This window comes from Lathyrus oleraceus, chromosome 5 (genome assembly GCF_024323335.1).
Source record: "Lathyrus oleraceus cultivar Zhongwan6 chromosome 5, CAAS_Psat_ZW6_1.0, whole genome shotgun sequence".
Taxonomy (NCBI): Eukaryota; Viridiplantae; Streptophyta; class Magnoliopsida; order Fabales; family Fabaceae; genus Lathyrus; species Lathyrus oleraceus.
The window spans coordinates 4488215-4560303 of record NC_066583.1 but is presented as its reverse complement, the minus strand read 5'-3'; the positions used below and the strand labels follow the sequence as shown (position 1 = coordinate 4560303).

The 72089-nt window shown below is 37.5% G+C and overlaps 1 protein-coding gene and 2 non-coding genes across 3 annotated transcripts; 1 reads left to right on the top strand and 2 right to left on the bottom strand.

The window, feature by feature from the left end:
- The first annotated feature begins 29747 nt into the window (after positions 1-29747).
- Positions 29748-32444, top strand: LOC127087985 (uncharacterized). The gene is made up of 4 exons (XM_051028899.1): positions 29748-30196; positions 30244-30334; positions 31418-31555; positions 32361-32444. The coding sequence occupies exons 1-4, from the start codon at positions 29748-29750 to the stop codon at positions 32442-32444; spliced, it is 762 nt and encodes a 253-aa protein (XP_050884856.1).
- A 6609-nt stretch (positions 32445-39053) lies between these two features.
- TRNAS-UGA (transfer RNA serine (anticodon UGA)) lies at positions 39054-39135 on the bottom strand. Its single transcript has one exon. It is a non-coding gene; the product is annotated as a tRNA-Ser (tRNA).
- A 10089-nt stretch (positions 39136-49224) lies between these two features.
- LOC127088560 (small nucleolar RNA R71) lies at positions 49225-49331 on the bottom strand. The gene has a single exon (XR_007790391.1). It is a non-coding gene; the product is annotated as a small nucleolar RNA R71 (small nucleolar RNA).
- Between the last annotated feature and the right edge of the window lie 22758 nt (positions 49332-72089).

The following is a 72089-nucleotide window of genomic DNA, read 5'->3' as shown; positions in this document are numbered from 1 at the left end:
AATGAGTTTTTGTCCAACATAACATTTGTTCCTCATACAAAAACCTTTCCAACCATTACCCATATGCCTATGCTTGGATTTTCTAAATGGTACTTTCAAAGAGATGTTTGTTTAGGTACAAATGAGGAATTCAATTGAAATCTTGATGCATAAGCTATTGCCTTGCAAGTTCACACGTCCAAATCCATTTGGCTGATGCTCAAAATTCATTTGGCATTGTTTTTGGGCCTTGTGCATGATCATGCAAACCCATGCAATGAAGCTTCACATGCCATGCACACGGATCATTTCACACTCTCCTTGCCACTTCCTCTATAAATAAAGACTCCATTCCATTCATTACAGACGCCTAATTCAACCTGAAATGCTGCAGAATTCTTTCCATAGCCATCACTAAAGAAGCAAGCTCATTTTTCTCAATTTTTTCAGATCTGAAATTCAACTTCATCTGGTTGAATTCTCAGATCTAGTGCTTCTAAACCTTCATCATTTACCTCATTGAACTTCTGTTTTAGCAAAGCAAGCAAGGCATTGTGCTCAAATTACCAGAACTCAAGCTTACATTCCAACTGGTATTTTCTTCGATTCTTCTAATCCATTGACCTTTTGGCTTAGATTTTGTGTTGGCTGAAGTCCTCTCAATAGAGGCATCATGTTTATGCATTCAATTTTTGAAATCCATTAAGTTCATGATGAACACCAGATTTTTCCTTCTCTGATTTCTCACACTATGGAGATCTAGAGGGGAAATGGATTGTACAAGGATGATGTACATCATCCCAGCTTTCTAAAGATGTATAAATCGTGCTTTTTCATTAAGGTTTGAATTTCTGCAATTCGGCCGGAAAATCCAAGCTCACCGGAGAAGACGGTGACTCCGGTGGCTTCATCATTTCCAGTTTGAATCCTGGCCACACGATCTTGTTTCCAGATCTAATCTGGACCGTTCCATGTTATGACTTTTATTTTTCTTCCATGTGCTTGCATTGACCAGAGACCACAATGGGCGCGCATCTTAGGAGCGTGTGATCTGCCAGCTCAATTAATGAGCTCAGATCTAACGCTCCATGTTTTTTTGCATTTTTTAATTTCTGTTTTTAATTTCTTTAATTCCATTTTATTTCAAAAATCAATATCTCTTTCATTTTTTATCCAAAAATTATGGGACCAATTGCATTACTTCCCAAATAAATTCTAGTTTCTATTTCTGATTTTTAATATTTTTTATTTTGTCATTTGATATTTTTTGTGAATTTTCTCTTTTCTGGTTATTTTTAATTCATTTTAAATAGTTTTTGATATTCAAAAAATACAAAAATATTTTCCTAACCTATTTGAATGATGATGGATCTATGAAAAATATTCTCATCAATTTTTGAATTTATTTGAGATTTATTTGAGATTTTAGTTCAATTAGGTTATTTTTATTCATTTTTAATTGATTAAAAATAGTTTCTGACTTTTAAAAAATGCTGAAATTTTTTGTCAAACTTTGTTTGACCTTGTTGAACTTAGGATAAATTACTTGGACCTTTCAAGGTTGATTTGAAGTAATTTTGAAGTTTGACCTTTTCTTTTATTTTAATTCAAGTTTATTTTAAATATTAAAAAAAATGCCAAAAATAGTTTATTCATTTCTTGACTCTCAATCTCCATCTCACTTCTGATTTTGATTGTTTGACCTTGACTTTCAATGTTATTGATCAACATATGAGGATTGGTACATTGTATTTCATTTAATGCACTTTAATTTTTGCCATTTTCATTTCTCTTATCCATCTTCTCTTTCTTCTTCTTCTATTTCTTTCCCTTTGATCAATGGGTTAAAGGTTGATAAGTTAGCATTGGTTAGGGAGATTTAATCTTCTTTGATTCAAATCTAATTCATCTTGATCAATTGATCAAGTGAATGGCTTTGCATTAAGGATATGTTGTCTTCTAAATCATGCAAAATGCTTAAACCAATACAAGATCATTTCTCTTCTTCTTTTTGGCATGGCAAGTTGTTGGGACTTGGTTCACTAATCAAGACTCCTAACTTGTGTTTGTTGCCTACATTATTATTGACCGGCCTCAGATAGTTGTGACTTCTACATAAGTCCAATTACGATTGCTTAACATAGCGTTAAATTTGCCTTATGGCACACTAACTACTAACACTAACCATTAACAATTAACATTTACTCTATGCAATTTACTTTTTATGCAATTTACTTTTCTTGCACATATTATCCATTTGCTTTTCTCTTTGCTCACTTGAGCACATGTTTATGTTAATGCCATTTGCCTTTTGCTCACTTGAGCACATAATTGTGTATATATTATTGGGCTTGTATTTTTGTTTTGATTGTTGTGGACCAAATGCAAAGAAATGGACTTAGTTTCTAGGACTTCCCCTATGCAAAGAAATGGAGAATTGGACTTAGATTCTAGGACCTTCCTTAGGCAAAATTGGAGTAAAAGGATCTTAATGATGAAGATGGATTAGAAGGGCCAAATCTCTAAACTCACTCTTGTCCATTCTTATTTTATTCCATGAAACTTTTGATGTGTGTGCTTTTGTGACTAGGGATTCTATGAGCTTAATTGGAGAACCATTGCCATGTTCATCCAAGTGGAAGATACAAGACACCTTGAGGATCTCTTATGAGACTTGTTTGATTGCTTATGCTTTGTGCTTGCTTATTCCAAAGGATGAGAGCTACTTGGATCATCAATATGATCTCAAGAGAGGGACTCCATTGTAGTTTTGATTCTTCATCCCTTCTCTTTTTGTTTTACTTAGGACTTAGCCCCTTCTTCTTCTTCTCTCCACTCTAACCCAAGCCAAAACCTTTTGTGCAAACATTTAACTGTTGTTTTCAAACATTAGAAACCTAAGCCTTATGTTTTTTATTTTCAAACTTTCTTTTCATAACACTTATTTTGAATTGAATCTTTAAGTCAACTTTGACCATTTTGTAAATACTTTTCATTGGTAAATACAACCCATTCAAATACCTTTTTTGTGGTTTCAATGGCCACTTTCTTAATCAAAACTTTTGCATAACCTTTAGCTATTAGGTTTGAGTTATCCTTGTGGTAGATGTAATACTCACCTATATCCTTAGTGATGGACAATGAGTCTTCCATGCTTATTATAGGGTTAACCCCTCACTAGCATGTTGAAGTTATCCTCACATGGTGGATTTGTGGTTTGGTTGAGTTTTCTCCCTTTGATAACAAAAGACGTTAAGGCTTTTGGACCAATCAATTCACCAACTTGTTTTGAGATTTTTACCCCGAACTACGAGGTTTTGATCCTAATCCTTTTATAAGATGGTACGTAGGCAATGGGTTTATCCATTCAAACACAAATGTAAATAACTTGTACATTCTCTTCTCATCTCTTCAATCATGTTTGCACAAATAAACTTTCACAAAATACCAACCTTACAACAAATATGAAAAGGGCTCCCTAAGAGTACCTAGGATGTTTTGGGTGCCTAACACCTTCCCATTGCATAACCAACCCCCTTACCCAGATCTCTGTTTCTTTTACTAGTTTTTGTTAAAACTATTAGGTTTTTGTTCGCTTTCTAACCATTCCCTTGGATAAATAGAAGTGCGGTGGCGACTCGACTTGTATGATTTACCTTGGATTTAGTCAATATCTCTAATGGTAACGAATACCCCGCTACAGAAAAGTGGCGACTCTGCTGGGGAAGAATCATCCTAGTGGGTTTTGCCAACTTTTCATGCTTGTTGTATTGTTTTGTTTTGTGACATGTTTTTGTGCAATTTGGGATTACTGTATTGTGTGTAATAATTGATTTGCTTGATATTAATTCCTTGTATGCTTGGTGATCTTTGTGAGATGAGTTCTATACCCGGACTCGAGTGCACTTAGGATAGGAGAATGGCGTAGTCTTGTTGACTTGTGTGGAGTTATTCGTTAGCAATTTGACTTGCAAGTCCATTCACTTGGTGGAGGTCATGTTGGGATCAATAATGTCACACAAGTAAGTTGTGGTTAGACATTACTCTTTCCAATATAGACCTTAGAAGCCAAGGACCTTAGTTTACCAAGCCCATCTTGGCCTATTCTTAGGATGTAGTGCGAAAGTCGTTCAAGTGTAAGATTTGATACGATTGTTACGCGATACTACACTCATAAGAGTTTCTCTTGAGAATATTTTTGGAATACGAGTAGTCGTTTCTCCGATAATATCCGAAAGATGGGATGATGACTATGGAAACCTCTTGTAGGACATGTTTGGCAGGTTTAAACCCTAGTACACTCCCTTTGGGTGGTTCTTAACCAAGACCCCATGCTCGTGACTTGCAACAAACCCTTGATTCATGGTTGATCCGTTCATGAATCCTTAATATCAATGGAACTTGGGTGTTGATAAGGTGTAAACCATAATCCACCAAAATGGATGATTGATATTAAGGATAACATGATCCATCCCATGACCTTTGTTTGGTGTGCTTTGCTTGATCCTTGAGTGTGATTGTTGCATTCATGCATTCATGCACTCATTTGCATCCATATCATCAATAATGAAGAAAATTTTCAAGGAACTTAAGGGGTTTATTTGCACATTTTCAGACATGGAAAGACAAAGAAGGAATACAAAGAAGTACAGCTTCAGACAACCAGATTTGAAAGAGTTAAGGAATCTGACATCCTATGTACTAGATCCCTTGGGTTTCAAAGCTCGCTTTGGGAAGCTTCTTCCTCTTCTGACTACTCAGGTGGATGAAGGGTTAATGAGTGTATTGGTGCAGTTTTATGATCCCTTGTATCGTTGCTTCACGTTTTCGGATTTCCAGCTTTTGCCTACCCTTGAGGAGTATGCCTACCTTGTGGGTATACCTATTCTGGATCAGTTACCGTTCAGTGGGTTGGAGGGTATTCCTACTTCTCAAGAGATAGCAGACATGTTGCATATAGATGAATCTCTGGTTGGTGCTCATATGACTACCAAAGGTGGAATTCAAGGTCTCCCTTCTGAGTTCCTCATTGCTCAAGCTACTATCTATGAGAAGGCCATGAGTGAGGATGCCTTTGAAGCCATATTTGTACTTCTCATCTATGGATTGGTATTGTTCCCCAACATCAACAAGTTTGTGGATGTGAATGCTATTAGGATCTTTTCTACTCTTAATCCTGTTCCGACTCTATTGGGTGATACCTATTTCTCTTTGCATACGAGGAATGCAAAGGGTGGTGGTGCCATTGTATGCTGTTTGTCTCTGTTGTATAAGTGGTTTATTTTTCACTTACCGCAGACGGTCGCCTTCAAGGAGAACAAGGGATGTCTACAGTGGTCCACGAGACTTATGTCTCTCACTAATGATGATATCTCTTGGTATAACCGTGCGTATGATGGTGTGCAGATTATCGACTCTTGTGGTGAATTCTCCAATGTACCTCTTCTTGGTACATGTGGTGGGATTAACTACAACCCTGTTTTGGCGCGTCGTCGGCTTGGGTTCCCCCTAAAGGATAAACCTAATAACATTCTGTTAGAGGGTGTGTTTTTTCAGGAGGGTAAAGATCCCCAAGGCTTGAAAGCTAGGATGGTCCGCGCTTGGCGCAAGATTCATAGGAAAGGAAGGAAAGAGTTGGGTCCTAAGAATTGTGTTGCTATGGAGCCTTACACTGCTTGGGTTAGGAAGAGAGCGTCTGAGTATCTCATGCCTTACGAGTATCCGAGACCTACACCTTTGGTTATGGCTGGGCCTTCAACCCTCCCTAACTAAGGAGTATAGGAGTTGAGAGACGAAGACCTATCACGTGCTTGGATCCGTGAAAGGGAAGAGTTGCTTCAGCAGATTAAGGAGAAGGATGCTTTGATAGAGTTCCTCGAGCATCAAGTTATTGATGATCCTAATGATGCATGGACTTCTCTACTTCCTCAGTCTTCCAAGTTTTGGAAGAGGAAGTATGATCGACTCGCCAAGAAGAAAGCAGATATGGAGGCAGCCTACGAGAGGGAGGTGAAGAGGCTTCGCGCATCCTATCTTCCTGTGTCCCGAGCTTTAGATGATTGTTTCTAGGGATCCATAGGATGATTATTTTCCTTTTCTCTTGTATATGATTGACAATGCTGTACTTCTTTTCCCTGATATTATTTGATGAGATATTTCCATATGTGATAAATGTTTAAGTATTCCAAAAATTTGCAAATAAAACCCTAAAAGTTCCTTTGAAATAAAAACAAATCATATGCACAAGCATTGCATGCATCATGTGCATAAGCAGGTTTTATTTCCGGTCTCTTGTCCTGTGGGCTAACTTTGTGTTCTTCATTTTTTTTGAAGACAAGCTGACTCACCGGTACTACACTAGAGCCAACATTTCAAGATTGATGGATCACCTAGAGCAAGAGAACCGTGAGCTGAAAGAGGAAGTGGCCAGATTAAGCGCTTTGATGGAATCATTCTTGGCTGCCCAGAGCCAGTCTTCTCCGACGCCTTCAACTCTTCCCCAGAGGACAGTCATCTCTGAGATTGTTTCCTCAACCGTGCCTGCAGCCAGTGCACATTTTTCTCCAGCAGCCATGCCAGCCAGATTCCCGTGGGGGATGCCTCCCAATTTTATGCCCGAGGGTCCTGCTCCTACCTTTGCTTCTATGCCGGCATCTAGCCCGGTCCTTGCTGTTCCTCCTCCTGTCGTGCATACCATGCCCAGGATAGACGACACCATCTATCATTCTGAGCCGTCTGAAGGCCCGGATGTCTATGAGAAGATGGACGCTATGAACGACCAATTTCTTGAGCTTCGCAAGGAATTGAAAACTCTTCGAGGAAAGGATCTTTTCGGCAAGTCTGCTGTCGAACTGTGCTTGGTTCCCAATGTGAAGATCCCTGTGAAATTCAAGGTCCCCGACTTTGAAAAATACAAGAGAAATACCTGCCCTCTCAGCCACCTGGTAATGTATGCCAGGAAAATGTCAACTCAGACCGACAACGATCAGTTACTCATCCACTACTTTCAGGACAGCTTGTCCGGTGCCGCTCTACGGTGGTACATGGGTCTTGACAGTGTGAACATCCGATCCTTCAACGACCTTGGCGAGGCCTTCGTCAAGCAATACAAGTATAATGTGGATATGGCTTCCGATAGGGATCAATTGAGGGCCATGTCCCAGAAGGATAAGGAAACATTTAAAGAATATGCCCAGAGGTGGCGAGAGTTGGCAGCGCAGATCGTACCTCCGCTAGAAGAGAAGGAAATGACCAAGATCTTTCTGAAGACCTTGAGTTCATTATATTATGAGCGGATGGTTGCTAGTGCTCCTTCTGACTTCACCGAGATGGTGAATATGGGGATGCGTCTAGAAGAAGGGGTTAGAGAAGGACGTCTAACCAAAGAAGAAGGCTCTTCTGCCAAACGTTATGGGACGTTTGCAAAGAAGAAAGATGGAGAGGCACATGCTGTGACCTCCCATATGAAACCTAGAAGACCCTTTGTGAGGAGGAAGACCGTGCATCCCGTCGGTAACCAGCATCAGGTGGCTCATATAGCACCTGTTTTCAGAGATAATCAACAGTATCAGCAACATAGCAACAATCAGCAACCACATCCGCAATATCAACAACAACAGCACCGTCCGCAACAGCAGGCCTACCAGCCTCAAAACAGTAATCAAACCAGCACGAGTTACGAGAGGAAAAAGGTCACTTTTGACCCTATTCCAATGACGTACGCAGAGTTATATCCCTATTTGATAGAGAGGAAGTTGATTACTCCGAGAGACCCATCGGCTATACTTGCTAACCCTCAGTGGTGGTATAAGCTCGAATTGCATTGTGTTTATCATTCTGGTGCTCCCGGCCACGACGTGGAGAATTGTTACCCTTTGAAGACCAAGGTTCAAGACCTTATGAAGTGTGGCATTATGTGTTTTGAGGACGTAGGTCCTAACGTAAAGAAGAACCCATTGCCCGAGCATGGGAAATCTGTCAACATGGTCCAGGGCTTCCCTGGCAAGTACAAAGTCAAGTATGTCAGCCATATTCGACAGTCTCTTGTTGAGATGCATCGGTTGCTATGTGAGTACAGTCATTATGAGCACGACCATGATAGATGCCGAATATGCCCTGTTAACCGATTGGGTTATCGCCAGGTACGCAAGGATATTCAGGAAATGCTGGATGAAGGAGTCATTGAGATTCTTCAGAATAGGAATGTTGACGAAGATGAGCCTGAGGTCAACGTAATTTCCCCAGTGTTCCGGATGCCCGAGCCTGTTATCATCAAGTATGATGGTAGCAAGCAAAAGGCCTCTCCTGTTCTTATCATTAAGCCTGCCGGTCCAAAACCGTATTCTTCTGAAAAAGCAATCCCTTTTCGTTACAATGTTGTTGCTGTAGAAGATGGGAAGGAAGTGTCCTTACCATCCTCCTTTGTTGTTAACATTGCGGATGTAAGTGGTTTGACCCGCAGCGGTCGTGTGTTTTCAGCACCTCCCAAACCCCAGGCTAATGCAGATTTTGTTGAACGCCCGATTGGGAATGCTGTGAGGACTCCGAATCAGGCACCTGTTGCTAAGTCCTCATCTACATTGATAACTCATACTTCTGTTGGCCCGAGTGGCAACGTGAAAGAAGACTGCGATGAGATGTTGAGGCTCATCAAGAGAAATGAGTACAATGTTGTAGACCAGCTTCTACAAACGCCATCCAAAATATCAGTGTTATCATTACTTTTGAATTCAGAACCACATAGAGAAGCACTGCAGAAGGTTTTGGATGTGGCATATGTAGATCATGATGTCACAATAGAACAGTTCGATAGCATTGTTGCAAACATTACTGCTTGTAACAATTTGAGTTTCTGTGACTCTGATCTCCCTGAGGAGGGAAGAGACCACAACTTGGCTTTACACATATCTATGAATTGCAGAGACGACGCCATGTCCAATGTGCTGGTGGACACTGGGTCATCATTGAATGTATTTCCAAAAACCACTCTCTCAAAACTGTCTTATCAAGGGCCTCCCATGAGGCAGAGCGGAATCGTTGTGAAAGCTTTCGATGGGTCGCGTAAAACTGTGATTGGGGAAGTTGATCTCCCAGTCAAAATTGGACCGAGTGATTTCCAGATTACCTTCCAGGTTATGGATATCCACCCATCGTATAGCTGTCTCTTAGGCAGACCATGGATTCACGAGGCAGGCGCCGTGACATCCACCCTACACCAGAAACTGAAATTTATGAAAAATAAGAAGCTGGTGGTGGTAGGGGGAGAAAAGGCTCTCCTGGTTAGCCACTTGTCTTCCTTCTCATATATAGATGTTGAGGATGAAGTTGGAACTCCTTTCCAAGCTTTATCTATTGCTGAGCCTATTAAGAAGAGAGCTCCTTCATTTGCTTCCTATAGAGATGCAAAGTTGGCCATTGAGTGTGGTGCAATTGCTGGCCTAGGAAAAATGATTGAGCTAGAAAACAACAAGTCTCGGGCTGGCATAGGCTTTTCTTCTGGGGTATTCAACGAGAAAGGGTTGTTCAAGAGTGGAGGTTTCATCCACACTGGTCAAGATGAAGAAGCTGTTGCTGTCTTGGAAGAAGATACAGAGGATTCTGGCAATTTCATTATCCCTGGAGGGGTCTGCAACAATTGGGTCGCTGTGGATGTTCCTACAGTTATCCACAAGTCAGCGTAATGATCACTTTGTTTAAAAACCCTTCTCCCATGCCAAAAGGAGGAGTGATGACATTGTTGGCACATAAATACAATGATATTTTCATTCAATAAATTCATGTTAAATGCTTGTTTTTCCAATTATTTTCCCTTTTCGCTTTTTGCATGAAATTGGTGATCACATGAAACCCTAAAAAATAGAATAAAATCAATCTTTTCATCTGCATAATGATTGCCTTGTTTGAATTCTAAAGCTTTTCATATCCAAAATCATTATGCAGGTTGATCAAATCCATTGAACATAATGATCCAACACCATCTCCCAATTTTGAGTTCCTTGTATTTGAAGCGAAAAAAGATGATGTTGAAGAGATTCCTGACGAGATTACCCGTCTACTTGAGCATGAAGAGAAGATCATTCAGCCGCATCTCGAGAATCTGGAAACAGTCAACTTGGGGTCTGAGGATTGTGTTCGTGAAGTGAAGATTGGGGCACTCCTTGAAGAATCTGTTAAGAAAGGGTTGATTGAATTGCTACGAGAATATGTTGACGTCTTCGCTTGGTCGTATGAAGACATGCCAGGTCTAGATACTGATATTGTGCAACATTTCCTACCTTTGATACCTGAGTGCGTGCTTGTGAAGCAGAAGCTCAGAAGAACTCATCCTGATATGGCAGTGAAAATCAAAGAGGAAGTTCAGAAGCAAATTGATGTGGGGTTTCTGGTGACTTCTACATATCCTCAATGGGTGGCCAATATTGTGCCCGTGCCAAAGAAAGATGGAAAAGTCCGGATGTGTGTGGACTACAGAGACTTGAATAAAGCTAGTCCGAAAGATGATTTCCCTCTACCACATATTGATATGTTGGTAGACAATACAGCTAAATTCAATGTCTTATCATTTATGGATGGATTTTCCGGATATAACCAGATCAAGATGGCACCCGAGGATATGGAGAAGACAACATTCATCACACCTTGGGGAACATTCTGTTATCGAGTGATGCCCTTCGGTTTGAAGAACGTCGGAGCCACGTATCAACGAGCTATGACCACCTTGTTTCATGATATGATGCACAAGGAGATTGAGGTATATGTTGATGATATGATTGCTAAGTCGAGAACGGAAGTTGAACATATAGAGCACTTGTTGAAACTTTTTCAGCGTTTGAGAAAGTACAAGCTTCGTCTGAACCCCAACAAGTGTACATTTGGAGTTCGTTCTGGCAAGTTATTGGGCTTTATTGTCAGTGAAAGAGGTATTGAGGTTGATCCTGCAAAGGTCAAAGCAATACAAGAGATGCCTACGCCCAAAACTGAGAAGCAAGTCCGAGGTTTTCTTGGCCACTTGAATTACATTTCTAGATTCATATCCCACATGACTGCCACATGTGCACCGATATTCAAGCTCCTCCGGAAAGATCAGTTACACGATTGGACCGAGGATTGCCAGAAAGCTTTTGATAGCATTAAAGAGTATCTGTCTGAGCCTCCAATCCTGTCTCCGCCTGTGGAAGGAAGACCTTTGATCATGTATCTGACTGTTCTTGAAGACTCAATGGGTTGTGTCCTCGGTCAGCAAGACGAATCAGGGAAGAAGGAGTATGCTATTTACTACCTGAGTAAGAAGTTCACTGATTGTGAGTCTCGATACTCAATGCTTGAGAAGACATGTTGTGCTTTGGCTTGGGCTGCTAAGCGCCTACGCTAGTATATGATAAATCATACGACTTGGTTGATATTCAGAATGGATCCAATCAAGTACATCTTCGAGAAGCCTGCTTTAACAGGAAGAATTGCCCGTTGGCAGATGTTGTTATCTGAGTATGATATTGAGTATCGAGCTCAGAAGGCTATTAAAGGTAGTATCTTGGCTGACCATTTGGCACATCAGCCTATTGAAGATTATCAGTCAGTTCAGTATGACTTCCCGGATGAGGAAATTCTGTATTTGAAAGTGAAAGTTTGCGAGGAGCCTACACTCGATGAAGGGCCAGAACCTGGTTCCAGATGGAGTATGGTGTTTGATGGCGTTGTAAATCAGTATGGAAATGGTATTGGGGCAGTGATTATTACTTCTCAGGGCACACATATTCCTTTTACAGCAAGGCTAACTTTTAAATGCACGAATAATATGGCTGAGTATGAGGCCTGCATTATGGGATTGGAAGAATGTATTGATCTAAGAATCAAGCATCTTGACGTATATGGTGATTCGGCCCTCGTTGTTAATCAGATTAAGGGTGAATGGGAAACGAATCAACCTGGTCTCATTCCATATAGAGACTATGCGAGGAGGATTTCAACGTTCTTTACTGAGGTTGACTTTCACCATATTCCTCGAGATGAGAATCGGATGGCAGATGCTCTTGCCACGCTAGCTTCGATGATTATGGTTAAATTTTGGAATGAAGTCCCCAATATCACTGTGATGCACTTGGACAGACCAACTCATGTATTTGCAGTAGAAGAAGCGAAAGATGATAAGCCATGGTATTATGACATCAAGTGTTTTCTTCAGAACCAGGTTTACCCTCCTGGGGCATCTGTGAAAGATAGGAAGACTTTGAGGAGATTGTCAGGCAGTTTCTACCTCAACTGCAACGTACTTTATAAGAGAAATTTTGACATGGTTCTGCTCAGATGCGTGGATAGACACGAAGCAGACCTGTTGATGACTGAAGTCCATGAGGGTTCATTTGGTACTCATTCCAATGGACATGCCATGGCTAGAAAGATGTTGAGAGCAGGCTACTATTGGCTGACAATGGAGTCTGACTGCTGCAAATACGTGAAGAAATGCCATAAGTGTCAGATTTATGCGAATAAGATTCATATTCCTCCGACACTTCTGAATGTGATTTCATCACCATGGCCTTTCTCCATGTGGGGAATTGACATGATTGGCATGATAGATCCCAAAGCGTCAAACGGACACAGATTCATTCTCGTAGCAATTGATTACTTCACCAAATGGGTTGAAGCGGCATCATATGCAAATGTGACCATGCAGGTGGTCGTGAAGTTTATCAAGAATCAACTCATATGCCGCTATGGTGTGCCAGATAAGATCATTACCGATAATGGATCTAACTTGAACAACAAAATGATGAAAGAGCTGTGCAGTGAGTTTAAGATTGCACACCATAATTCTTCGTCTTATAGACCCAAGATGAATGGGGTTGTTGAAGCTGCTAATAAGAGTATCAAGAAGATTATCCAGAAAATGGTGGTCACGTATAAGGATTGGCATGAGATGTTGCCATTCGCTTTACATGGATATCGCACGTCTGTCCGCACTTCAACAGGGGCAACCCCTTTCTCTCTTGTTTATGGCATGGAGGCTGTACTCCCAGTAGAGGTGGGATCCCATCAATGAGAGTCTTGATGAAGGCCAAGTTGACTGATGTTGAATGGGTTCAGAGTCGTTATGATCAGCTGAGTTTGATAGAAGAGAAGAGATTGACTGCCATGTGCCATGGTCAGTTGTATCAGCAAAGAATGAAGAAAGCTTTTGATAAGAAGGTCAAGCCTCATGTGTTCCGAGAAGGTGACCTTGTGCTCAAGAAAGTCTTGTCCTTCGCGCCCGATTCTAGGGGCAAGTGGACTCCAAACTATGAAGGTCCATATGTTGTTAAGAGAGCCTTTTCAGGCGGTGCTTTGATACTTACAACTATGGATGGGGAGGATTCCACTCGTCCTGTGAATTCAGATGCAGTCAAGAAATACTTCGCCTAAAAAAATAATAATAAACAGAATAGCTCGCTAAGTTGAAAACCCGAAAGGGCGACTTAGGCAAAAATGAGCGTCTCGGTGGATTGAAAACCCGAAAGGGCGATCCAGGAAAAAGTTAGAGACATGCAAAAGAAAATGAATATATGCATCCCGCTAGATTTGAGTACCCCATCCTGGGGCAATCTAGGCAAAAATTAGGGATTTAGCAAGTAACTGCATCCTGACAAGACTTTGTTCTACATCTGTCATCCGTCAGAGATTCTTGCTCATTCGTCATCAACCAAAGCTTCGAATACATCGAATTCAGAATTGATGGAGAAATGGTCATTATGTTCAATGTAGCCCTTTTCCAACATATATCACCAATTTCAAACTTGTAAAGATCTATGGAGTCTTGCCATTTACAGACTACCATTCCATCAAATAAATTTGAGCCTTTTATCCAATTATTTGCACTCTTATTTGTTTCTATTCAACAAACGTTTTGCATGCCTTTAATTGAGAAAATATCATTGTTTTGAAAAAATGAATTTTTCATAACTTGTTTTTTAACAAGGTGAACATTCACAATGATGAAAAGGATACTTAGGAGATCCTCAATGCTCTCCCAAGGATGGTATGATCTCCAACAGGGTAAGACATTTGTTCATATTCCTGACATGACTGTATTTTCTTTCTCCGGAACCCGAGCAGTATGCTTGTTGAGATATTTACCACTCTCCCCTTCAGCAGAGTAGCGATCTTTCCTCCTCAGCAGATATGACCCCCTTGGTGGGTACGGTAGTTGGTGGTTGATCCCCAGAGTCCCTTTATCCCTCGGATTGATTCCCTAGCAGAGTTGCTTATGTGGCAGATTCTACTTGTGCAATAAACTCTTTTCTCCAGCTGTGACTGATGATTCATCCCCTGCAGAGGTATTGTTGTTTCCTGGCATCTATGATCCCCGGAAGATTGGATACTCTCCGGTGATTTTGGCTTTCTCTCTTGAGATGTAGTACCGGATGTTTGTACTCCTTGGAGTTGTTTGTGTTAGAAATGTCTGTCTGTCAACATTCATCAAACATAAACCACGCATGTGTGCATATATATTTTTCAAACATTTGGATATTCATATTGCATTTTTTTCCATATATCTTTGTTTGTTATTCCTCTGCTTGTTGGTAATACATTTCCCAAGCAAGATGTCGGTGTCTGATCCCTCAATATAGAGAGTCAGCCCCTTAAGCAGAAAGTGTTTATCTTTCCTTCTGCATTCCCCACTGAGTTATATCCTCGTGGACGACGGTTGTTTTCGCTTCCTCCCAACACATATATTGGGATGGGCTTCCCTATTGAGTTATATCCTCATTAGGACGAGTTTTGGATTCAGTTTTCCTCTTTGGTTTGATCCTAAATTGGCCTCTTGTGACTGTCTCCTGTGTTTCCCTGTGGCATAAATGAATAATTGCTCAGTAATTGGTAATCATTCATTTTATCCCCGGTGGAGCCTGTGGTTTACTACCATTATACCGGTAGTTGTAAACCCTATTTTCTCCCCTTTGCAGAGTTAACTTTTTCGTTCATCCTAAGTGGATGACGGGTACTTTTTCGTGGTTTCCTACCCAGTATCCGGTAGGTGTAATCCCCTCCTTGGTGGTTATCTTCATTCGATATTCGGTGTTGATATTCCCTCTTTTGCCTGGATAATTGCCCTGATTATGCAATTTATCCCCAACAAGTCATCTCGTTTACCTTGTTGTTGGTAATGATTGTTTCTCTCCTGAATGGGTCATCATTATATACCTAGTTTTGGTATCCCGATGCCTTTTGTTTTCGGTGGATTTATCCTTTATTAACCCAGTAACCGGTTGTGGATAATCTTCCATGCGAGTGTATTATCTACGTTCTGACGGTAATAGATAATATATCTCATGCGCTCTGTGGTCGAAGCCTTTTGTTCTTCCCCTGGTGAGTAAGATTCGTATCCCTGTTTTGGAATCGAATGTCCATCCCTTAATCGAGTTTGCTTTTTGCCCTCTTTTGGATGATGAGTGTTTTGGGGAATATTCCCCAATTCACGCTTTGGTCGGTCACCTATTATATGCCCTGTAACCGGTATCCCTTGTGTTCTTTCCTTCTGCTCCCTATTATGACTTTTTGTCCCCCGTGGAGTCAGATTTTCCTGAGTCGAAATATACCTTTTTAGGTCTTCCTCAGATGATTTGGTTGATTGATATCTCTCACCTTTATACCGGTCTTAGATATTCATTCTTCCCGAGCATGTTGTTCTCTCACCCTTATACCGGTGTTCAGATCACACGTCTCTTTGAGCTTATTACCCAGTAACCGGTAATACCTCATCCCGTTGTTTCCCCAGGAGATTCCTTTTTGGATATCCCCAGTGAGGTCCCTTAGTGGATTATCCTCACCTGAGTCCGGATTTTTATCTGATGTATCCATTGTGGATAATGTTGCTGTGTTGGCATATTCCCTAACACATGCACCTTCGAGTCAACTCGATGTCTTTCCATTGGATTTACACCCTTTGGAATTCTGTCCCCCAAGCTTTGAGTCGTACCCTGCTCACACATTCCATTCTTATCCCCATGAGAGTCCCCGGAGTTTCTGTCCCGTTGGGCGTACTAATCAGATGGATTGTCAAATCCTCCTGATCTTTTCCTTTGTGGATACATATCTCCACAGAGTATTACCTTTTTGCACACATACATTTGCATCATGAGGTCTCTTAGGGACCAAAATTCGTCTCTTTGTTATTATTTAAGCCCATTCTACCTCGTCGAAACGAAGATTTTAACCTTCACTTCTAGGGCTAGAATGACCTTAAATAGGGGCATCTGTAAGACCCCAATTTTGGCCCTAAGATCCCTCATGGCATCATAACATTGCATTTGCATAGCCTCAAGGATCTTCAGCATCTTGGTTCCCTTTGCCTTTGGGTGGGATCTCTTATGAGTGGTTTGAGGTCACCAAGCATGCTTGAATTGTGTATCATTGCTTTTCTCATTTTGTTTACTAACCAAAAGCACAAAAATATGTCACTAACATCTTTTGTTTGTAGCTTGAGCAATCACAAAGTCAAAAGCTTCAAGGAGGTCATTGGTACAAAGACATGGTCAAGAGGAGATGAAAGCAAGTATGGTAATGGTTCCCAAAGCTCTCATCCATCAAATGTGCCCCCCTAGTATCTCAATTCATCATTTTGATCAAAGCAAGTCAAAGGGTTTGAGGTTTTGTTCTTCAAGGAAACCCTAATTCATCTGTGCATCACAATGCCTTGCTCATGAAGCAACCTCAGCCCATGCTCAAATACAATCAAGGGAAGTTCTTTAATTCATCATTTCATGCATATTTGAACTTATTTGAGTGCCCTCAATCATCAATTCATCAAGATATGAGGCATGGACTTGAGAAGTTGATCAGTCAATTCATCTGACTATTTTGAAATGCACTGAGACCTAATGTTTTATGTTTTGGTCAAATGGAGATGGTTCCAAAAGCAAAAATGTTCTTAAGGACAATATGAACAACTTTCAAGTTCATCAAAAATTGATTTGAAGCTTGGAAGGCCATCTGCCATTCCAATACATTATAGGTCATTTTGACTGAAACCCTAATTGTGGGTCAACTTCCCAAGGACATAACTCATTAATTTTTTATGATTTTGAGGTGGGATCAAATGCATTGGAAATATTTAGATGTCTACTTCAAATTTTATGTTTAAAAAAATTTCAAAATCTCAAAGGAAATACATGTGATAATGCAAGACATTATAGGTCCTTTTTGACCAAATGCATTAAAAGTCAAAAAAGTCCAACTTCAAGTGCCCATAACTCTTTCATCAAAAATCCAAATGATGCAAAATTTGAGTCCATTTTGATTGTCTTGAAAAGATCTATAACTTCGATGTTGGAGGTTTTTCCATTTGAGGCTTGCATCATCAAAACAGAAGGGCTTGAAAGTTGGCCAATTTTAGAAACCTTGCCTTGCCATGTCATGCACCTTACACTTTAAGCTCAAAATTCATAAATTTCCACACCCCAAATGAGTTTTTGTCCAACATAACATTTGTTCCTCATACAAAAACCTTTCCAACCATTACCCATATGCCTATGCTTGGATTTTCTAAATGGTACTTTCGAAGAGATGTTTGTTTAGGTACAAATGAGGAATTCAATTGAAATCTTGATGCATAAGCTATTGCCTTGCAAGTTCACACGTCCAAATCCATTTGGCTGATGCTCAAAATTCATTTGGCATTGTTTTTGGGCCTTGTGCATGATCATGCAAGCCCATGCAATGAAGCTTCACATGCCATGCACACGGATCATTTCACACTCTCCTTGCCACTTCCTCTATAAATAAAGACTCCATTCCATTCATTTCAGACGCCTAATTCAACCTGAAATGCTGCAGAATTCTTTCCATAGCCATCACTAAAGAAGCAAGCTCATTTTTCTCAATTTTTTCAGATCTGAAATTCAACTTCATCTGGTTGAATTCTCAGATCTAGTGCTTCTAAACCTTCATCATTTACCTCATTGAACTTCTGTTTTAGCAAAGCAAGCAAGGCATTGTGCTCAAATTACCAGAACTCAAGCTTACATTCCAACTGGTATTTTCTTCGATTCTCTTAATCCATTGACCTTTTGGCTTAGATTTTTTATTGGCTGAAGTCCTCTCAATAGAGGCATCATATTTATGCATTCAATTTTTGAAATCCATTAAGTTCATGATGAACACCAGATTTTTCCATCTCTGATTTCTCACACTATGGAGATCTAGAGGGGAAATGGATGGTACAAGGATGATGTACATCATCTCAGCTTTCTAAAGATGTATAGATCGTGCTTTTTCATTAAGGTTTGAATTTCTGCAATTCGGCCGGAAAATCCAAGCTCACCGGAGAAGACGGTGGCTCCGGTGGCTTCATCATTTCCAGTTTGAATCCTGGTCACACGATCTTGTTTCCAGATCTAATCTGGACCGTTCCATGTTATGACTTTTATTTTTCTTCCATGTGCTTGCATTGACCAGAGACCACAATGGGCGCGCATCTTAGGAGCGTGTGATCTGCCAGCTCAATTAATGAGCTCAGATCTAACGCTCCATGTTTTTTTTTGCATTTTTAATTTCTGTTTTTAATTTCTTTAATTCCATTTTATTTCAAAAATCAATATCTCTTTCATTTTTTATCCAAAAATTATGGGACCAATTGCATTATTTCCCAAATAAATTCTAGTTTCTATTTCTGATTTTTAATATTTTTTATTTTGTCATTTGATATTTTTTGTGAATTTTCTCTTTTCTGGTTATTTTTAATTCATTTTAAATAGTTTTTGATATTCAAAAAATACAAAAATATTTTCCTAACCTATTTGAACGATGATGGATCTATGAAAAATATTCTCATCAATTTTTGAATTTATTTGAGATTTATTTGAGATTTTAGTTCAATTAGGTTATTTTTATTCATTTTTAATTGATAAAAATAGTTTCTGACTTTTAAAAAATGCTGAAATTTTTTGTCAAACTTTGTTTGACCATGTTGAACTTAGGATAAATTACTTGAACCTTTCAAGGTTGATTTGAAGTAATTTTGAAGTTTGACCTTTTCTTTTATTTTAATTCAAGTTTATTTTAAATATTAAAAAAAATGCCAAAAATAGTTTATTCATTTCTTGACTCTCAATCTCCATCTCACTTCTGATTTTGATTGTTTGACCTTGACTTTCAATGTTATTGGTCAACATATGAGGATTGGTACATTGTATTTCATTTAATGCACTTCAATTTTTGCCATTTTCATTTCTCTTATCCATCTTCTCTTTCTTCTTCTTCTATTTCTTTCCCTTTGATAAATGAGTTAAAGGTTGATAAGTTAGCATTGGTTAGGGAGATTTAATCTTCTTTGATTCAAATCTAATTCATCTTGATCAATTGATCAAGTGAATGGCTTTGCATTCAGGATAGGTTGTCTTCTAAATCATGCAAAAGGCTTAAACCAATACAAGATCATTTCTCTTCTTCTTTTTGGCATGGCAAGTTGTTGGGACTTGGTTCACTAATCAAGACTCCTAACTTGTGTTTGTTGCCTACATTATTATTGACCGGCCTCAGATAGTTGTGACTTCTACATAAGTCCAATTACGATTGCTTAACATAGCGCTAAATTTGCCTTATGGCACACTAACTACTAACACTAACCATTAACAATTAACATTTACTCTATGCAATTTACTTTTTATGCAATTTACTTTTCTTGCACATATTATCCATTTGCTTTTCTCTTTGCTCACTTGAGCACATGTTTATGTTAATGCCATTTGCCTTTTGCTCACTTGAGCACATAATTGTGTATATATTATTGGGCTTGTATTTTTGTTTTGATTGTTGTGGACCAAATGCAAAGAAATGGACTTAGTTTCTAGGACTTCCCCTATGCAAAGAAATGGAGAATTGGACTTAGATTCTAGGACCTTCCTTAGGCAAAATTGGAGTAAAAGGATCTTAATGATGAAGATGGATTAGAATGACCAAATCTCTAAACTCACTCTTGTCCATTCTTATTTTATTCCATGAAACTTTTGATGTGTGTGCTTTTGTGGCTAGGGATTCTATGAGCTTAATTGGAGAACCATTGCCATGTTCATCCAAGTGGAAGATACAAGACACCTTGAGGATCTCTCATGAGACTTGTTTGATTGTTTATGCTTTGTGCTTGCTTATTCCAAAGGATGAGAGCTACTTGGATCATCAATATGATCTCAAGAGAGGGACTCCATTGTGGTTTTGATTCTTCATCCCTTCTCTTTTTGTTTTACTTAGGACTTAGCCCCTTCTTCTTCTTCTCTCCACTCTAACCTAAGCCAAAACCTTTTGTGCAAACATTTAACTATTGTTTTCAAACATTAGAAACCTAAGCCTTATGTTTTTTATTTTCAAACTTTCTTTTCATAACACTTATTTTGAATTGAATCTTTAAGTCAACTTTGACCATTTTGTAAATACTTTTCATTGGTAGATACAACCCATTCAAATACATTTTTTGTGGTTTCAATGGCCACTCTCTTAATCAAAACTTTTGCATAACCTTTAGCTATTAGGTTTGAGTTATCCTTGTGGTAGATGTAATACTCACCTATATCCTTAGTGATGGACAATGAGTCTTCCATGCTTATTATAGGGTTAACCCCTCACTAGCATGTTGAAGCTATCCTCACATGGTGGATTTGTGGTTTGGTTGAGTTTTCTCCCTTTGATAACAAAAGACCTTAAGGCTTTTGGACCAATCAATTCACCAACTTATTTTGAGATTTTTACCCCGAACTACGAGGTTTTGATCCTAATCCTTTTATAAGATGGTACGTAGGCAATGGGTTTATCCATTCAAACACAAATGTAAATAACTTGTACATTCTCTTCTCATCTCTTCAATCATGTTTGCACAAATAAACTTTCACAAAATACCAAACTTACAACAAATATGAAAAGGGCTCCCTAGGAATACCTAGGATGTTTTGGGTGCCTAACACCTTCCCATTGCATAACCAACCCCCTTACCCAGATCTCTGTTTCTTTTACTAGTTTTTGTTAAAACTATTAGGTTTTTGTTCACTTTCTAACCATTCCCTTGGATAAATAGAAGTGCGGTGGCGACTCGACTTGTATGATTTACCTTGGATTTAGTCAATATCTCTAATGGTAACGAATACCCCGCTACAATGGCCTAATACCAATCCTAGGTTAACTCACCAGATTCATTATGTAACTTTCACATTTAGCAAGGATTCAATACAAGCATAGCATCACAATTGATTAATGGTTGATGAAAAGCATTTAGAACATCAATGAAATGGGTTTTTGAAGTGTTTGGCATAAGTCAATCAATTGGTTGGGGAATCCCAGTCGATTGGTTCCCCTCACATTTCTGTTTTTCAAAGGTTACAAAGGATCAATCGATTGATCCTCAATGTCAATCGATTGACTCACGAAAATTTCCAATTTTTTCAAAACAGAAAGTTTATGCAATCGATTGTAATCCCCTGTTAATCGATTGGTCCTGCTAAAATTTCCTTTTCTGCAAAATAGAAAGTTTGGCCAATCGATTAGAGGAGTGTGTCAATCGATTGGTTCTCAACAAAGTTACACATTTTCCAGCTTTAAGTGCGTGATCAATCGATTGACTTGGAGAAAACACCCAGGACCAATCGATTGGTCCTTACCATTTTTATAGAAATACTTTCTGTATCACTTAGATTTCCCACCTGCATAACTTTGTTACTTTTCCAAAAGATTACACACTTCTTCTTCCCACAAAATCCATCATACAACATGCTCATATATACATATATATCATGGGTTTCAAGTTCATAACCACAACCACAACCAATCATGTAGTCACAACAATCATGAAGAACATATCAAAGCACTTGTTCATGGAAATCAACAAAATCAAGATAAAACATTCATCATATATCATGGATTCTTATGATTCATCTATGATTCTATAACTCTAATCTCTATAAATACTAGGGTTTCTAACTAGAACCCACCTCAAGAAATATAAGAGGAGAAGTTGTTGAAGATGAGATGATGATATGCAGATGGTGGTGATGATTCCAAGCCCTTGATTTTTCTAAGCTTCTCTTCTTCTTCTTCTTCTTCTTCACTAGCTTGTTTCCTCTTCTTTATCTTTCCCTTTTCTTCTGATAGCTTCTACTTATAGATATTTCACAAGGCAAGTGGTGTTATAACATGTGGTGGAGAGTGAACCAAGGGTTAGTAGCAAGTGGCCATGGATATTGTGTGGTTAGAAAGTAGGTAGAAGTGGTAGAAACAAATATCTTGAGTGGTACTAACCATAATATTTTGTTCTACTAGAACAATTGACCCATTATTAGTGTTACCAAAATGTCTCAATTAATAAAATGTCAGTTCCCATTAATATTAATTAAGTCAACATGAATTCACTATTTACTCTATTTATCCCAATTAATAACTTTTAGAGCACATAGGAACTCTATTGATCTCAATTAATAGGAATTTGGGTATTTAAGGAAACACGGGGTATTACAATTTTGGTTGAGTTGGTTGATATAACAAGTTGTAAAATTAACCTATATTATATAAATTTGATTCAATCGAAATTATAAAAGATGTATTGTATAATTATTCATGCGAACTCTTATGATCGACCAAAAAGAATACAAAGTTTGACCGAACAATTGCATACTTGTGATGATAAATATGTAGTAATGGTTAAGTTTATCTATGTGGGTAATGGTTGATGTCAAAGGTGTTCATTATTTAATTGGACTTATTACTAATGTTTGATTATTGCGTGAGAGTATCGTTTACCATTAATTTTTACAATCAAAGATTGAAAATTAATTAAGTGTTTGGTATCTTGTTTGAGTCTTTTAATTTATAAGTAAATATGCATGTCTAATATATATAACTTATTGACATATAAGTAATGATGTTTTATGAGTGTAAATCTTTCAAATGTTTATTTGATTGCTCTCACACATATAAGATAAACTTATATAAGATAAACATGTGACGATTGTAAGAATTTATTATTTATAAATATTAATTATTAGCATTTGATCTTTGAAAATAAATATTACTAGCAACGGATGTTCTTGTCTAAATACTTGATATCATTAGTGCATTCATTATTTTGGTAAGTAAATTTTGCTCATTTTATTATTGTCGTTTAAGCTAAATCTAACTTATGTATTAAATTTGATTATTATTTTTCTCTCTTAAAATTTATAACTTTTAGGATTAAAATGAGAATAGTAACATCTTCTCGGATTTACACCTTTAATAAGGATGATGAAACTCACATTTCAATATCTCAAAAGTCATATCAGATTATAGTAAGTGAGTACGTTACAATTTAAAAGGTCTTGTGATCATAAGACATTCCACATTTTTTTAAGGCATTATTTAATATGACTCAAATTTTATCAAATTTTCCTATTTTAATCTAAACGCCTTTGAAAGCAATAAAGAGACAAACAAACTCTCATTAGAGAACTCGGATCTCATTAAGATTAAATAAGCAAAGAAAATATCTTTAATATTTTTATAATTTTTTACTCTTACTAAATGGTTATAATTTTTTACTATTAGGTAATTTGTTCGAAAATTTAAGATTTATTATTCTCTTTGCATAATTAAGTTAAAGTCGAAATAATGATTTAATATGACTCTTTTATAAAGTGTACAATAAGGCCAAAGCACAAAAAGATAAAATAAAATTTTAGAAAATTAGAAGAAATTACGGAATTATTATATGAAGATATAAATTTTCAATGATGTTGAAATACACATTAATATATGGTGAATAAATTAAGTAAATATTAATACCTTTTAAGTATTTTGTAGTTTTTCGTCACTTGCTTATATTTTTTATTTGAAAGATAATTTGGTGAATCATTATTAGGATCAATTTTTTGTTTTTTGATTTATTTTTAAACAATACAATTTTTATTCTAGTTAGATTGCCACTGCTCTAACACTTTGTGGTGTTCTGAATAACAATTCACGTATCTACATTGCTGATACTTCATCCTCTAAGAATTATTCCCACACTGTAACAAAAATACAATTTGATAACTGATAAATTTATCAGTCTTATCTTGATTCATCGTCGCACACTCAAGCGCATACATTTGGTCTCTCACTTCCTCGGTATGACCCCAATACGACATCTCCTACCCGATGTCGAAAGATTCCACTTCCATATTCTATAAGTGATATTTCCCTTCATTCTTCACGGAAATCCCATCGAGATCGCCTACCTGATCTCGTACAATAACCCACTAAGAATACACATATCTCGTCATGGTTCACCAATCGAAGAATTAAGACAACCCACACTTAAATAGAATAATTCACCGCTTGAATGTAAGCTTCACAAGGTAAATCATACCCATATTATTAAGGTTTTAAACACCGGTCACATGTGGACATTACTCAGGGTTGGGGTACAGAGGCTAAGCGTAAACTCTATCTCTAGTACTTACGTAAAACACTCCCTACGACCCTAACGAACGGGGGAACTTTGCGATGGTATAACTCTTACATCACTTGTACGACAAGGACTACTTAAGCCATCCCATAAGCATAGTACTAGACCATGTTATATCCCACTACCATCTAGCAGGAGCCAAGCTAAGCATGATCCCCTACATCCGGACTGGGTCGGGAGGGGAATACTCCTATGTAACTCGCAGGTCATGGACTACACAAGTAGTCTTCAACTGTTAAGTAGGGTATGCATATCATTGATCATCCTGCCTTATTGTATGAGAGTTTTGGTTAGTGCCTCGTGAGTATACAATCAGAGTTATACCCACCAACAACTAAGGCAAGGTCTTCCAGGTTTACTTACCTTCTTGCTTTTGGAAATGTATCCCTCAATGTAAGGTCTTATGGGTGTACCTATTTCCCTTCTCTCAGGGTCTCATTCTCCCACGTATCTAACTACACTCCCAACAAGACGTAGGAAATAAGCCCTTCATGTATTCACTGCCCACACATGTAGGGTTTATAAATGATCTACCCCCTCCATGTCAATTGTGGTGGTTTCCAAAATTATCCATCCCATTCTCTTATGATCATGTTAAATAAGGCGATATCTAGAATCATCCTACATATCTCTTATCGAGGCTTTCCTATTTAATCCTAGTCATTATACTTGCACCTAAAACTCCCTTATCTAGAATCATCACATCGTCCAACAACTAGTTGACTTCACATACTTTATCCTTACAATTATCTCCCTTGCTTATTTTACATGATTGTCAAGGTGGTATAATCCTGAGGCGAACTAACAAAAATGCTATACCCAATCCCTTGCGGTATAGCTCACTAAAAAATACTCGCATTTTTCTATCCCTAGTCCACCAACGTAAGCAAGATTAGGCAATGCAACCGAGCGTTAATTCCTAAGCTACTACTCGGGGTCTCCTATCCTTATTCAACCAGTGTAAGCACAACAATTTCCCTAGGTCTATCACATAGACTAATGGTCAGTATTCCCTATGTGCCCAAAACTAGATTAAACGAGTATCTCACATAAAAAGCATTAAGAACAAGGTGCAATTGAATAGAATTATAGATTAAATTACTCATGCAATATCAAATCAAACATATGTCCCAACAATATCAAAATAGGCTCATCACACACAACTTAACCTAGAGGGAATTATTTACTCATGATTCAAATTACAATACCAAAATAAGGATGAAAGGTTTGTATAAGAATTACCTTCAATGGCTTCAAATGCTCTCCAAAAATGCCTTATAGTGTTGCAAATCGTCACTCTTGGTGTAGAAATTTGTAACCCTTTAAAAAGTACCAAAATTTCTCTTAAAAAGCCCTCATAATGGATCAGAACGCATCAAAAAATCCCATAAAAATGGGTGATCAAGCGCGTGATGTAGCTCTTACTTCCCTATCATGCACATGATGATGCCCATAATTATTCCAATAGCTGCACGCTTTTGCTCCCTTTTCACCTGATTTACACTAAGTCCCTATTTTCCACACTTAGCTATTTTTACCTCTTTCTTTGGTATTTATTCTTCATTTTTGCTCATCTTTAACTTGTTTTGATCCAATTGTTCGACCGAAATTATGCAATGATAGAGTGTCATCACAACCCTAAACTTGAATTGTTGGTTGTCCTCAAGTAACTTGCATGGACTACCAATTCCAAACAGAAAACAAGTTGCACAATAACAGTTGAACATCACCATATAATTTGTTTTCTTTACCTAACCATTATTCTAGCTTCCAACTTCCATCCGGAAAATTCAGAAAACTTCCTCAAACTTTGACAAATACTCAACATGTCTCTCATCTCACCTTGATTCACTCACTTGACATGGTAGTCTCTTAATAAACATGCAAAATAGTGTATACTGAGTTTGATCGGGTTATAATATAATTCGTCAAAGAAATCAAAGCACACACATTTGAGGTCTTTTTCGGTTGTATCTTGGCATATGTTTGGGTAGGATATTTTGGAGAAAGTAAGTTTAAACCTTTGGAGTGAGGTACCTAGTTCTCCTTCTATTATTATAACCCTTTGTTACTTCTTTATGGTACTAGAGATATTTCAATTATGGTCCTTAATATGCATTTTTCATTATTTTAATCAATTTTTTTTGAAGAAGTTTCTTTTTTCCACTTCTTATTTTCTCAAAATTTTGTTTTTTTACCATTTCTCTCTAGTACCCCAATCCCAGACTTAAAACTTTTCTCATTTCCAAGAGCAATCTCAAACTTAATCTTTTTCATACCACTTAAGAACTACAACTCTACATAACTCTAAAGAGAGGATGGAAAGATAAGATCTTTCAAGTCATACGAAGCTCAAAGTGGTTAGCAACGGATGTACTATTACTACAGGGTGGTTTGAAAAGGCTCAAAGTTAAAGCAAACAACTGCCTCAATGTGTGTCAATAAAATCAGACAAATTTAATCAGAAATAGTTCAAACCTGATAAAACAATAATGCATGGATACACTTAATAAAAAGGAATAGTAAACAATGGAATTTATTTGGCTCAAACCTTACTAGGTGAGGTATCTGAAGGTTGAGTACAAGTATCTTGATTCATTTTTCATCCTTTTCCTTCAAGTTGTAAGTTTCTTTCCTGATGATCAAGTTTTCTCTTGGTTCATTTGTTCACTTCTAAAGTTTCAAAGTTGTAAATATGAAAGAAATAATAAATATAAACTATTCATTAACGACAACATAGATTTTAATGGAAAGGCATGCTAAAATGGCTAATTCTCTTTTTGAATTCCATGAATAACATAATGTAAATTCTGCAAAAACAAACACTGGTTATAACTTATGGGTTGCCTTCCATCCAACGCTTATTTTTTGTAATTAGCTTAACTCCCATGCCTAAGGCATGCCATACGTAAGGGATACCCTCACGCCGGTCAATTAACTTTCTTTCTTACCTTTGTCATCTTTGTTGCCTTTTTTTCCAGTTGGTAGCATGTCTCTAGATCATCTACATATGATGTCCATTCATACACCTTAAACACCACTCTTTCCTTGTTGAACTTCAGGACAAGTTCACCGGTTTCCACATCTATCAAAGCCTTCCAGGTTTCCAAGAATGGGCATCCAAGAATAACTGATCCTCTTGAATCTCCTTTCATATTAATCACCACAAAATTTGCAAGAAAAACTAAACCATCAACATGTACTAACATATCTTGTACGATACCAAGCGGATGAGTAACAGATGAATCAACTAAAGTGGGAATCATATTACTCGATATGATCTCTCCCAGTTTCAATTCTTTAAACTTATTCAGTGGCATGGCATTGATACTAGACCCCAATCACATAAAATGTGTGGGATCTTTACTCCATTAATGGTACAGGTGATGGTGAACTTCCATGGATCCTTCATCTTTGGTGGCAATGCTTGAGGCACTGACGTCTTATTTTTCTCTGTCATGTTCATCTAATCTTTGACCAACTTCTGCTTTGTACCCTTTAGCAATGCCTGCATAAATTTAGCAAACTTGGGAATTAGTTCTAAAATTTCGCGAAACGAGATACTTACCTGAAGTATAATCAACATTTCTTTAAACTTTGCGAACAATCCTGCCTCATTTTCCTGTAATGGTTTCTTCTTAATTATAAGATAAGGCGTTTTGATATAATCAGGTAGTTATGGATTGGGATCATTAAGAATCTGCTTCTTAGTCCTTCTCCAAAGGGAGTTTTTATCTATTAATTATTCAATAGTGACTCCTTTCACCTCTTGGTCACCCTGATTTTTACTCTCCTCTCCTTCATCCCTCACTTCTTCCTTTTCTATAAAATCTTCTCCCACTATTTCATCTTCACTCCTGTTGGTGATCACCTTAAAACTTGTTTCTACAACCTTGCATTACTCATTTTTAGGATTATCTACCGTATTACCGGTAAACCCTCCACTCGAGCCATGTAAGGTAACTATTTTTCTAGATAGCTGATCAATTTGCACCTCCAAATTCTTTATGGGTGCATCATGGTTCTTGCTCATTGTTTCATTTTGCTTGTTTACCGGAGCAAAGTTACTCTGAGTTGCTTTGATGAAGTTTTGTAGGGTCTCTTCCAGTAGAGACGGTTTCCTTTGGATATGAGCTTATTGACTTTGTCGAATCCCTTAATTTGCAACTGAATTCTGGTTATTGCTCCATCTGAAATTTGGATGATCTTTCCATCCGGGATTGTAGGTGTTGGAATAAGGGTTATTTCTCGGAAAATTAGCAAATTGAGCCTCTTCACTTGATCCTTCCAAAGAGCATCTTCCATTTTCATGTCCCTCGCCACAAAAATCACACCTAAGCGCTTGCACCTAACTCACGTTAGCCTTACCCAAGCTGCTTTCAACTAGCTTTTTGTTAATAATTTAAATTGGACTAAAGTGTCATATGAGTATCAACAGCTAACATACCTTTGGGCATGCCTACAGTTTCAGTGTTTACTGACATGTCGCTCTGTGAATGATACTCATTCAAACACATCTTTTCAATCAAATCTTTAACTTGTGATTCAGTCATTGATCTGATCGTGCCTCCCGCGGAAACAGATTTGGTGATTGGCAAGAGCAACAATATACTCGGGCCTCTGAAAATGGCGGCCTCAAACTTTTGTTTACTAATCCAAATAACAATTGAGAAAAAAAATTACGGCATACTTCTACTTACTTATATCACATGGACCTCATTTATATGCCCATTATTACTTTATATATATATATATATATATATATATATATATATATATATATATATATATATATATATATATATATATATATATATATATATATATATATATATATATATATATATATATATATATATATATATATATATATATATATATATATATATATATATATATATATATATACACACGCGCGAGGGATAATACTAGGATTAACTATTACATATTATATATTATAATACTACTATCAGGCCATCTATCTATATGTTATCTTCCACTATTAGTAATTCTCAAATCAAATTTTCAAAGGTACAATTTAGCTCATGACTTATATAAATTATAATCAACAAATATATATAAAGTTTTGTATATATTTTTTTCTTCTTTTTCTCTGACATATACATTTTACAGATATATTTTGTAATCGTTATTTTTTTTATTGTTATTTATTTATTTGTTAATTTATATTTTTATTTGCAAATAACTAATTATCATTTCATTTTATATTCTGATTCAACTTCAAGATTGTGTATCTAGTTCAAATTCAACCTTGCAGATTTAATCAAGAATAGTGAGAAATTTTAGGTTCTATTTTTTTCATTATTTTATTATGTCTCCTAAATTACCTTTTAAGTTTGATTCGGGATATGAGAAACTTAAGAAAAAGAAAAAACTTAATGAACTAAATCAATCTCAAGCAAGAGCTCTCGATAAATTTCTTACAAAAGAACCACAAGTTGTTGTTGAAAATTCAAATGTTGATAATGTTAATTTAAGAAATTTTGAAGAATTAGTTAGCTCCAAAACTATGGAGGATAATATTGATTTTGATGCTACTAAAACTAATCATTTAGAATATGAAAATGTTGATAATGTTAATGACAAATATGAAGATATATTTGATCCAAGAATTTGGGATTCTCTTGAGTCTAAAAGAGATTTATCTATAGTGAAGGGTCCTAAAGATAAATTATCTAGGCGTTTTACGGCTAATTTGTATACACGAGTTTTATCAAATGCAGAGAAGTGTGATAGAGATTCACTTGTTTATTCAAAAGAGTTTGATATAATATTTTGTTTTTGTTGTAAAAAAATTTAAAAAATAGGATTTGTATAGGTCAATTAACAAATGAGGGGTTGGTGATTGGACATATGTTGGTGAAAGGCTTAGAGAGCACGAGACAGACATGGAACATGGTAAGAATATGACTACTTGGTATGAGTTGCGTCAAAGATTGCAAAATTTTCAAACAATTGATAAAATATCTCAAAGATTAATTAACAAAGAAAATGATCATTGGAAAATTGTTTTAAAAAGAATTATTTCAATAGTGAAATTTCTTACTAACCATAATTTGGCCTTTCGTGGTTCTAATGAGAGATTGTATCAAAATAGCAATGGAAATTTTTTGGGTTTAATTAAAATGTTGGATGAATTTGATCCAATTGTCCAAGAGCATGTTAGACGTATTACAAATGATAATGTTCATGTTCACTTTCTTCAATATAACATTTAAAACAAAATAATATTTTTGCTTGCTTATGCAATTAAAAATGAAATCATTAGAAAAACCAAACCGACAAAGTATTTCTCAGTGATACTTGATTGTACTCCGGATGTTAGTCACCAAAAACAAATGTCTTTGATAATACGATATGTGGATGTTTCTTCAAATTTTGTTAGCATTGAGGAATCCTTTTTAGGATTTTTGAACGTGAATTATACATCTGGACAAGGACTTTTTGATGTTTTGCAAAATGAAATAAAAAATCTTGATCTTAATATATTTGATGTGCAAGGACTAGGTTATGACAATGAATCAAATATGAAAGAAAAACATCAAGGTGTACAGAAGAAATTTTTAGACATGAATCTGAGATCCTTTTATACTCTTTGTGGTTGTCATAGTCTTAATTTGAAATTGTGTGATATGGCTAACTCATGTACTAAAGCTAACTCCTTGTGGATTTTTATACTAATTTTGCAAATTCTACTAAGAGATGACAAATTTTGAAAAATAATGTAAATGGGCTGATTCCAAATCATTATCATCCACTAGTTGGGAGAGTCATATAAATAGTGTCATAGCTATAAGAGCTCAAATGTTAGATTTTAGAGAAGCCTTCCTTGAAGTGTCGAAAAAGAAATTTGATTCTAAAATAAGAAGTGAAGTTAAATCCTTAGCAACAAACGAGCTTGGTAACTTTGAATTTTTAATGGCTACAATTATTTGGTTTAAATTTTTATCTACAATTAACTTTGTTAACAAGCTTTTACAGTCAAAGGATATGATTATGGATGTTGCAATAGAAAAAATAAAAGGGTTAATTTCATTTTTTGAGAGATATAGAGAAACTGGTTTTAATAAGGCCTTGAAGTATGCTAAAGAAATTGTTATTAAATTGAATATTGACTCAGTATTTCCTTAAAGATATATAATTAGAAGGAAAATACAATTTGATGAGAATTCGAATACCCCGCCTGGTGAGCTATCTAAAGAGGAATCTTTTAGGGTTTGTTATTTTCTTTATCTTGTTGATTAAGCTATTGTATCTCTTAAGAAGAGATTTGAGCAATACCAACAATATGAAAATGTTTTTGACTTTTTGTTTACTTCTTACAAGTTATATTCATTGGAGAATGCAACTTTGGAGACTTGTTGTAATCATTTTGAAGAGACATTAAAACATAATGATCAATTTGATATTGATGGAAAAAACTATGTGTGGAGTTAAGGTTACTAAGAGATATATTGTCTGAAGAAAAGAAGCACTTATTGATATATTACAATTTTTGAAAGGCATGAATTGTTTCCCAATACAATTATTGCTTATAAAATTTTACTTACTATTCCTGTGACAGTTACTTATGTCGAAAGAAGTTTCTCAAAATTGAAGTTGTTGAAGTATGACTTGCGGTTTACCATGTTACAAGAAAGACTTAATGGCTTATCATTAATAGCAATTGAAAATGATTTGTTAGAGACAATTAAATATGAAGACTTGATGGATGAATTTACTTCAAAAAAGTGTTAGAAGTATGACTCTTTTTAAATAGGTAGAACTTTTATAATAATATTAACTTGGAGTTGTATTTTAATGTTATTGATTAAAGTATAGCTCTTTTTTATGTTACTTATAATCATGACTATTTTTGACATTATTGATTTTTCATTTAATATTTTAATAGATATAATTTTTTTAAAAATTGTATTTTTTTTAGGACACCACTTTTAATATTAGAACAGGGCCTCCAAATTATTTGAGACGACCCTGCGCGGAAGCATCTAGCAGCATTCGTGTTTGACTTTTGAGACCTTTGATAAAATTTTGCATTTGCTCCATGTTATTCATATTATGATTCGGGCACATGCGTAATAAAAGTTTAAACTTTTCCCACGAGTCATATAGCAATTCAGTTTTCTGTTGCTCAAAATTTATAATTTATGCTCTTCACTCAGAAAACTAAGTGGTGGTGAAGAATCTCTCTAAGAATTTATCCTCCAGTTCTTTCCATGTATGAATAGTTCCATTTGGAATACAAAGTAACTAATATTTAGCCCTTCTAATTAGCGACAACGCGAACAACCTTAGCTTGACTTGGTCTTCTATGATGTCAGTTGGTCTGTACATCAAAGTTGTTTCGTCGAAGCGAGCAAGATGCTCCCACGAATCTCTAATTGCATTATCGTCGAACGGATTATATCTTAGACTTGAAAGCACAAATTTTTGGATATCAAAGTTAGATGGGTTTTCCAGTACAAATCCTCTAGAAACATGTCCTTCGTTCGTCCTTTTGCAATAGTCCCCCATAGTGGGTGGTGGTACGACTGACATGATGATTTCTTCTTTAACGTCCGAAGAAATTAGTGGATAGTCTTCTACTAATATCCTTTGAGCTAGAGTTACTTTTCTAACGACTCTCCTGATAGCACATGCAGTTCTTTCAATTTCTTGATCAAACAGTGTCAATGTCGATCCTGAGCTGCACATACGCAAACAAGAAATACCTCAGTAGTACGGTAACTAATAAATATAAAAAAATTAAAAAAATAAAAAAATAAACATGAATGAAATAAGATCAAATCCACAGGGACTGCTACTCCTCATGGTATTGTCTGAAAAATATTGTTTTCTTTTCACCTATGAGAGCTAGTGGCATACTTGTTGATTTTATCCAAGTTGGAGCCCTTCTCATAGGTGACGTAGAGGTTCATATTTTTATACTTGTGGGAGAATAGTTGAGTGTTCTCCAAAGAATAACAAATCATCTTTCTATTTTTGATTACTAACACCACTTACTAACATATTATCACATCAACTTTACTTTAGTATCATTTATCTTATGTCCTTTATTTTCTCTTGCTATTTACTTTATGATTTTATTTTAGCATCTCATATCATATTACTTGTGCTTGTGCTATTTTATTTTTGTCCCTTTGGACTTCTTCTTTTTCTTTTAAAGATATTAATAAAAGAAAATCCCCCTAAAAATTGGTTCTTTTGATTCATGGACTTGAGGTTACTATCCTTGTCATTGTTGTAGAGTTATGGACTTAGAAATATGATCTTGACCCTTGCTTTGGGAGTTTATAATTTGAGACCTTGAGATTCATATGATATCTTTGACTTTGGACTTCTTTTAAAGACTTGGCTTGCTTATCTTGGTTTCATCTGGTACATGAATTATTTTTTGTTTATTTGGATTGCTTGAGGCTTAATCCAAAGGGGGGAATTCTTGTTTGACTTATATCATAAAGTTTGCTATCTCTTGTTTAGATCTTTCCTCCCTGGCTTTTACTTTATGCTCTAGGATAGTATCTTATTCTCCTCCCCTTCTTTAATTTTCAAAATCTTCTCTCTTTTTTTCAAAACCTTCTTGTTTTCAAACTTGAACCACTTTCTCAATAAACCTTGACTTTTGTCAAGTGATTTTTAAAACTTTTTTCTTAATAAATGCTAATAAGTCTTAAGCATACTCAAACCAATTTCAAAATACTTAAAAATGCATAACTCATTCAAACTATTTTATGCACTTTGTGCACTTTTTGTTTTAAAATGTTTTCTCAAAGTTTAGACATGAGTCATTTCCAAAGTTGAGATATAATTCTCTTATCCCCATAGTATTGATAATAATTCTTTTCCACTTAAGAGAGCTAGTGACATACTTGTTGATCTTTATCCAAGTTGGAACTCTTATCATGGTGATGCAAATTTCTCATACTTGTGGACGGTTAGTTGAGTGTTCTCCTTAAAATGACAAAATATATTTTCATTAAAAATGAATCAAAACAAACATCTTTGTTCTTTTTACTACAAACTACGAGATTTTGATCCTCCATTGCATTTTGTTGGTACGTAGGTATGAGACTCAGGAAGTCTTGACAAACACAGAATTATAAAAAAAAATATTTCTTTTCTCATCTCCCCAATCTTTTGCAAACAACACAATTTTTAAGCTCAAATACACAGATTTTCAAAGAGGTTCCTATAGAATACTATAGATGTTTAGGGTGTTAATACTTTCCCTTTGCATAACCAACCCTCAGACCCTTATCTCTATTTTTATTAGTTTTTGTTTTAAAACTTCTTTGGGTTTTGTTCGTTCTTTTTCCCTTTCCTTTGGAAATAATAAAAGCGTGGTGGCGACTCCTACTTTGTGAGTTAAGTTAATTAATAGCTTAATCTCAAAAAATTTACCACTATATAACCTAACGGTGCAAACCTATTTTGTTGTTGATATTTGAGTCAAAGTGAAATAAAAATAAATAAAATAAAATAACAATGAAATCATAGTCACTAACGGATTATCTTGCTATAAGTGTGAAAGGATAACTGGCTTAATGTGATTGCGCTAGAATGAAAAAGGATGAAAAAGAGGATGAGTTAGTTAGGATTGAGCATAATAATATGGTACATATTTGTTTGCATAGGAGGGAGGCTTATGACCGCACAATTGTGGACTTCTGTTCTTATGATATCCTTAGTGTACGAGTTAGTACCTATCAATATAAGTCCTAATCGAAGTAGAGTTTGTGGCCCAATATGAATATTTGAATGCAATTGCTTTTCATGAGTCTTGATATTAGATGCTAAAATTTTAAAAGTTTTTTCATATATGTAGCAACATTGCTTGAGGACAAGCAAAAGTTTAAGTGTGAGGAAGTTGATAACCATGAAACTTATAGCATTTTCCGACTCAATTCACATGCATTTTTATCTGTTTTATATTCATTTCATATTTATATGTAGTGTTATGTTTGTATTTTGATTGTGTTGCAGAGATTCCCCATTTGGAGTTGGCATGAGATAAAGTGAAGCAAAATTGGCCCAAAAGTAAAGAAAAAGAGAACATAAGCATGAAGCAACTTCAAGAGTGACATTTTCAACATGTGGCGTTCGCCACAGGGGCATGTCGCTTGCCATGGTCTCCTCCCTTACCACTTCACCCACATTGAAATCATGGCGAATGCCATGAGGCCATAACGAACGCCATGGACTTTATACCCAGATTTTTAGCAGCAGCATGAATGGTTTCTCCCACTCACCCACCTTTTCCTCAATTGATCTCTATACGAATTCTTCATCACTTCAGCATTTACAACACTATATATAGTTTTAGCTTTTAGGTTTTAAAGGGATCCAAGTTTTATTTTAGAGTTAAGTAGGCAGAAAAATTCAGTTTGTAAAGTGCTAAAATGTTTACCCCGGATAGTTAGTACACCATAGTTTTCAGAGTTTTGAGCTTTTACTTGGATCAATTACTATTTAAGCACTTTCGTCAATTCAATTCCAGTAGATTTTTATTCAAGTTTTTCCGCTTTAATTTCCCGCTCTGCATTTATTTTCCATAAGTATTTTCTTCTTAAACTTCGTGAATTTATTTACTTCAAGTTTTAATATTTTTTTTTGTTTTTTTGTTTTTTATTACTTAATCCTTTCCAATTGTTACTGTTTTTGTTCCTAAGTTCCACTTATCATCATCACTTGTTAGTATCACTTTTATATATATATATATATATATATATATATATATATATATATATATATATATATATATATATATATATATATATATATATATATATATATATATATATATATATATATATATATATATTGCATGCTAGTATATAGTAATACCTTGAATAAACATCAATTTATCTTGCTCATGTTTCTATTCATGCATAGTAATAATAATATGAGTTTTGTTTCAATTATGTCCGGTTAAAATTCCTAGAGTCCGGATGTGTGGACCGTTGTTTCGACAGAACTTAGTAAATCAAATTGGCATATAATTTCAATATTAATTTATTTTTCGGGTTCTGATTTTTAGTTTTAAATTAAAACGTTTTGTGCGAAAGCGAAAACACTCAGATATTGGTCAACAGCGCGACAATGTGAGACTCGTCACTCGATCGTAAAAATTGGATTTAATTTCTAAAAACAGCGACAACGCTTTAGTCATTAATTATGATTTATTATTTTTCAAAAATTGTTTCTTAAATTGTAATATGTGGAGCAACAACATGACTTTTACGGTTTCAAAACATAACACGGACTACGTGAAAGTGAGCAGTGTTTTTTAAGTTAATGATTTTTTCCAAAATATATTTTAGAAACACACTCTAATAGATTTCAAGTCAGTTTCTTTAACCACTCAGACATATCAACATTGATGCTTAGAAATTCGAGGATTACTGATGAAATGGTGAAAATCAATGTCCATAAATGGGAAAGCCACCTTAATTAGAATTGAAACAACTACACTCACACTTTCAATATGCCTACTTGGAGGTAGGATAGAAGTTATCAATGATCATTACAACTGAATTATCTGAAGGGAAGAGGTGTCAACTTTAGGCGCTTTTGAAAAGACATAAGAAAACAATAGTTTGGAAATTTCTGATATCAAGGGGATTAGTCCTACTGTGTGTATGCATAGAATACTATTGGAAGAGAATGCAAAGAATAATGTGGAAAGATATAGAATACTGGACCCTGTCATGAAGGAGGTGCTAAAGAAAGAAATCATCAAATGGTTGGATGATGCATATCTTATTATCTAGGCCCATTGAAAGAACCGACCATTCCAAAGGACTGCCGACCACGATACCTGCAGCCTCTACCGTTGTCCAATAGTCAGAACATATGGAATACCCATTACTTATGCATCCACCCAAACGAGCTTTGTTGCGTCTGGACGAATTCAAAGATCCAAATGGGCCTTCACCTCATTGTCACTAGATTCAGAATTATTGGTATTCAAGAAAAGTTGGATAAATCTTTTAGCGCATTATCTCCTTTGTTGGATGACTTGTATTTCCTTCTTGGTTAAGATGGGACGGAGCATCAAGACCTTGACATTATTTATCTCTCTGGCGACATTTGATAAAGCAACTTGTAATGAGTCGGATGAAGAAGTTCTTTCCTCCAAGGAATCCCTAGATACCATTTATGAGTCTGAATCGTGAGATAAAGATACGGCATCTGGATCCAGAAGATTATGATCAATTGGGGGAGGTGAGAATCATGGGATGTCGTCATTCTCGAGGTAGATCAAGTTTCGCCCTTAAAACTGCTCACTAGGTTAATTGTATTATCATTCATCCTGACCAACAAGCAAGAAATATTGCAGATAAAAGCTTGATTTTAGGATGGTACCTGGTTATATGAGGTTGATGAAGTAGAAGAAATGAAGAAAACTATACAACAACAATCGTCCTAGTTAACGCTCTCAATTTTTTTTGCAAAAAGTTCATGTTTTGTTCTAAGAACCATAAATGTATGCATTTGGATAACAAAGTGGCTTGAACATAGGTGTTGATCTCCTTTACGGAGGCGAATGGTGGACCCACGTGGTTAACAATCCAATGCCCAAGTTAATTCAAGATCTAAAATGAGTATAGTCAAAAGTGGAGATCAGCTAAATAAATGAGTTATGAAATCAACGAATAGATTCCTCCGGGGAATACAAGCAAACTCGAGTACACTCAAGTGCACTATAAATTGCTTCACGCCCTAGCTTGCTGCATCATCACACGTGTAAAAAAAAGGAGATAAAACATCCCAATGATGAAAATGCATTTAATGTGCATGTTCTCCACTACTTTTTCAACTGACTCCAAACGTTTTAGGTCTAGCTCGCATCAGACAATGTTTTGAAAGCCGATCAAAATTGCTAAAGGCTTCCCTGCCTCACTCAGTGCCCGACAAAACCTTAAGGACAACTGTTCTGGACTGACCAAAGGCCCAAATGACTAATGTCTAATTCATCTCAAATTCACTTCACTCAGCCCAAGGTATAAAGTCAGTATTCACAAGAAACAATGTACATTTTCTAATCCCCATTTTTCCCATACTCATCTTGAACATTGAATTGACTTGGATGTTGGAGAGTTAACCAGGAAGATCCACCATGTGGCCATCACGGAGATCAACACCCTTGGTTCAAGACATTCAATTCATCAACTTCATCCATTTCTGATTGATGAACGAAACAATATGATTTATAACTTTCGAGTTTAAACATGATTTTCACACTAAAATTTATTGTTCAATTCATATTTGTATAAATCTATCCAAATATAAATCACTTTCACATTCAATTTACTTTTGTCATATTCAATTCACTCCAAATTAATTTTCATTTGTTTGAAGAATTGTTGAATTTGTCAAATGAAAAAGGTTGAGTACTAATATGAATAAGACAAACTTAACAAAACAAATTAAATTGAATTAAAAAATTTAATTAAAGCAATGTTCCAAAATAATTAAATATTAAATAATAAGATGGAGAAGTTGTCACAACATAGTAATAATGAGAAATAATTAATTAAAGCAATGAGAAATAAAAGCTTCACGTAGGTAAAGAGTAAATACATTCTAAATCCTCCACTCATTGAGAAAAAGAAATCGTCGACAGCAGGGTTCGAACCTGCGCGGGCGAAGCCCAATAGATTTCAAGTCTATCTCCTTAACCACTCGGACATATCGACGTTGATGCTTAATTATTTAGAATCACCTTTATATTCATTACTCTTTAATTTATTATGACTAGATTTTGAACATCATAGAGTGAATCAAAGTTGGGATTCTTTGTTTATCTGCCGTATATACTAAAACAAATACCTGCACCTAAATTAATTGCATTTCATTTTAACATTAATTAATCACTAATACTTTATCATGCTACATTTATGAATAGTAAAATGAATTTTACATTATTTAAATTATATACAATATTCGCTAAAAAAAGAATATGTATTGATTATACAATTTGAGAATTGATAAATTTATCAGTCTTAGCTTGATTCATCGTCGCACACTCAAGCATATACATTTGGTCTCTCACTTCCTCGGTATGACTGTTACCACGAGAAATCTCTAAGGCATGTTAAAAGCGTAATTGGTGAAAGAGTCTTGTGAATTTGGGGGTTATACCCCATCAAAGGATGAAGATGTTCCTGAAATGAGCAAGAGTTGAAAAACATAAGTCATCAAGGGATGAAGCCGACAGGAGAAGCATGTTTGGTCGACAGGCCATTCCGTCGACTAAACTGAAGTTGGGGACTTAAAGGATTTTGGATCATGCCAAATACTTAGAAGACAGTGTCGCCCTAAATATCTGGGAGGGGGAAATTTGAAATTGGAAAATGACTAGCAGTTACAAGAAGAATAAAAGCGCCAGAATCTGGAGCAGTTTGCAAGACGTGGGTAGAACGGTTTGCAGATCGTGGGGCACGACGTCTGCTAGTTTTTAGGAGTTTTTAGCCTGTAGGCAGTTTCTTTGGTTAGTATAAATAGGATATCCCACGAGGGGCTCGGGGTGTTCACTTTGTACTAAAAATCACTTGTAAGAAACTTCTCATTCCCAGCGAGAGGAAGCAAGAGTTTTTAAGAGTGCTATGTACGTGAATCACCACATTTATTTCAATGTAACTTCCTTACTTTTCAATTGTTCTCGTTGAACATTTTATTGTAATTTCATTTACTTTTGAGTTATCACTTTACGTTGTCGTTTACGCTGTCGACACTGATTCTATTACGATAATAGAGTTCACCAAAAGTGTGTTCGTCGTTTACATCTTTTGAATGCTGTAGCGCTGTCGGTCACGAGTCACCCATAGGCTATAGCATCGTTTAAACCGTTCATGTGGAAAAACCTGCGCTTGTTCAACACTTTGTCAGGAGCCGTTCCTCACAAAGTTAGTCCGTCGACTTGAATAAGCCACACTTGCACTAGCACATGTCCTAGGATCAACTAGTCGATCCTACAAGTAACCCTTAGTCTCAAGACCTAGGGAAGACCAGCAGTTGTTTACCAATTTCCACAGTAAATAAAATGGCACGCCCAGTGGGACGGTGCTAGTGCAGTTACGAAATTGCATGAAACTTAGAAGTGGCAAACTATATAGTAAGCCACGAGAAACTTTGAAAATGTCAGATTCCAATACAGATGAAGTGCCACGAGGAACTTTATCCACTACGGAAACAGTAATCTCACAGGTTGCCACTTTACCGCCGATGACAAGTGCAACCTCAACGGTGTCGACTACGGGTGCGGTTGGAACATCAATTCCTTTACCTCCACCGGGGGATTCAGGATCAACGATAATGACGTTCAGACCTTTTGTGCCTCGCTTTGGCACCACATATCCTCTTTATGGAATGTCGTATTCTTTAATGCCAGGATATCAGTCGACATCAAGTGCAGCATTATTTTCAGACAAAACTCAAAATACTAATCTCGCCCTGCAAGGATCAGCGCAAGGAGGCAATGTTAGGAATGATACTCAGAACAGAACCATACCGTTGTCGAACACTTCAATAGCGGTATTGAGGCAACAAATGGATGATAGTAACCATGAGTTGGTTAGTATGTTAACCAATCAAATGGGTACAGTTTTTAATCCAGTGATACAGGAATCTGCTGAAACAAATAGGCAGGTGGCGAATCAATTGGCGCGCTTGTGTAATTTTCTGGGGGCACCGACTCGACAGATGGCGCAAGTGGTTAGGCAAACTGCTCATGTTCAGATGGAGATAGGGGCAGCAGAAGATGAAACAATCCACGAGGGACAAATCCTTATTCCTCAACAAAATCAAGGTGTTGAATCAGGAGTCGCAGGACGTAACCAGATGGTGTTGGTTAACCGACACCAAGATGCTGATCAAATTGTCGATCAACATCGACAAGAAGATTTAGCAGTAGAAAATAATTTGACAACTATTGTCGAAAGTATTATGGCTAGAAATGGTATGGGTGCCACATTGCAAAGGCCACTATACGCCTCACCGTTGGCTGAATTTATTATCCAAACTGAGGCACTTAGGGGAATGAAAGTGCCCAAATACACTAAGTTTGGGGGAGAGTCCGGTGAATCGACAATAAAGCATGTTGCCAGATATCTAACAGAGTCAGGAGATTTTGCTCATAATGAGTGTCTGAGAGTAAAGAACTTTCCCTCCTCTCTGACTAAGGCTGCCTTCACATGGTTCACTTCTTTGGTCCCAAGTTCAATCGGTTCGTGGGCCAAATTAGAAAAGAAGTTCCATGAACAGTTTTACGAAGGACACTCCAAAATTAGTTTGGCAGAATTGTCTAGTATCAAGAGAAGGTTTGCTGTGAGCATCGACGATTATCTGAATCGATTTAGATCATTAAAGGCCAGGTGTTTCACGCAAGTGCCAGAACATGAACTGGTTCAGATGGCTGCAGGGGGTTTAGATTATTCCATTAGGAAGAAAATAGACCCAACTTTTGGGAAAAGTATGTCACAATTGGCTGACAGAGTTCGACATCTCGAACGGCTAAGGTTAGAAAAAGATAGACACAATAAGGCTAAGAAAGAAAAAGTAGCGTTTGTCGACTACCACGCGACAGACCCAATATATGAAGCTGATTATGCTTGATCGACCGAATTAGAAATTGACGTGGCTGAATTAAAGCCAGGATCCGCCTACGAGTGTCGGTCATTACTTCCTGCGCAAGGAAAAAATCCTGTCGAAAACAACCCAAAATTCTCTTCAAAAACTTATACTTTTAATGTGGCAAAGTGTGAGGAAATTTTTGATCTGTTAGTCAAAGATGGTCAAATGGTGGTGCCACTTGGTACTAAAATACCACCATTAGAACAAAGGCAGAAAAAAGGTTTTTGTAAGTATCATAACTATCTTGGTCATAATACCTCTAATTGTTACCTTTTCAGGGATCTGGTTCAGAAAGCGATTCAAGAAGGCAGGCTGAAATTTGCTGGCCGCAGAATGAAGATTGATGTTGACCCACTCCACCAGGAGGAAGCTCTGCTTGTGGAGCCAGTCGAGATCAACATGGTCGAGATCACCGAATACGATGAGGCCGACATGCTGGAGCAAACTGGTGAAAGCCCAAACATTGACTTAGCTGAAGTTTACCCAAGGGCTGATGAAGACTTAGTAGATTTCCTATATCGCTGCAAGAACAAGGGTTCACAAGTCTGCCTGTGCCCTATATGTGGTGCTGTTACCGACAAAATAGCCGCGGGAAATTTCCAGAAGCTGCAGTTGGGAAAAAGCAAAAGAAACGGGTCGACCAGAGAGTACCAGAATGAAAGAGGCTCAGAAAAGACTGTGGAAAATACCCAGGCGAGGCCTAAAAGCTTTGTACCATCGGCAAGTGTCCCTAGAGGCACTTGGGTCAAGCCTCCGGAAAAACAAGAGACCCCACAAGGGGTTGTTGCTGCTGGTATAGGAGGTCTAGCAATTAATTACAGGCGTGAGTTCAAGTCTGAAAAAAGGACTCACGTCTCTGAAAATTATTTGGGGAAGAACCCCATGTCAAGGACTCAATGGAGACGCTTCCAGAGGCGTAAGCAAGCCGAAAGAGAGGCTGCTAGAGGAATAGCTGGAAGAGGCATGTCCAGTGGGGCAAATTCTGGAAAGAAGGTTGTTGTGAAGGTCAACACAGCAACAAAAGAACGGATCAGAGAGTATGTTCGTCGACCAACTGAGAAATGTTCTGATGAAGTTACTGATGACTTTAATTCAAAGTCCGAAGCAAGTCTGGACATCTTGGTCAACGTGGTGTCAATTCTACCACAAGAATATAATTATGTGACTGAAGTGGAGGAGTCGGTAGACGATGCTGACGCTGAAGAAATGGCTTTGCACCAGCCAAGATGCTATTTTGTGCTAAACGATGGCTCTGCTGAAAGCCAAGAAGCAGTTTTCGAAAGACCCACGATGACTATGAAAAATCATTTGAAACCATTGCTGATAAGGGCCAAAGTAGAAGGGGTAACTATCAACAAAGTCTTGGTCGATTGTGGCGCCACTGTCAACATCATGCCGCACCATATTCTGAGGAAGATTGGCAAATATGATACTGACATCAGATCCAACAACATGGTCTTGTCTGACTACGGGGGAAAAACAAAAAGCACCATGGGTGTGATTATGGTGAACATCACGGTGGGTTCAATAACTAGACCGATGTTGTTTATGGTGATAGATGTTAAGCCAAGTTACAACTTGTTATTTGGCAGAGAATGGCTCCATGGTGTCGGGGCCGTACCATCTTCAGCGCACCAAAGATTGGTGATTTGGAGAGAAGATGGAGTGGTCGAAAATATCGAAGCCGACCAAGGGTACTTCATGGCTGACGTAAATAATGTCGGCAAGAAGGAGTTCGAGAGAAAGCTGACCAACATTTCTCCTTATTTTCCAGCTGAGGATGTATATGCTAATCTGAGTGAGGATTTTGTTTCTCTAACTTTACACGAGACTCATGGCTTCATTTGGGATGTGGAACGTTTGGATGATCCATCCTATACAGGTATCCGGCTAACAGGCTGGGGAGATGTCACTGATGATGACTGAGCTAGAATCTCTAAGAAAGATTTCGGCATACGTTGTCGAGAACAAAATAAAGTCGGCTCTAGAGGCTGAAGAAAACATGGTTGTCGAAGCCTACGAGGTAAGTAAAGGGGTTTATGTGGCTATTGGGCCAGAGCCTCCAGATAAGCCAGTTTTGGCTAAAGGAAACGTCAACATGCAGCGTTTGGACTGTATTTATGACAATGAACCTTTAGGGTTTGAAAAAGACCCAAAGGTACCAGAGAAAATCCGACCAAAAGACCCCTTGGAAGAAGTCGACCTTGGCGAAAATGGCGAAAAGAGGCCAACATACATCAGCGCCAGCATCGACAAAGAACTAAAGTCTGAGGTAATATCCATACTTAAAGAATTTAGAGACTGTTTTGCTTGGGATTATAACGAAATTCATGGTTTGAGTAGGGATTTGGTCGAGTTAAAGCTGCCAATAAAAACTGGAAGAAAGCCAGTAAAGCAGACGCCCAGGCATTTCGCCCCAGAGATCATGGCAAAGATAAAAGCAGAAGTAGAAAGACTCCTAAAAAGCAAGTTTATACAAACTGCAAGGTATGTCGAATGGTTGGCCAATATTGTGTCAGTCATCAAGAAAAATGGGTCTTTAAGAGTATGTATTGATTTTAGAGATCTAAATGATGCAACCCCCAAAGATGAGTATGCCATGTCCGTGGCGGAAATGCTGGTCGATTCGTCCGCTGGTTTCGAATATTTAAGTATGTTAGATGGTTATGCTGGATATAACCAAATTTTTATTCCAGAAGAAGACGTGCCGAAGACGGCGTTTTGGTGCCCAGGAGCCTTGGGGACATATGAGTGGGTTGTCATGCCATTCGGCTTGAAGAATGCTGGAGCGACATATCAGAGGGTAATGAACGCAATTTTTCATGATTTTATCGAAGATTTCATGCAACTATACATTGATGATATTGTGATAAATCAAATGGTCGACACGTTCACGTCGAACATCTCCGAAAGGCCTTCCTAAGGATGAGGAAATATGGATTGAAAATGAATCCATTAAAGTGTGCTTTTTGTGTGCAGGCAGGCGATTTCCTTGGCTTTGTGGTGCATAAAAAGGGTATTGAAGTAAACCAAAGCAAAACAAAAGCCATTATGGACATCAAGCCTTCGTCGACCAAAAAGGAACTACAATCTTTGTTGGGCAAAATAAATTTTCTTAGAAGATTTATATCTGATTTAAGTGGCAAAACAAAAGCCTTTTCCCCACTACTTCGACTGAAGAAAGAGGATTTTGAGTGGCAAAAAGAGCACCAAGAGGCTTTTGACAAGATCAAAGAGTATTTGACCAGGTCTCCAATGCTGGCCCCTCATGTTAGGAATAGGCCAATGAGGTTGTATATAGCAGTCTCAGAATCGACTATAGGAAGTATGTTAGTCCAAGAGGATGAAAGATGTGTCGAAAGACCTGTGTATTACCTTAGTCGAATGCTTAATGACCCTGAAACTAGGTATAGCGATATAGAAAAACTATGTCTATGCCTATATTTCTCTTGTATGAAACTAAAGCAATATATTAAGCCTGTTGATGTGTACGTATCTTCTCACTTTGATATTATTAAGCACATGTTATCTAAACCAATTTTGCATAGTCGAATTGGAAAATGGGGTTTGACGTTAACAGAGTACTCTCTGACATACGTACCCTTGAAAGCAATGAAAGGGCAAGTAGTGGCAGATTTCCCTATCAACCATTCAATGTTCGAAATGGCACAAAATTATGTAGACATAGTGCCATGGAGATTATACTTCGACGGTTCAAGACATAAGCATGGATCTGGGATAGGAGGAGTCATAATTTTCCCATATGGAATTCCAGAAGAGTTCAAATACAGAATTGAAGGGGTATGTACAAATAATGAAGCAGAATATGAGTCGCTGATTACAGGACTTGAACTTCTGCTAGAATTGGGGGCAAAGAATGTAGAAATTATGGGAGACTCTGAGTTAGTGATTAAGCAGGTATCAAAAGAGTACAGGTGTGTTAAAGAAAATTTAATCATGTATTTTGTGGTTACCATCAGATTACTCAAGAGGTTTGAGCAAGTCAACCTCCAGCATATACTACGGAAAGAGAACCAGAGAGCAAATGATTTGGCGTGGAAGGCCTCAGGGTACAAGGCGTCGAAAGACCAGGATGAAGGGGTCCAAGTGAGAGAGAAAGTACGAGCGACATTATTATCACCATCAGATCTGTCGATTATAAAGTTGGAAGCTGTAGATAAATATCATTTTGAAATTCTGACCGTCGACGACGAGGGAGAAAGTGATTGGCGTAAACCGCTAGTCGATTATTTACGTAATCCTATAGGGTCGACAGACCGAAAGGTAAAATATAGAGCCTTTAGCTACGTCTTGGTGAATGATGAACTATTCAAAAAGACAGTTGAAGGAGTGTTACTAAAATGCCTAGGGGAAAGCGAGGCATATGTGGCTGTGTCTAGTGTACATAGCGGAGCGTGTGGGGCGCATCAAGCAGGTTTAAAGATGAAATGGCTCTTAATGCGCTCAGGAGTTTATTGGCCTTCAATGTTGAAAGATTGCATTGAATTTGCTAAAAGCTGTCAGGAATGCCAATTGCATGGGGGCATACAGCATGTGCCTGCAAGCGAGTTGCATACAATTGTGAAGCCCTGGCCTTTTCGAGGGTGGGCACTGGATGTTATCGGAGAAATAAAACCAGCCTCGTCGAAACAACAAAGATATGTTTTGGTCGGTATCGACTATTTCACAAAATGGGTCGAAGCCGTGGCATTAACAAATGTAGACCAAGAGGTTGTAATGGACTTTGTCCAAAGTCATATCATCTGCAGATTTGGCATCCCTGATAACATGAAATAATATCACATTCTAGGACTCAATTTAATTAAATTATATTATTATTTACTTCAATTTATTTCATTTTACGCGATATTACTCGGTATTTTCTTTCTATTTATCTCAGGTAGTTTATTTGAAGCACAAGTAAAAAAGGAAGAAAAGGAGGTGCAAAAAGAATGAAAAGAAGCAAATATCAAAAGCCAAAGCCCAGCCCAAAAACACAGCCGTTGTGCCTGTGACGAGCATCACACAGGCTGTGACGAGCGTCACGCTTTACCCACTTGTGTTACGAGCGTAACACATGGTGTGACGAACGTCACACCATTCTCCTATATTTTTGGCTTCAGAAGCGCAACAAAGACGTTGAGGCCTATTGTTACGCTTGACCATTGGAACGTGAACGGAAGAATCTTGGAAACCGTTACAACAAAGTGACCAGTATAAATATTGGCCTTGCAAACCCTGCAGAAGCTCCCCGACTTCGTTCAATTTTCTTCTTCCAGCCGTGCAAGCATACCATTATTTTTCTTTACTGTTTTTGCTTTTAATTGCAATTTTTATTTTTATTTTTATTTTCTTTTCCAGTTAAGCTTTCAGCACTTAATTAATTCTTTTTCGCACAATAGTTTCTACACCGGAAACTATTGTGTATCTTTTACTAGATCTAACCTTACGTTAGACCCTAGATTTTTATTTCTTCACTTTTATTTTTCTGTTTGATTGAAGAATTCAAGAATAAATCCAACCGGTCTGTGGTGGATGTTCGACACTGCTGTTAATTACTCAGGTTCTTTAATTATTGTTTGAATTTATATATGCTTTGTTTTACTGTTTATTTATATTATTTGCCTGAGATGAATTTGTTTATGCATGCTGATTATTTAGATCTGTTTAGTATGTCTGGCTAATTTATTTAGGTATCGGTATGTAAAGTAAGCGGAATGAAGGAATCAAAACTAAGTTGGTTTAATTAAGTTTAAAATTAAAATCACTCTTTTCATGGTCTCAATTTACAGGTTTAATAACAAGGTTTTTGTACGAAAGTAAAAGACATAAAGAAGTTAAAATCAATAGAACGAGAGTTTGAGTTTTTAACTGGACAGTGTTAATGGGACATTAATTCTAGATCAGGGCGAGAGCAATTTTTAGAGTTAATTAAATTCTAATCTTTTTCAAAAAGTATTTTTAAAGGTTGAATGTGAGGACGAGAGTTAAGCATTTGAATTTAATTATATAACCTAAGTCAACAGAGCGAGAGTTTGAGACAAGGGTGTTTAAACGATTAGTGTTTTCTTAAAAAGAGTTTCTACGGATTCTATTGTTTTCAAAAAGTGGTTTTTGACTTAACTAATAAGTGACAGCTACGTTAATATAAAATCATAGTTCATTCAACAGAGCGAGAGTTTGAGATAAGACTTTTAATCAATAGTGTCAACTGAAAAGATTTATTTTAAAACCAAGAAACCAACGAAGAATTGATTCCCTAATTACGACGAACTACATACCGATATCCGTTTAGTCGATATTTAATTTAGATCCTATTTTTAGTTTTAACTTTTCCCCAAACAATCAAAGTATTACCCGCCTTAGCTTTACGAAGTAACCTTAGAAAACGGTATATCGATTCATAAGTCCCTGTGGGATCGATATCTTTTAAAACTACGCGATAGAACTGTGCACTTGCAGTTTGTACCCCAAATTCGACTCATAAAGTCGCGATCAAGTTTTTGGCGCCGTTGTCGGGGACTTTTATTTAGTCGATATCGTAACTCTTCTGTTACGCTGTAGAGACTAAGGCTTATTTTCCTTTTCTTTTCTTTCTTTCGTTGATTTGTATGCCACACACTCGCTCACAAGGCGAGCCGTTCTACTTACGAATCAACGATATCGAACTATATCTCCGAGTCTTACGACGAATTCGGGAATATCGTGCTGCAAACAATCTCCCTCCTGTCGAACTTCCTGATCTCAAAAATCTTCTTCCTTCGCCGATACCCGAGATGGCAGAACCAGCTCGTGCTCTTCGAGATTACGCCGCTCCATCGCAAGATGAGCCGCATTTGAGTATTGCTCCACCCGCAATCGAAGCAAACAACTTTGAACTTAAACCTTCACTGTTACAGGCAGTGCAACAGAACCAATTCTCTGGAAATCCTACCGAGGATCCAAACCTTCATTTATCCGTATTTGTCCAATACGCTGATACTGTTAAAGCTAACAGTGTCACTTCAGAGGCAATTCGACTTCGTCTTTTTCCTTTCTCGTTAAGAGATGGCGCTAGAAGATGGCTTCAATCTCTTCCTTCCAACTCAGTCACCACATGGAACGAGTTGAAGAAAGTTTTTCTTACCCGATATTTTCCGCCGAGCAAAACAGCTATGTTAAGAGCCCAGATAAATGGATTTAAACAGAAAGATAACGAGTCTCTCTTCGAAGCATGGGAAAGATACAAAGACATGATGAGACTTTGTCCACACCATGGTTTAGAAGACTGGTTCGTAATTCATACCTTCTATAATGGTCTCCTGTACAACACGAGGTTAACAATAGACGTCGCCGCAGGTGGTGCACTAATGAACAAACCTTATGCTGATGCCTACCAACTTATCGAAAGCATGGCTCAAAACCACTATCAGTGGGGAAGCGAACGAACAATGGTAGAAAAACCTCAAACGAAAACTGGCATGTACGAGATAAGTAACCTTGATCATGTTAATGCAAAAGTGGATGCTCTGGTCCAGAAAATTGAAAGTTTAAATGTATCACCTCCAGCCACCGTGGTTGCCATAACTCAGAATTGCAAAGTCTGTGGAATCCAAGGTCACACTCCTGCAGATTGTCAACTCCTAACAGGAATCCAAGCGGAGCAAGTAAACTATGCTCAAGGAAGCCCCTACTCGCATACCTATAACTCAAATTGGAAGAATCATCCCAATTTTTCATATAAGAGTAATAATGCTTTATACGCACCTGGACAATCTCCAAATCAAGCCCCAACTATACCTCCAGGATATCAAAAGCCGATCCCATCTACACCTAACAATAACGCCCCTAGGAAATCCAACTTGGAAATCATGATGGAAAACTTTATAGCTTCTCAACAGCAAACCAATAAAGATTTCTTAAACCAGAATGTACACACTGGCGAACAAATTAAACAACTAGCAAGTAAAGTAGATGCCCTGGCTACCCATAACAAAATGCTGGAAACGCAAATATCACAAGTAGCTCAACAACAAGCGCATACTGCTGCCCCAACTGGTACATTTCCTGGCCAACCCCAACCTAACCCAAGAAGCCATGCTCATGCAATTATACTGAGAAGTGGAACGAAAGTGGAAGGACCGTCTGACCCAAGGATAGAAAACCAAAACTCTAAAAAGTCAACTGAGGAAGAAAGTGAACCTAAGGAAAAGGAAGAGAGTAATAAGGAAACCGTAGAAAAGAAGGAACCTTATGTACCTCCACCACCTTATAAACCACCTATCCCTTACCCTCAAAGGCTTATTAAAACCAAAGATGCGGGCCAATTCAAAAAATTTGTTGACCTACTAAAACAATTAAACGTCACAATTCCGTTTATAGAAGTTATTACGCAGATGCCCTCATATGCCAAGTTCTTAAAAGAAATTCTTTCTAATAAAAGGAAACTTGAAGATAGCGAAACCGTTACACTCACCGCTGAATGTAGCGCTATAATCCAGAATATGCCTCCTAAACTTAAAGACCCAGGTAGTTTCTCTATACCCTGTCACATAGGAAAATTTGTCATTGACAAAGCCTTATGCGATTTAGGAGCCGGTATTAGTGTTATGCCTTTATCCATATGCAAGAGACTTGAAATGGGAGAATTAAGACCAACTAAAATATCTGTGCAACTAGCAGATCGTTCCGTTAAATATCCTGTAGGAATTCTTGAAAACATTCCAGTGCGCATAGGTCAATTCTACATTCCAACTGATTTTATAATTATGGATATTAGAGAAGATGAAGTTACACCCATTATACTGGGAAGACCGTTCTTAGCAACGGCTGGTGCAATCATAGACGTAAAACAAGGACGACTCACTTTCGAAGTAGGAGAAGAGAAAATTGAGTTCATTCTTTCCCAATTTTTGAAAGCACCTGCAATAGAAGATACATGTTACTTCATGGATATCATCGATGAATGCATAAAAGAAACAGAGTTAGAAAAAGACAAATCATCTGACTATCTTGTAGAAGACAAACTTAACCAATGTTTAGCAATAACACCGTACCCTACGCAATGCCTTAAGAAACCAACCCTAGACCTGAAAACACTTCCCAAAAATCTGAGATATGAATTCCTAGACTTAGAACTTGAACGACCAGTAATAGTTAATGCTGACCTAGGAAGACTCGAAACAGAAAAACTCCTGCATATCTTAAGAAAATATCCAACCGCACTAGGTTACAACATCACCGATCTTAAAGGAATAAGTCCTTCTATTTGTATGCACCGCATCATGCTAGAAGAAGACTGTAAAACTTCTAGGGAACACCAGAGGAGACTAAACCCGATCCTGAGTGAGGTAGTGAAGAAGGAAATAACCAAGTTATTAGAGGCAGGTATCATATATCCTATATCTGATAGCAAATGGGTTAGTCTTGTACACGTAGTACCAAAGAAAGGAGGTGTAACAGTCATTGAAAATGAAAAAGGAGAAACTATAACCAAACGAATCGAATCGGGATGGAGAATGTGCATTGACTATAGGAAACTAAACAAAGCAACCCGAAAAGATCATTTCCCTTTACCATTCATTGACCAGATGTTAGAACGATTAGCAAAACATTCTCATTTTTGCTATCTAGACGGTTACTCAGGCTTCTTTCAAATACCAATTCACCTTGATGACCAAGAAAAGACAACGTTCACGTGTCCTTTTGGTACCTTCGCTTATAGACGAATGCCGTTTGACTTGTGTAATGCTCCCGCAACCTTCCAAAGGTGCATGATGGCAATATTCGCCGATTTTCTAGAAAACATCATGGAAGTATTTATGGATGACTTTTCCGTATGCGGACAAAGCTTTGAAGAATGCCTTGAAAACCTAGAAAGAGTTCTAGAGCGATGTGTAAAAGTAAACCTAGTACTTAATTGGGAAAAATGTCACTTTATGGTACAAGAAGGAATTGTTTTAGGACACATCATCTCGAACAGAGGAATTGAAGTAGACAAAGCCAAAATAGAGGTAATCGAAAACCTTCAACCCCCGAAAACTGTGAGAGAAGTACGAAGCTTCTTAGGACATGCCGATTTTTACCGACGATTCATTAAAGACTTCTCTAAAATAACTAAACCTTTAACCGGGCTATTAATGAAGGATGCTGAATTCATATTCGATAATAGATGTTTAGAAGCATTTCAAACGCTTAAACAAGCACTGATCTCCGCGCCCATAATGCAGACACCAGATTGGAATGAACCATTCGAAATAATGTGTGATGCCAGTGATTACGTTGTAGGTGCTGTTTTAGGACAACGAAGGGATAAAAAGCTTCACGTTATATATTACGCAAGTAGAACTCTAGATGAAGCACAAATGAATTACGCCACAACCGAGAAAGAACTTCTAGCAGTAGTGTTTGCGCTAGATAAATTTCGTTCTTACCTGGTCGGAGCCAAAATAATCATCTACACTGACCACACTGCTATCAAATACCTCTTAACAAAAAAAGATGCTAAACCTAGACTCCTAAGGTGGATCCTGTTGCTACAAGAGTTCGATTTGGAAATCAAAGACAAGAAAGGAACTAAAAACGTAGTAGCAGATCACCTCTCGAGACTTGAGAACCTTGAACCGGAAAGAACATCGATCAACGATGATTTTTCGTACGATAAACTTATAGCTACTTTGGAAGAAAATAACACTGATAAACAGGTAGAAACCACCTTAGCTATATCTGTTACACCGTGGTACGCTGACCTCGTCAATTATTTAGCTGCCGGAATAGTTCCACCTACTTTATCCTACCAGCAGAAGAAACGGTTTTTCTATGACATAAAACACTATTACTGGGATGACCCTTTACTTTTCAAAAGAGGCCCCGATGGTATTTTCTGTCGGTGTATACCTGAAGAAGAGGTAGAAAATATAATCCAACACTGTCACTCCGCTCCTTATGGTGGACATGCAAGTACATCCAAGACCTGCTCTAAAATCCTACAAGCCGGTTTCTATTGGCCAAATATATGGAAGGATGTACATGCAGCTATTAAGAAATGTGACAGATGTCAACGCACAGGAAACATATCTAGACGTGACGAGATGCCACAAAAGGGCGTTTTGGAAGTAGAGATTTTCGACGTGTGGGGAATAGACTTCATGGGACCTTTTCCATCCTCTTTCGGTAACAAATACATACTCATGGCAGTTGACTACGTATCAAAATGGATTGAAGCTATAGCTTCTCCAACAAACGACACACGAGTATTAACTAGACTCTTTAAGAATATAATATTTCCAAGGTTTGGTGTCCCAAGAATAGTAGTCAGTGATGGTGGATCGCATTTCATATCCAAGGTACTCGAAAAATTACTGCTTAAGTATGGCGTAAGACATAGAGTAGCGACACCTTACCACCCTCAAACCAGTGGGCAAGTGGAAGTGTCTAACAGAGAAATCAAACAGATACTAGAGAAAACAGTCGCCACTTCAAGGAAAGACTGGTCATTGAAATTACCAGAAGCTTTATGGGCTTACCGAACTGCTTACAAAACTCCCATAGGGACAACCCCATTTAAGCTCATTTATGGAAAATCCTGCCAGCTCCCGGTAGAATTAGAACATAAAGCCTATTGGGCTATTAAAAATCTAAATTTAAACTATAAGGCCGCCGGCGAAAAGAGAATCCTTGATATAAGCGAATTAGAGGAACTCAGAAGAGACGCTTACGAAAATGCCAGAATCTACAAAGAAAGAACAAAACAATGGCATGACAAGCGCATATCAAGGAAAATCTTCAAACAAGGCGATACAGTCCTTTTATTTAACTCTAGGCTAAAGTTATTCCCGGGAAAACTACGATCTAGATGGTCAGGTCCTTTTCAAATCACCAATGTTTTTCCCAGTGGAGCGGTAGAAATTAAAGGCAAATCTATGGAACCATTTACCGTAAACGGGCAACGTCTAAAACATTATCACTATGCAGAAAACAATGAAGATTCGCAAGTCTTGCACTTAGACGAAATGCCTCCAGAACTTATAGATTATAATTGATAGTTTTTATGTCGAGCTTGCGACATTAAACAAAGCGCTTAGTGAGAGACAACCCACAAATATTTTTTTTTTCTTCCTTAATTATTCTTTTATATTTTGTTTAGTGTTCATTCTTAATTCATTTTTAATTTATTTATTAAAAACTTTTCTCTTCTTCTTTCGGCATTTGGCCAAATCCTGACTAAAACTCTTGTTTTTCTTTTCTCTAGCTAACATTAACCTGATGGGACAAATCGATCGTATGGGTATCAAATTCAGAGGAAAAGCTCAAAAACAAAAGTTTGAGGAACTAGCCACGAGAGAGATACTACCTAGCCTGTATGCTGATGACTGGGCAATGACTGCCCTTGGACTAAGAGAAAGTGTCCTGTATTTGCTGAGTCAGATAGGGTGGGAAACCTCTCCTATCCGTAGACATTTCGTCACCTACCGGAGACTAACACTAGAATTCCTTAGTTCCCTGATCTATCTACCCAGCCATGGGAAAGGAATAAGCAGAGGTTTCATCCAGTTCAGAATATTTAACATGGAGTACCAATTTAATATTCAAGACTTTACCAACCTTTTAGGTTTCCCTACCTCCTTTGACACATTCACAGTGAGCCAAGAAGAACTTTTTGAATATAGAGAACTTGAACACTTTTGGGGAAGCTTGACTGGAAATGACGATCCCGAGGAACATGAGTTTCTCTCTGGAAACATACATAACCCGACCTTTCGTTATTTCCATAAGATCCTGACCCACATCTTATTTGGGAAGAAGCCAAACAGTACCACAGTTTCACGTGATGAACTCTTTATCATATTTTGTGCTTCCCAGAACCGTCCAGTAAACGGTGCCACTTTTATGTTGGCAAATTTAGACCACCTTATCCAAGATGAACGAGCACCAATTCGAATAGGCGGTTTGATAACCATGATTGGTAATGCTATCGGATTACGTCAGCCTATGCTTGACTTAAGCCCTTTTTGTGGCATTACCATTATGAGTATACCCTTCCTCTTCAACACTATGTTTATAGCAAACCTAGGATCTGACGAGTTTGAGCTTATAATTAATAACCAAGTTCTTTGCCTATTCACCATGCCCAATCCTAGGACTAGTGTTCATAACCGCAATAACTGGCTCTACAATCTGAACGAAACCCCCTCTCCTGCTAGATCCACTGAGTCCATCCAGGACTATGAAATTTGTGATGACCAGATTCCTTATGTTGAATCAGACCCTCAGACACCATCTGGTTATTATGATATTGATCCTCCTCCTCAACCTGTTCAGACCGAAGAATCAGCAATACCCGACCTTAGACATCATATGCCCGGAACTGATTATAACACTGCCATTGAAGCTTTGATGTCAGAACAAGACGCCCTCAGAGAAGAGTTCGCTAACATGAGACACGAATTTCTGGGATACATGAACAGTATGACAAATCAGTTTCACGAGTTGCTATACCGTGTTAACTCCTTTGTTCCTCCGGCCAGAGATCATGCAGATGGATAAAAGTCGTTTTTCTTAGTTATTTAGTTTTAGTTAGATTATTCATTAATGTTATTTCAAATTATGTTCGTATTTGTTTCTCTTTCGCATTTTTGTTTTTTTTTCCAATGTTACATTATGATTATTTTATGAAGCTATTGATTTATTCTATTTTATTATGAATTATGCAATATCTATCAATAATGCTCTCTACTGTTGCTGCCTACATAACTTATTAAAGAAAAAATATATTTATGCACTATTATACAAAGTAGAATAGCATGCAGGGGAAATTTAAATAGCAGAGTAAAATAATCTGAAGCAAAGCAAAACAAAAAAAATAAAATAAACTACTATAATTATTATGAAGAACGCAAGCAGTAACCATGCCAGAATGATTGTGTGACAAGCGTCACACAATCTATCACGGACGTCACGCCAAGTGCCTGTGACGCCCGTCACGCCCCTGTCACGAACGTGACACCGTCTGACCATGTTAACGTTACTAACCGTTGGGAGACGACCGTTACACCACTTCACCTTTTTACCTTCCCCATTTATTCACATTTACCCACATTTATTTACTTTTCAACCACTCCCTTTCCAACTTCCAAATTTTTCCCTGTAAATACCCACCATACCTTTCTTCATACACCACAAACCATTCTCTAAACTCAATTTCATTTCCCTTCTCCCCTAATTACCTCTTTCAAACCACTTATCGATATGGCGGGCAATCAAGCTTTCGGAAATATCATCTTCCGATCCGAAGATGATAATTATCAAAGGGAGCAGTTCGAGCGTTTCTAACAACGAGGTGTCACCTCTACCAGGTATCCTGATTTAACTTGTTTACAAGAATTAGGATTACTTCAAGATATAGAATGGATGCTCCGTCTTAATGATTTAACCTTTCTATGCACGCATAATCAACCTACCTACCCATCCCTAACCTTAGAATTTTTAAGTTCATATGCGTACAACACTCCCACCGGTGAAGACGAGTACTTAACCGGTACCGCAACCTTCCGTATGTTCAACACCGAGTACTCCCTATCCCAAAACCAATTGAGTACCATGCTACAGTTCCCCATCGAAGGTCAAGTCTACCCCAGAATCCCTCCAAACTTAAATTGGAACACAGTTGCCGCTTTCGACCTCTTTAGGAAAATATCCGGTGTAGATGCCAACAACTGGGAAGAGCTCCTTGTTTCCCATATACATAACCCAACTATCCGGTACTTTATCCGCATCCTGCAAAACACAGTTTTTGGAAGATCGAACAACAGAAAGGTCAACGCAAAGGAATTATTCTTCCTCGAATGCGTCTTCGAACCGAATACTAAGATAAACGCCGCCTTCTTCCTATTTCATCATATCCGCACCTTATGTGCTAGAGGCCGTCAACCTTTTGTAATTGGTGGATTAATCACCACCATAGCACTTGGCTTAAACCTAGGGGACCGACTCCAAACTTTAGAATCTTTACCTCCCCTCTTTATGGATATAAGCTACTGTCGGTCCAGCCGCCTAATAAAGAACAGAGTAGGCGGAAAATATTACCTTATGGTGAATAACCAGGCAGTCCCAAGCGTTGTTCTACCCAACATTTCCCTAACAGATGTCACCAACCCCAACCGCCACCTCTATGATCTGAATGCTCCCGAAGCTACCGAGCCTTCACATGCAAACCCGTCTACAAACGAGTTCGAAGAAATGGAGCAAGGTGATCATGCTCCTGCACAACAATCAGTCCCACTCAACCCTTCCGATAATGCAGCTGGCCCATCCTCACGACGTCGTCGACGAAGAAGGCCTGCAACCAACGACGACATCATGGATGCTATTGATGGTATGCAAGCACAGAATCTCGAAATGATGCAAATAATGCGCCAAATGCAACAACAACAGGAAGAGAGGAATGCCATAACCGACCAGCGGTTCACTGATTTGCTTAGCAGGTTTGACAACTTAGAAGTACATCAACGATCACCAGGTCCAAGAACAAGAGGCGGCAGGCAGCATTAACTTTAGTTTCTTTTTCCTTTTTTTTTATTTATCTTTTGTTTTCTTTGAAACATTGGGGACAATGTTTCATCTAAGTATGGGGGGACACCGTGTTCTTTCTATCCTCCTTTTTCTTTTTCAAGTATGTATCTTTCTTTTCATTGTTATTTCCCTTATAAAAAAAATATATATTTCTTATAATATAGATTTATTTTAAGTTAATTCCCAAGTGTGAAAAATTTCTATTATCTATTCCCTCAAAATTTTCATGAGCCATAACAAAAATTTAACACACCCAATAAGTATAAAGGTCGCTTATTTTATAAAACTTGAGTGAAATCAAGAAAAAAATTATTACCATAACAACGCTCTAAGAACCTCAACATGTTAGATCAGGATAAGTACCAATTATACCAATCCCTTGAACTTTTAGTTTTATAGTAACCCCGAGTAGTTTATACGAGAAGTCAGCACCATCTTAATGGCAAACTACGTGGAGAGTCGATGAATATAAGTGAATGATTCCCAAAGTAACATAAAATATATATATATATATATATATATATCAGGAAATGCACTAATTAAGTTAGGTGATCCTTACCAAATCATTTAATCTAAAGGTTGCAGATCATACAAAAGCATAATATGAAAGATCCATTATGAGTTGGTTCAGCAGGTATCTGGTGTTGAACTTGGTAGGGCGGACTACGGTCCGATCCCCCGCAATTTGCAATGGACTAAATAACGAAGTCATCCGACTTATGTACCAGAACTTCTAGCTAAAAGGGGATCAGAATCACTAACTGGTTACTCCACTATGTGCGCGAAAAGATAAAGGGCTTAATGTGATTTCGCTAGAATGAAAACGGGTGAAATAAGAGTAAAGGAACTAGGATAGCTATAATGGCATTACTCGAACTGGTTTGCATAAGGTGGGGTTATCTGAGGTTGTGACGGTGGTTGTTGATGTCAAGGATTAAACTCAAGTTACTTCTAAACAAGGTTTACATGCAACCTAGTACGAATTGATGTGTGTTTTGAAATTTCACCTGGCTAAATTTTTAAGCGATTTCTATACTGTATTTTGCTTGAGGACAAGCAAAAATCTAAGTATGGGGGAGTTTGATAACATGAAATAATATCACATTCTAGGACTCAATTTAATTAAATTATATTATTATTTACTTCAATTTATTTCATTTTACGCGATATTACTCGGTATTTTCTTTCTATTTATCTCAGGTAGTTTATTTGAAGCACAAGTAAAAAAGGAAGAAAAGGAGGTACAAAAAGAATGAAAAGAAGCAAATATCAAAAGCCAAAGCCCAGCCCAAAAACACAGGCGTTGTGCCTGTGACGAGCGTCACACAGGCTGTGACGAGCGTCACGCTTTACCCACTTGTGTTACGAGCGTAACACATGGTGTGACGAACGTCACACCATTCTCCTATATTTTTGGCTTCAGAAGCGCAACAAAGACGTTGAGGCCTATTGTTACGCTTGACCATTGGAACGTGAACGGAAGAATCTTGAAAACCGTTACAACAAAGTGACCAATATAAATATTGGCCTTGCAAACCCTGCAGAAGCTCCCCGACTTCGTTCAATTTTCTTCTTCCAGCCGTGCAAGCATACCATTATTTTTCTTTACTGTTTTTGCTTTTAATTGCAATTTTTATTTTTATTTTTATTTTCTTTTCCAGTTAAGCTTTCAGCACTTAATTAATTCTTTTTCGCACAATAGTTTCTACACCGGAAACTATTGTGTATCTTTTACTAGATCTAACCTTACGTTAGACCCTAGATTTTTATTCCTTCACTTTTATTTTTCTGTCTGATTGAAGAATTCAAGAACAAATCCAACCGGTCTGTGGTGGATGTTCGAGACTGCTGTTAATTACTCAGGTTCTTTAATTATTGTTTGAATTTATATATGCTTTGTTTTACTGTTTATTTATATTATTTGCCTGAGATGAATTTGTTTATGCATGCTGATTATTTAGATCTGTTTAGTATGTCTGGCTAATTTATTTAGGTATCGGTATGTAAAGTAAGCGGAATGAAGGAATCAAAACTAAGTTGGTTTAATTAAGTTTAAAATTAAAATCACTCTTTTCACGGTCTCAATTTACAGGTTTAATAACAAGGTTTTTGTACGAAAGTAAAAGACATAAAGAAGTTAAAATCAATAGAACGAGAGTTTGAGTTTTTAACTGGACAGTGTTAATTGGACATTAATTCTAGATCAGGGCGAGAGCAATTTTTAGAGTTAATTAAATTCTAATCTTTTTCAAAAAGTATTTTTAAAGGTTGAATGTGAGGACGAGAGTTAAGCATTTGAATTTAATTATATAACCTAAGTCAACAGAGCGAGAGTTTGAGACAAGGGTGTTTAAACGATTAGTGTTTTCTTAAAAAGAGTTTCTACGGATTTTATTGTTTTCAAAAAGTGGTTTTTGACTTAACTAATAAGTGACAGCTACGTTAATATAAAATCATAGTTCATTCAACAGAGCGAGAGTTTGAGATAAGACTTTTAATCAATAGTGTCAACTGAAAAGATTTATTTTAAAACCAAGAAACCAACGAAGAATTGATTCCCTAATTACGACGAACTACATACCGATATCCGTTTAGTCGATATTTAATTTAGATCCTATTTTTAGTTTTAACTTTTCCCTAAACAATCAAAGTATTACCCGCCTTAGCTTTACGAAGTAACCTTAGAAAACGGTATATCGATTCATAAGTCCCTGTGGGATCGATATCTTTTAAAACTACGCGATAGAACTGTGCACTTGCAGTTTGTACCCCAAATTCGACTCATAAAGTCGCGATCAATCCCAGAAACAATCACAACCGGTCAGGGGTCAGTTTTTACTAGTCGAAAAATGCAAGATTTCGCGAAAGAAATGGGAATCAAATTACTGACTTCTACCCCCTATTACGCACAGGCAAATGGCCAAGTCGAAGCTGCCAATAAGGTGATCATCAGCTTAATAAAGAAACATATAGGCAAGAAGCCAAGAAATTGGCATAAGACATTAGATCAAGCTCTGTGGGCGTGTCGAACGTCACCAAAAGAAGCAAATAGAACAACGCCATTTCGACTGGTATATGGGCACGACGCTGTGATGCCAGTAGAGATTCAGGTTCAGGCAGTCAAAACCCAAAGGCAATATGAAATACCTTCTGAAGATTATTGGAGCATGATGACAGACGAACTCGTCGACTTAGATGAGGAGAGAATGTTAGCCTTGGATTCACTACAAAGGCATAAAGAAAAAGTCGCCAGAGCATACAATAAAAAGGTGAAAGGAAAGATGTTCGCTGTCGACGATCTAGTTTGGAGAGTGATCTTGCCTATGGATAGAAATGATAGAGTTTTGGGTAAGTGGTCCCCTAATTGGGAAGGACCGTTTAGGGTTTTGCATGCCTTTTCTAATAACGCCTACGAGGTCGAGGAGTTAGCACCAGATAGGCGAATCCTAAGGGTGAATGGAAAGTACTTGAAAAAATATATGCCTCTCCTTCAAGAGGTCAAGATTTTGACAGACTAAATGACTGTTGAATGAACTATGTTGGAGAAAACTATGTTGGAAACCAGCTATGAAAGGCACAGAAAATAAATACACATTGCTAAAATAAGAATGATAACATTAAATTGGCAAGAAGCCGTTGTTTATATATTACACAAAAATAAAAGCGGTCAAAGTTGGCCGAATTTGGATTGAAAAGGTTTAAGCTCAAAATTGTAATGTAGAGACGTAGGCTCCAAGGTGTCGGTTGGGCTTTAAGTTGTTCAAGCTTCTTCTCAACAGTCGAAAGCTCTTCAGCTACCGCTAAGGCATCGCCGGTGGTTTGCTCCACAGTGGCCTGGGCAGGTTTGAGAACTTCGTCTATAAAGCACGCCTCCTCCTTGGTAATTGACTCCAACTCACTGTCCAAAGTAGCAATTTAACGCCGAAGGGCATCAATTTGTTGGCGTATCTCAGTGGCCCTTGTTTGTTTGGAGATCAACTCCTTTTTATTTTCCTCCATAGTCCACAGCAGTTTGGTGACCTCCGCGTCAGCATTCATCACCAACTCCCACTTTTCCTTCACAAAAGCCTCAGTAGAAGCAATCTAGCGTTCAGTTTCCCTAACGCTGTCGAGATGGCGCAACATGGGAACCAGGAGTTGTTCTAGAGCGGCTGTTGCATGTAACACCTTTTTTTCTACCCCAAAATACTTAACATGTAATCAGAGTAAATAAGCACGCATATAACAAAAGGGCGTCACATCGACATTTTCAAAACTAAAAGCTTTCAAAAACCAAACCTCATTCATCATCAATATACAATACACCTGGTCATTTCAAATAACACATTTCACTTATCATGAATATTCAAGAATATGTGTTCGCAGCGGAAAATAATGAGTACTCATGCATTTCATCAAATGATCCATGTCCCATACCATGATCATCTCTCAATAATCTCTTCAAAATAAACGGAACCCATAATCAGAATATTTGGCACTATGGCCTCTCAACAGCAATTGCAAATAAGCATGTTCGCAAGTAATAACATAATACTTATCCAAATAGGATACGAGTTCAATACTACTAATCTACCCAGTGTTACATGACCAGAGCATTGACTCATTACCTAGTCTTCAAACTAAAATACGGGAACTCTCCAGCTAATCTCGAGCGAGCTACCGTCCACTTACTTCAGCGCTACTACTCCTGAGTATCTGCGCGATACCCATGTAAAGGTAACATTCAAACATAATGGGTGAGAATTCAAATCATTATGAAGAAGTATAATCAAGCACAATGATTAAATCAACAATTAAAGGAATTCACCACACTTCATATAACCATGTAAATAATATGCACCAACATCTATTTCACATGTTTCAAACATCCATCAAACTCAAGGAGTACAATATTAAAATCCAATATTATATTCTCAAATATACACATAACTACAATTATCACATAATCACATATGTTGTCAAGTTATGTATCCAAACATCATCAAATTCAATTACCATATCTCATACACACATCACAATCACAATAATGCATACACTCAATTATCACATAACTCTAATGTGACTCAATGCAAGACATGTGACTCTATGCATGCGGTACCTCAATGTGAACCCAACGTTTCACCGCTTTCCGATTCAATATCTAGAATCCAAGCCACGCTTTCGATCCGGATAAGATCAAAGCTACCACGCCTATTTCCAATTAAGGATCAACGTTTGCTACGCCTATTTCCAATTAAGGATCAACGTCTATATGGACCCAACGTTCCACCGCTTTCCGATTCAATATCTAGAATCCAAGCCACTACGTCTATTTCCAATTAAGAATCAACGTCTGCTACGCCTATTTCCATTCAAGGATCAACGTCTAATACCATGTGAACCCACAGTTTCACCGCTTTCACTATGAAGCCGACCATGCCATGAATGAATGTACAAATACCAATACACATGCAATTAAGATCATCTTTACCATCTTAACATTCCACATATCACCATAATTCAACTCTATGAATTATCCACCAATGGTACATATACACATTCATAATAAATACACCATTCACATAATATGCAATTAAGATCATCTCTATCATCTTAATCATTCTACATATAACCATAATTCAACTCTATGAATTATCCACCAATAGTACATATACACATTCATAACAATATATCATTCACAAATATAGGCTAGTTATCAAATGCGCACACATAGATTTCATTCCAAAATGAATACAGCATTTAAAATATCAATTTTTTTCACTTTTCAAACAGTGTTAACCGGTTAACGCATATGGTTAAACAGTTAACGCAAAACAGAATACACTTCCTGGAAATTTTCAACAGTGTTAACCGGTTAACGCAAGACAGAACACAATTCTAACAGGTTTTCAACAGTGTTAACCGGTTAATGCTTTTGGTTAACCGGTTAACGTAAAACAGAATGCTATTCCTGCGTTAACACACAACAGAATACAGAATTTTCTGCGTTTTTCATCGTTGGAGGACTTTCGGACCTCCGATTTCGATTCCGTAAAAAGCCACACGTTCAGGAAATTCTAACTCATACAATACTCTAAGTATATAACATTAATTTACAGTTTTAACACAATCAAATCACCACAAATCGAGAATATTCATCAAGACCTAACAATTCCAAAACCATGCAAAATTAGGGATTTCAACCTAAACATACATCTACCCATTGACCCGATCATACTAACCCATAATAATAAGGATTCCCCCCTTACCTCTTCAATTTTCTGGAAACCCTAACTTCTCCTTACTTTTCCTCTTCTTTTTCTCTATTGCCTCCAATGATCAAATGAATCCTAATTCTCACTCTCATACCTCTTATTTATAGTATTACATTTGGGCTTAAAGAATCATATCTCTAATTTAATTAATAGGCCCAATAAGACCTAATATTTAAATATCTCTAATTTAATTCAAATAAATTAAACCAACTCAATATACACTAAGTTAATTAATATAATTAATTATTCAATTATATCTCATATCAACTAAATAATTAATTAACACACCAAATCAATTAATATAATCAATTGTTATATTACCTAACAATCAATTAATTAATTAACACTCAAAATAAATAAAATAAAATATATTAATAATAGTATAATAAATAAATACTAAAATTGGGTTGTTACAACTCTCCCCCACTTAAAAGATTTTCGTCCTCGAAAAAACCTCAAACGAACAACTCCGGATATGATTCCTTCATCTTATCCTCGAGTTCCCAAGTAATATTGCCATTGGCGACTCCACCCCATATCACTTTCACCAAAGCGATCTCCTTACCACGAAGCTTCTTCACTTCTCGATCTTCAATTCGCATAGGTGATGTATCAACCGTCAAATTATCCCGTACTTGAACATCATCTAATGGAACAACATGCGATGGATCCGCAATGTACCTCCTCAATTGCGACACATGGAACACATCATGAAGATTAGAAGGTGATGGTGGTAACGCAATTCGATATGCCACTTCAACTATCCTCTCGGAAATCTGATAAGGACCAATGAAACGCGGCGTCAACTTACGTGACTTCAAAGCTCTACCAACACCCGTTATTGGCGTAACTCGAAGAAACACATGCTCATCTTTCTCAAACTCAAGAGCTTTCCTCCTCTTATCATGATAACTCTTTTGACGACTCTGAGAAGCCTTCATCTTCTCTTGAATCATCTTAATCTTATCCGTAGTCTCTTGAATCAACTCGGGTCCAACCACGGCACTCTCTCCCGATTCGTACTAACACAAAGGAGTTCTACACCTTCTACCATAAAGAGCCTCAAAAGGTGCCATTCCAATACTCGAACGGAAACTGTTGTTATACGTAAACTCAATCAAAGGCAAGAAACCATCCCAATTTCCTCTTTGTTCCAAAACACAAGACCTCAAAAGATCTTCAAGTGACTGAATAGTCCTCTCCGTTTAACCATCAGTTTGTGGATGATATGCCGAACTCAAACGCAACTTCGTACCCAAAGCACTTTGCAAACCTTCCCAAAATCTCGAAGTGAACCTCAGATCTCTATCCAAAACAATGCTCGACGGAATACCATGCAAACACGCAATCCTCTCGATGTACAACTTAGCAAGTCTCTCCATCGAATAATCCATCCTCATCGGAATAAAATGAGCACATTTCGTCAACCTGTCCACAACGACCCAAATCGCCTCAAAATCCATAGAGATACTATCCCATTTCCACTCGGGAATAGATAACGGTTGCATCAAACCAGACGGCTTTTGATGTTCAATCTATGACTTTTGACAAGTCAAACATGAATACACAAATTCCGATACATCCTTCTTCATACCTTGCCACCAAAACATCTTCCTTAAGTCTTGATACATTTTAGTAGCACCAGGATGAATACTCAAACCACTTCTATGCCCTTCCTCAAGAATCCTCTTTCTCAAATCCGCAACATCCAGAACACAAACTCGATCAGGACACCTCATGATACCATTCTCATCAATCCGAAAGTCACCACCTTTGCCTTGATTAATCAATGTCGTAACATCGACTAATTTCAAATCTGACTTTTGACCCTCTCTAATCTCGTCAAGAATGCCACATGTAAGCTTTAACATACCAAGTTTAACACACGAAGACGTCGCTTCACAAACCAAACTCAAATCTCTAAATTTCTCCAACAATTCAAACTCTCGAATCATCAACATAAACATGTGCAATGACTTCCTACTCAATGCATCGACTACCACATTCGCCTTTCCAGGATGATAATTCAAACCAAAATCATAATCTTTCAAGAATTCCAACCATCTCCTTTGCCTCATATTCAGTTCCTTCTGATCGAACAAGTACTTCAAACTCTTGTGATCACTAAACACATCAAATCGCGATCCAAACAAATAATGTCTCCAAAGCTTCAACACGAACACAACGGCGGCCAACTCTGAATCATGCGTCGGATAATTACTTTCATGAACTTTAAGTCGCCTTGAAGCATAAGCTACCACTTGCCCTTTTTGCATCAGAACACCTCCCAAACCCAACAAAGAAGCATCACAATACACAACGAAAGTTTCTAACGGATCCGGTAAAATCAAAATAGGAGCCGTAGTCAATCTTCTCTTAAGCTCTTGAAAATTCGCTTCACACTGCAAAGTCCAAATGAAAGCTTGACCTTTCCTAGTCAACTGCGTCAATGGTAACGACAACTTAGAAAATCCTTCAATGAACTTCCTATAATAACCAGCCAAACCAAGGAAACTTCGAATCTCAGCAACAGACTTAGGAGCTTCCCACTGAGATACGGCTTCAATCTTCGTAGGATCCACAGAAATACCACCACTCGAAATCACATGTCCAAGAAAACTTACTTCACTCAACCAAAACTCACATTTAGAGAGTTTAGCAAACAACTTCCTCTCTTTCAACACCGATAACACAACCTTCAAATGCTCGGCATGATCCTCTTCGCTCTTAAAATAAATCAATATATCATTGATGAACACAACAACAAACTTATCCAGATAATCATCAAAAATTCTATTCATATACTCCATAAGCACACCAGGTGCCTTAGTCACACCAAAAGGCATCACGGAGTACTCGTAGTGACCATACCTTGTCCGAAAAGCAGTCTTTTGAATATCCTCAGCCTTTACACGAATCTGATGATACCCAGACCTCAAAATAATCTTGCTAAACACACAAGCTCCAACCAGTTGATCCATCAGATCATCAATCCTCGGAAGTGGATACTTGTTCTTAATCGTCACTTTATTCAGTTGTCTATAATCAACATATAATCTCATAGAACCTTCTTTCTTCTTGACCAACAGAACAGGTGCACCCCACGGCGACACACTAGGACGAATAAACTTCTTCCCTAGCAAGTCTTCAAGTTGACTCTTCAACTCTTTCAACTCTGAAGCAGACATTCGATAGGGAGCCATCGATACAGGACTATTTCCAGGAACTAAATCAATTGAAACTCAACCTCACGTTCCGGCGGTAAATCACTTATGTCTTCTGGAAATACCTCCGCAAACTCACAAACTATTGGCAATTCTTCAATCGTCCTCTTCTCACGAATATCCAAAGTTGCCAACCACATAATGTCAAGGCTCGATACAATTGGAACATCCAAGATAAGCAGACGCTTCTCCCCCACTTATTTCATTCCCAACCTGCCAATGGAAAATAAAACAAGCATCGACAGTGTTCTCACACACATGTCGCATACTAGGGAACAAACATAATTAAACAACCTGGCCGGACGAACTGACCAGCTCTGATACGACTAATGGTGTCAGATACAACAGGGTTGGAAAACATTAACGACTATTGACCAACTGGTCGACCATGCTCTGATACCACTAATGTAACACCCCTTTTTCTACCCCAAAATACTTAACATGTAATCAGAGTAAATAAGCACGCATATAACAAAAGGGTGTCACATCGACGTTTTCAAAACTAAAAGCTTTCAAAAACCAAACCTCATTCATCATCAATATACAATACACCTGGTCATTTCAAATAACACATTTCACTTATCATGAATATTCAAGAATATGCGTTTGCAGCGGAAAATAATGAATACTCATGCATTTCAACAAATGATCCATGTCTCATACCATGATCATCTCTCAATAATCTCTTCAAAATAAATGGAACCCATAATCAGAATATTTGGCACTATGGCCTCTCAACAGCAATTGCAAATAAGCATGTTCGCAAGTAATAACATAATACTTATCCAAATAGGATACGAGTTCAATACTACTAATCTACCCAGTGTTACATGACCAGAGCATTGACTCATTACCTAGTCTTCAAACTAAAATACGGGAACTCTCCAGCTAATCTCGAGCGAGCTACCGTCCACTTACTTCAGCGCTACTACTCCTGAGTATCTGCACGATACCCATGTAAAGGTAACATTCAAACAGAAAGGGTGAGAATTCAAATCATTATGAAGAAGTATAATCAAGCACAATGATTAAATCAACAATTAAAGGAATTCATCACACTTCATATAACCATGTAAATAATATTCACCAACATCTATTTCACATGTTTCAAACATCCATCAAACTCAAGGAGTACAATATTAAAATCCAATATTATATTCTCAAATATACACATAACTACAATTATCACATAATCACATATGTTGTCAAGTTATATATCCAAACATCATCAAATTCAATTACCATATCTCATACACACATCACAATCACAATAATGCATACACTCAATTATCACATAACTCTAATGTGACTCAATGCAAGACATGTGACTCTATGCATGCGGTACCTCAATGTGAACCCAGCGTTTCACCGCTTTCCGATTCAATATCCAAGCCACGCTTCCGATCCGGACAAGATCAAAGCTACCACGCCTATTTCCAATTAAGGATCAACGTCTGCTACACCTATTCCCAATTAAGGATCAACGTCTATATGGACCCAACGTTCCACCGCTTTCCGATTCAATATCTAGAATCCAAGCCACTACGTCTATTTCTAATTAAGAATCAACGTCTGCTACGCCTATTTCCATTCAAGGATCAACGTCTAATACCATGTGAACCATAGTTTCACCGCTTCCACTATGAAGCCGACCATGCCATGAATGAATGTACAAATACCAATACACATGCAATTAAGATCATCTCTACCATCTTAACATTCCACATATCACCATAATTCAACTCTATGAATTATCCACCAATGGTACATATACACATTCATAACAAATACACCATTCACATAATATGCAATTAAGATCATCTCTACCATCTTAATCATTCTACATATAATCATAATTCAAGTCTATGAATTATCCACCAATAGTACATATACACATTCATAACAATATATCATTCACAAATATAGGCTAGTTATCAAATGCGCACACATAGATTTCATTCCAAAACGAATACAGTATTTAAAATATCAATTTTTTTTCACTTTTTAAACAGTGTTAACCGGTTAACGCATATGGTTAATCGGTTAACGCAAAACAGAATACATTTCCTGGCAATTTTCAACAGTGTTAACCGGTTAACGCATTTGGTTAACCGGTTAACGCAAGACAGAACACAATTCTAACAGGTTTTCAAAAGTGTTAACCGGTTAACGCAAAACAGAATGCTATTCCTGCGTTAACACACAACAGAATGCAGAATTTTCTGCGTTTTTCATCGTTTGAGGACTTTCGGACCTCCGATTTCGATTCCGTAAAAAGCCACACGTTCAAGAAATTCTAACTCATACAATACTCTAAGTATATAACATTAATTTATAGTTTTAACACAATCAAATTACCACAAATCGAGAATATTCATCAAGACCTAACAATTCCAAAACCATGCAAAATTAGGGATTTCAACCTAAACATACATCTACCCATTGACCCGATCATACTAACTCATAATAATAAGGATTCCCCCCTTACCTCTTCAATTTTCTGGAAACCCTAGCTTCTCCTTACTTTTCCTCTTCTTTTTCTCTATTGTCTCCAATGATCAAATGAATCCTAATTCTCACTCTCATACCTCTTATTTATAGTATTACATTTGGGCTTAAAGAGTGATATCTCTAATTTAATTAATAGGCCCAATAAGACCTAATATTTAAATATCTCTAATTTAATTCAAATAAATTAAACCAACTCAATATACACTAAGTTAATTAATATAATTAATTATTCAATTATATCTCATATCAACTAAATAATTAATTAACACACCAAATCAATTAATATAATCAATTGTTATATTACCTAACAACCAATTAATTAATTAACACTCCAAATAAATAAAATATAATATATTAATAATATTATAATAAATAAATACTAAAATTGGGTTGTTACATTGCACGCTTGGCATATTCTGAGAGCTGAAGATCTTTGATTTGGGTAAACACACGCAAGATCTCTGGACCAACAGTAGGTTCATGCATGAGCACAAAAGGGAGGTCAGGATTCAAGGCGTGAAGGCGAACTTTGTCCATTAAAGCTTTGGTCTTCATCGCCTCAGAGCCCATTTTGCCAGAGTGATGAAGCTGCTCAGAGTCAGAAGAGGCATCACGCGATCTCACCAGGTTACGGAGCCTAGCAATTGCTTCTAAGGCAGAAGGCTTTATCACCAACCCTTGGAAAGATGAAGGAGAAGCAGCCGACAAAGGAGTAGTCTGAGAAGCAGAAGAAGAAGTCAGCGACGAAGGAGTATAGTCGGCGACAGGTTGAGATGGCTCAGCGGAAGGCAGCAGCAGTGGGGGTGTGAGTCGACTGCGAAGCCCCCACAGTTGGAGCAGGAGCCTTGCTGAGAATGGAAGTGTCGACCATAATAGTGTCGGCATCTAAGGCAGGAGCCTCTGGAGTAAGCACCTTATGGTGTTTCTTTTTCTTGGTTTCGCCACTCCTAGAGGGAGAATCGTGTTTCTTCCTTTTGAGGCCATGATGGCTTTTGGATTTGCGGGAGTGCTGAGAAGATGGCTGGGAAGTTGGCTGAAGACACGAAGAGAGGTTATAAGCAGATATTCTAGTCAGAAGATCAGACAAGCCGACAAGAAATATCTCAGATCCTGTGGCGGCAGAGCGTTTGTGTTTTTTGGATTTTTTGGAGTGAGAGGAGACAGTGGGGTCTGTCGAACGTGGTTGACCCTGCACATAAGTAAGAAATTAAAGGCCACGTCGTGTTCCCCTTAAAAAATCACGAGAGTAAAGGAGATTGATTCATATAGGTGCATACCGAAGAACTGGGTTTTTTCAAGACTTGAGCAATAGGGTGCTCATCATCATCAGAGGATTTCTCAGGAGAAGCCTACAAAAGGGGAAATGACGACTAAGAATAAAAACAAAAAAGCAAAAGAACACGGCAATTCATCCAGAGTCGAACCTGAGCCTCTTGTGTCGAAGGAGTAGGTTCTTTGGCAGGAGCAGGATCCACAAGATCTAGAGGGATCTCTGCAAATAAACAGAAGAAATACAAATGAGCAACGAAATCCAACTGAAAGGAGGGGTTAACTTTCCAGAAAAGTGTTACCAAGCTGTGTGGATTCGAACATGCTAACATATTGAGGATCAATATGAAGTGGCCCTGAGTAGTTAGGCAGATAACGCTTCGTCGGGACCACTCTGTCGGCCTTTTTCTTATAGGCATTTTGTACGTGTGAAATGGGACAATAAAACCACTTTGGGACCAAATGGCCAAAGGCCAAAGCCAAGGGGCTAGATGGAAAAGGAGGGAACTTGATGTTTCCAAAATGAAGGGCGTAAAGATACTTGTCTTTTGCGTAACCAGGGATTTTAAGTTTTGGGAGCCTGTCGGTTACTTTCTCCTTTAGTTCGGTCGCGGCCTCAAAGATGGTCCGACGAAGATTATCTGGTCGATACACAACTTGGAAATAGTTCTGGAAAGCACAAATTTGTTTGACATGGAGAGCCTTACACTTGGTCGACTTCGCCTACAAGTAAACAAAAGCTTGAGTTAGTTCAAATAGTTTGGCCTCAGGAGCGCCAACATAAACAGCAAAATATGACTGCCACCAATCATTGAACTTTTTGGTGCAGAAGAAGGCTAGTCAAAAGGGAGTGGAGTGGAGTCGTGGTCGGTTTTTTCAGATGGTTTCAAGATCCTCCTGGATTACACTCCAAGGTTTACCACAGAGGATATTGGTGAGTAATTCATGAGAAGAGAATAGGGACTTGGGAATAGATTGGCAAAGGCCAAATTGCCTGGCCACTAAGTTAGGCTGATAAGCCACTAAGCCAGGGTTGCTACTGGAGGTTTCAGCCGACAGGAATCGAGGGACCAGAAGACGTCTCCAGATGAGGAAGGTTTCATCTCAATGCTCATCTTCAGTCGGAGGAAATGCCCTGGTGAACCATGCAGGACCTTCAGTTCGACGGCTGAAAGGGGCCATAGAAGGGAGAAAGTCGGCACGGGTCAGCAT

Bases quoted from the DNA above. Each gene is read 5' to 3' on its own strand.
- LOC127087985 (XM_051028899.1), top strand. From the start codon at position 29,748: ATGTCTCCTAAATTACCTTTTAAGTTTGATTCGGGATATGAGAAACTT. The intron at 30,197-30,243 runs GTTTGATATAAT...TTTAAAAAATAG, and splicing joins TCACTTGTTTATTCAAAAGA to GATTTGTATAGGTCAATTAA. The intron at 30,335-31,417 runs GTAAGAATATGA...AAGCTTTTACAG, and splicing joins CGAGACAGACATGGAACATG to TCAAAGGATATGATTATGGA.